The sequence below is a fragment of the Platalea leucorodia genome (genome assembly GCF_965183815.1).
Source record: "Platalea leucorodia genome assembly, chromosome: 4".
NCBI classification, from domain to species: domain Eukaryota; kingdom Metazoa; phylum Chordata; class Aves; order Pelecaniformes; family Threskiornithidae; genus Platalea; species Platalea leucorodia.
In genome coordinates, this window is record NC_138826.1 from 99,865,192 (window position 1) to 99,933,616 (window position 68,425).

At 42.3% G+C, this 68,425-nt stretch overlaps 2 protein-coding genes across 2 annotated transcripts; both read left to right on the forward strand.

Annotated features, from left to right (window-relative positions):
* The first annotated feature begins 17,910 nt into the window (after positions 1-17,910).
* On the forward strand, positions 17,911-27,208 carry CAV2 (caveolin 2). Its single transcript, XM_082311381.1, has 3 exons — positions 17,911-18,146; positions 18,330-18,517; positions 26,102-27,208. Exons 1-3 carry the CDS (start codon positions 17,997-17,999, stop codon positions 26,250-26,252), a joined length of 489 nt encoding a protein of 162 aa, XP_082167507.1. The 5' UTR covers positions 17,911-17,996; the 3' UTR covers positions 26,253-27,208.
* Positions 27,209-34,858: 7,650 nt separating this feature from the next.
* CAV1 (caveolin 1) lies at positions 34,859-54,127 on the forward strand. Its single transcript, XM_082310090.1, has 3 exons — positions 34,859-35,042; positions 35,828-35,992; positions 51,773-54,127. The coding sequence occupies exons 1-3, from the start codon at positions 35,013-35,015 to the stop codon at positions 52,112-52,114; spliced, it is 537 nt and encodes a 178-aa protein (XP_082166216.1). The 5' UTR covers positions 34,859-35,012; the 3' UTR covers positions 52,115-54,127.
* The last annotated feature ends 14,298 nt before the right edge of the window (positions 54,128-68,425 follow it).

Below are 68,425 nucleotides of genomic sequence, written 5' to 3' on the forward strand. Positions count from 1 at the left end.
TTCCATTTTCACTGATTATTTCGACAATTTTCTTTGACTCATTAATTCATTAGATATTGCTAGAAATTTGGTAAAACACCTCTCATTTACTTCTGGTAGGTATGTGTACACAGGCACCTACCAAATAATAACTACTGGGTGTAAATCGACACCTAACTTGCAATAGTACGTTCACAAAATCATGGCCTAAATGTGAAACAAGTGTTGAGGTAAGGGAGAAACAACCACTGAGAAACAGTGGTTGAAGAGTGAAAGCCAAAGGAAATGCAACACAATATGCTGACAGGAGTAAAAATACAAATGGATTTCTTTTTTTTTCTGATATACTCTACTTTTTAAAAATATTTTTAAGATTGGAAAAGTTCTGCAAAGCAATTACAGCTTAACTAAAGTAAGCTGTACCAAATTCTGTGTAGTCCTTACTTGTCAATAGTTTTTACAATAAAGCAAATATCTGAGATTTGCATCTTGAGCAGAGCTTTACAGGAATTAGATTTTCCATCTTCTGGAAAATTATACAAAATCTGTTTAAAACTGTAAACACAGAATTTTAAAATTTCCTGTTATTTCCTATGAATCAGGATGTTTCTATATTTCTTACCAAAATAGCATTAAAATTGATTTATACTTGCTGAATGTCTCCATTTCAGCAAAATAAAGAAAAAAGATAATTTGATTGATGTAACCTGGACTGTGGCTCAAAACCACCACCTGTTCTTCTATTGAAATCAAGGCGACTCTGGGCAGGATCACACAATGCACAATGCACCAAGTGCACAATGCAGGACTGAGCCCAAGACTATACAGACAAAACCATGGAAGACAATGCATAACTGAAACCAGCTATACAACAGCTGGATTTTATTCTAAGCCTGTCCCTTACACTGTCTACAGTCAAGGGAGGGAAGTTGGCTCCTAAGGAAGAGAAATTGGCTTCTAAAGGCATTTTAGCCTAACTATAAAACACATCTAAAATAACTAGCCAAATCACCTCCTGAAGAGCCTCTCCATCTGCTAACTGTAGAAGAACTAGCTTAGGCTAAATGTCTATAATTACAGAATTTCCACTTCTAAGACAGTTAAATTTGGAACAGAGAAATATTTAATTATTATATGTTTTATTATTGACTTGAGATGGTCACAATTTCCCCCAATCTTTTTGTATAGAATGGCTGTTGATGTTTAAATATGTAGCTGCTGCCACCGGGAGAACCTCAGAGTTTCATAATGCCACTGAAGACCAAATTGTTCCAGGGATCTCCAGAAGATACCTAAAGTTCATTGCCATCCCCACACTATCTCCTGAAAAACATGTCCAGAAGACAAAGTTCATAGATATCTTGGGGAACTCCTTCTCACAATGTTGCCTAACACAACGTTTGTAGTTCATGAGAAGTTTTATTCCCAATTAAAAATATGAAATGTGGTAGCATTTGGCCCCTTTGAACATCATTAATAGCTCAATTAAAATTTGGTCAAAGTCATCATCACAGAGTAGACATTGTATTTCAGCTTATAGAGGAAAGGTTTGGAAGACAAAGGGCAAAGTTCGAATTGTCCTTTAAGCTGTGTAGAAGGCCAATGCAAAGTGACTGAGGAGAAGGGTGGGACATTTCCATTTCCTTGAGTAAGTCCATGATTTAGCCACTGAACTTTGGACGCTGAGAAGCTATGAGACTTAAAAGCACAAAAGTGGCAGCAGGAATAGTTAAGATGGGAAGTGATTAAGGCATGAACAATGTGAGGCTGGAAAGTACTGCAACAGGCCATTGGGAAATAACGATTACAGTGTCAGCACTGAACTGCCAAATGTGTTTTCTACTGACTGAAGTGGGACACAGGATTTCTTTGTGGCAAAGTACAGCATTGCTAAAAAATGAAATATTTGTCCCAATCAATCAGTGAATAAAATCTAAACAAAGTGGTGTTGCCTCCCACCTTCTTGATGGACACATTTGTGCTACAGGTGGACAGCAGCTCATCAGTGCTGGGTTAGTCAGCAGCCCATGTTCCTCAAAGTGATTTTCCTAGTGCATGGTGAAGTGTTGCCCAAATGGTGAATACAAAACAAGACAGCGTGTCTTAGCAACATGTTTCAAGAAGAAGAAACATACTGAAAAGTCACTGGCAAATCAACAGAATATTTTTTATAAAAAGGGAATCACTCAAGGGGACCTTTCTCAACACCAAAGTTTGTGCAATCTAAAACTTGGAAAGATATTTTGACTAGACTGAGCAATCTGTTGGCCTTTCAGAGACATGCTCTTGGTAAACTCATGTGTACCAAAGGTACTGGAGCTGATTTACTATGAAGCAAGGCAATGTCTGCTCAAGGAATGCCCCAATTTCAGGAAGAATGGAAATTTGCTAGTTTTACAGGACCCTGAGAAAGTTACGCAGCCATCTCACATTATACAACCCTAAAGCTCTTTCCTATCAAACTATTAAAAACATCTCCATAGATACAAATTAGCATCACAGATGCTAAAATACTGTCAGCATTCAGTCAGTGAAAATGTTCTAGGCAAAATGTTAAGTTAAACATATGCTTATAGGAAACGCTGGAGCTGGGGGAGTCTCCATGTCATAGCTCTCCAGCAGCTCCAAAAGTTGTTTCATGGAGACAGACACACACTCTACAATAAAGGCATTCGGAGAAAGCTTTCTATTTTCTTCTGTAAATGGAACTTATCTTTCATTTTCTCACTAGATCATTTTTAAGCCACCATTCACACTCTGGCATTCACCAGTTCAATATTTTACTTTAATGTTGTCATCTCAATAAAAATATTCTCAGATGTGGCTACATGCATTCATAGAGAATCTACCACCACTTGAAAATGCTTTCCCATTATTCAATTGTCTCTAAATAAAAACTTTGCCTGGTAAAAGCAGGTTCTTTAGAATAGATAGCACCACTTAAGCATGGCCATGTCTCTCACGGTAAATCCAGATAATCCATCATAGGACATTTCATGAAGCCATGTACTTTTTCTTCTGACTTCTCATATCACTTTATTACATCAAAATAATAGACAGGGAGCAGTCCCTGGGTTCACTTCAATGCAAGAATCGCAACTCAAGTCACCGCTGTTGTTGCAGCCTATGCAGGAAGGAAACATTTTCACTGTCTGCACCAGCACTGCCTCCCACGTAAAGTCCTGTCGCATCCAGCTCACGAGGGTTGTGTCTCACCGGTGGGAGCTGGAAGGGCTTCTGAGCTGCAGGACTCACCAGCCCAGTCCACGCTTGGGAGGGCGCTGGGGCTGCCCTGTCTCCCTCCCCATCACGATCTGGCTCCCGTGGGAAAGCAGCCTAGCTAAGCTGGCTGGACAGGGGCTGCAGCACATTCCTGACAGATCCGAGAAATAAGACACATAAACAGGCAGTATAGCCCTTATTCTGTTCTCAGTTACTCAGACATTAAACAACCCCCGGACTTCTATTGTGCAGGGATTGTATCTTGATGGGTAGAAGAACAAAGAAATGTGTCAAAACATACAGGAATATTTCTCCCCACATGTTTGCGTTTTTCTGAATGTTAATTAAATAAGCTCAGGTGGCCTTCCCTGATTGTTTACACTTGAACTCTTCATCAGCTTAATATTCCATAAACCTGACTACACATGCTTTTCATTCACGGATTTTTAAAAATGGGTGCATTTTGTTTCAAGATGCAGATGTTAGTATAATACAGTACTAACAGATCTCTCAGTATGAATAAACAGGAATCTGTGTTTATGCATGATACAGAGAATTGTGTAGGGAGTTCTCCTCATTAAAATGGTAAACTAAGCCCAACTTAATTACAGTCTGAAAGCCAAAGGGAAGTATGTTACTATCTTATCCTGCAGGACACAAGGTAATTTATAAAAACAGTGGCATGTAAGTGGTAACATAAAAAGAAATACAAAATCAAACTAGGCAGTAGTATTTGGCATGCTTCATACGTACAGAGATCCGTTTTCATTGCCAGTGATGATTTTCTGGCTTGGCTACTTATAAGAAAAACATAAGTCACTTTTTAAAAGCTATCCTAAAGCACATGCTATGTATCTCCACCATATAATATTGGAAAACAAAATGAAATGTGTACAATATGCTTTTTTACTCTGAGACAGTTTATACAGGTTCCAGATTAATGTTCTGCAATGAAACAGAGAGAAAGCACTGGTAAAGACAATTACATTTTCTTTCTTCTAACAAGGAATTAGGAGCAATAAGCTTTCTCTCTTTCCTTGCCTTATGACAAATGGCTGTAGACCAAGATATTAAGAAATTGGGCCAAAAAGAAATCTGGGCACCAGGATGTAGAAGTCATAGCACTGAAGACTCTGCTGACGCTGTGAAAGGCAGCATTTTGGACACATAGTTTGTTTGCTTCATTTTTTTTAATTTTTTTTTTTGGAAGGTGGTTCCAAAAGGAGCTGAGCACAGTTTTGTCTCCCTTGTTGTTTAGCAAGACAAATTCACAGCCTCAACAAATCTCCCTGTTAAATTTTTAAGCTAGAAGTACAGTAAGCTGTCCCTGTAAGTGGAAATAATGCATTATATTATTAGACTACGTTTGGCATCTAGCTTCTCCTGCTCTTTTATTCTCACCCAAAAGAAGAATTCTCTGGTTGAGTTAAGCTGATATATCTCCAGCTAAAATATCCACAATTTGCAAAGTAGATATCCTTGCAGTCAGCATATATTAATAGCTTTGAGACCAGCAGTCTGTGATGCTGTCTACCTTTGCACAATATCATTGTGGTTAGCAGAACCACTCTATAAATAAGCTTTTTCAGCCTCAGGAGGCTGGAAATTAAAGCCTGCAAATCACAGGGAAGTGCCCTAACCAGCCAACACAGGGGAAGAAGTAGGATATTGCGGTTTTTACTGGCACACAATACAAATAATCTAACTGTTCCCACCTCGATGAAAATTTTAAAAAGACCTAGTTTTATCAAAAGCGTATAAGAAGCCAATTTTTCAGCAAAAATGGCTCAGCCAAAGAAAAGCGCCCAGTGTTAACACCGAACCAACACCCAAGAAGCCTATGAAGACCGCAGCTATCAAACCTCACATAAAAAAAACTGTAGATGTGGATGGTGTCACACAACCACATGAAAAAAACTACAAACATTTTTACATTCCACAAGATGAAACTGTAACCCCACAGTTAAAAATAAGGATTCCCTTTAAATGAGTGCAGGGAAACCAGGAACCACAACAGCCACCCCCGAGGCTGCCACTCTTTGTTCTGCTGGCAGTGGCTGAACCTTTCTGTTAAGTTCCTGGAGTTAACTCTGATTAATAATAGTGCTGCAGGTTGGCACTTGGCCAGCTCCCATCAAATAATATTTATGTCTCTTTATCTGGTCATAAATTGTTAAACTTGATCTTTTGGCATACCCAGAACAATTACCTGCCTGTCATAAAAGTGTGCGGTGCATTGCTAGAGGCATAAAAGACCTTCTATTATGTTTTCAAATTTGTGCTAGTAGATGGAGTCAGTAGATGGAGAGGCCACCTTTCCTGAATGAATGGACTGAGTCCTCAATCTTTAATTCTGATCTGGTGAATGGAATTAAAATGCCTAACCAACCACCTGGACAGATGTTAGCATAGTTGTTATCAAACCTGACCTGCTCCCAGAGCTCTTCAAAGACCACCAGTATCCCTCAGCGGTGAGAATGGTTAGTAGCAAGGGAACTGGACTTTGACAGATCACTAATTCCAAAGTTCATCAGCTAAACTATTAACACAGATGGGTACACTTAAGCACATTTTAATGCAAAAATGCTTAGTGTTATTTCTCCTTTCTCTTACTGTCCAAAATCAGAATTCAGGGATCGGTGTTTCTCCTGTACACCAGACCTCGCCCAGCAAGCAACTCGGCTCCAGTTTCTGCTCTAGTTACCGTACGTGTGCCCCTGGTTCTCCTCAGTTCAGATTGCAGATGGGTGCTGTACAGGAACGGGTCTTCAGTGATGCTAACTGATGTGCTGGCAGAGCTGACATCCTGCTTTGAAAGTTAGCGTGAATATAAGAAACTTTAAACAATTATTTTAACAGCTTATTTTCACCATCAAACTCTTTGACCATTAATAGAGCAACAAATACTGTTTCTGTAGTTAACCTCAATTACTGCATTATGCAACTAATAAACCACAAATTTCTCCTTTCACAGGGATTCTTTACGATATGAATTTCTACTTCAGTATCTTTCAAATCCTCCTCACAGAGAAATCAGATCAAATAAGTCTGTCTCAAAAGAACAGGGGTAGGTGCTCTCAGCCTTTCAACCTCTCCATTCCTCAGGCTTTCGAAAGACAGAGCCACCCTGATTTCCACCTGCAAAAGGGCAGCCCCAGAATGTAAACAATTTCTTTGTGCTGAATCTCTCTTTGCTTTCCCTGAACTTGAGTTGACATGAAGTATTTGGCTGAGCCATGCACAGACTCCAAAGGCCAAGCCCCCTTCCCTCTGCCAGGCATGCTGAGATAAAAACACAGATAAGATTCGTTGTTCCTGTAACTTCTGTACCTGGGAAACATAAAACCTGGGCAGCACTCAGCTTCTTTTAGACACCGTGTGTAAAACCACTAGAGCCAGAGCACACAAGAGGCAAAATTCCTCTCCATCCAGATCGTGTTCTATAAATTCCTGCTATACAGGTTATTAGTGGAGATTTGTATCATGTCCAAAGGGAAAAGACAATGCTGCTTTGATATCATGCCTTTTGCCTTGCCTGCCTTTCATTTTTACCCCTTCTCCACCACTTCAGCTTGAGTTGTGCCGCTTACCTGCTTTTGCCACAGCATCTGCTTTCTTGCAGTGGCATTTAGCAGCCGTCAGGACATGGATGCCCAGAGCACACACGCTGCCAGGGCTGACAGGGGACAGCAAGTTTATCAGTGGGAAGGATGGCATAGCCAGTACTGTATTCTTCTGATTCTTTATTTGTTAGTCATAGTTTGCAGATGTTACAGGAAAAATAACTTCGCAGCATCTTCAAACATTGCACGCAGTGGAGGTATGTGGCACTTCTCTGCAAACACAGGAATGTTTGGCCAGCTTTCCCCACTGCCCAGCTGACTTGTACAGAGCACTTAGCAAGCAGCAAAAGATTCGGGCTGTTGAGAACATCCTAATTGAAAAAACATGCTTCTGTTAATCATGTCAGGCTTCAGCTCTGTTCCTGAATTTTCTTTAGATTTTTGCTCTCCACCCACTCCTTGGTGAGCTCTGGGTAAATGCTCACATTGTCTGTTGTTAGTATTTCTTGCCTACATGATGATAGTTGGTTTTTGAACAGTGTCTGAACAAAACCACCTTTGCTGGATGGGTCATGAGATGATAGGGTGGAATTTATGAGGCATCTTTCACCAGATTATATCGCCTTCAGCTATGTTCTTTCAGAGACACTCTGTAATACTCTGTAAATACATGCTCTTTCATGTCACAGTGATCTGGAAATAATGTCTCTGAATGGAACAAAACAGAAAGAAAAGACATTTTCTCACAGGCCTGTCTTAAAATGGTATCTTTAAAAATATCAGAATAATCTGTATTCTATGTATGACAGGCAAAGGTGAGCCTTTTTTTTTTCCTGACACCTATTAGAGGGACAGTTAGACTGCACAGCCCTTGTGTGGCAATTGCATTCTCATTTGTTTTTAAAGATCCCTCCTGCCCAGCCTCTCAAAGGAGGTCTTCCCAGGCAGACTGAGCATTTAGAGTCAAATACCTCCTGGTCAATCTGCAGAATGCTGGGCGCTGAAGGTTGTGCTGCTGTTTCTAACAGTTCTGGGCAGGTTTATGCTTCTTCCTATGCACTCATTGTGAGTAGCAATGGAGTCTTCTGTGTCCCTTTGCGCCTCAGCTTTCCTCTAAGCATTAAGAAAGATCATCACAAGCAACAACACAATGGGGAAACCAGTCACCTCCTTCCTAACAATGGGATGGGCAGGCAGCGAGCTGGGAAAGGAGTGGTGGCTTTTTGACCCTCCCCATACCATTGACCTGATCTATTGCAAATCAAGGACTGGGCAAAATATGTGTCCACTGGAGCAAGAGAAGAACCAGGAAACAACCCGATATGTTGCTCTTTTGTCAGGCTTTGTGGTGATCCCAGAGTTGAGTCCTTACTGTATTTTCAAACTCACTGTGAAGATCCAGGTTGCATCCATCTCATCACACACAACAGGCAGAGTCTATTTAAAACAGCTTTCACATTCCTCATAGCTTTCCCTACCAAGCATGCTGAACAGTACTTTTCCTTATTATAAATCAGTTCAAGAAGCAAAAGCTATGCCAATGAGGCAAACTAGGTGACTAAAAAGATTTAATATATTGTTTCTGAGAATTTGGGTACTCATACAGCGTCACCAGGATGTGGACTATAAAATTAATCCAAGAGAAAAGGAGTTTGCCAGAATGTTTTGAATTTTCATGATACAGCTGGAAGTTATGTATACAGTATTGTGCAGCACACACTAACAGGTTTTTAAATAGCACATTGGGCACGTATAAAGGCAAATGGGTGCCCTGATATGCTTCACAGGATTAATAAACATGAGCCTGACAAAACTGCATCATTTCATTCCCACACAATGAAATAGGAATGACTCACACAAATAACGACAATATAGCACAAAAAGCACAGATGTCTTGCCAGAAGTTATATATAGAGAAAAACAAAGCCCTGGTCTATCAGCTCTCAGTGTTCAGATGATCATACTGGTACTTCCATATTCATGTCAGACGCTCCTCAAAAGCTGTGTTCTCCTGTCTTTTGCTTCTCTTTTACTAACAAATTTGAGGTAAACTAGACAGCCTACAATGAAAAGAGTTAAACAAATCTAAAATACTTGGTTAAGGCACCAAAATAAACCTGGAGCTGCTGAAATGGAAAACAGAATGAGTCATAATCCAAGAAATGCCTCAGGCTTGCCACGCTTTCAGTATAATATGTCAATATTATCTAATAAACTTGATATTCAAAGGTTCAGAGTGCCCAGCAGATGTTTTAGATAGTCACCAAAACAAAGTGTAGCTATATATGAACCTTCATTGCCCTTGTACTTTGGGGATGAGAGAGATGCTTCCTGGGTGCTTCCTTAGAAGGGCCCCAGGAACCTTGTCAGAGCATCGCCTGGCCCAGCGCGAGCAGGATTTTTAAGGAACCATAGCTCAGGTCGAGGGAAAACTGCCTCAAAGGGCAGGATGGGGCTAAGTCTCAGGAGTGGCCTAGAATTCTGAGTATTGCCTGGGTTGTTTTACCATATATAGCCTGGATACAGTCATCGAGTACTTTGACATTCAAGTCTCTGATTCTGCCCTTATTCCCAGAGGTTCAGCTGGAAAAGCTGGAGCTCTGACTTATTTCAGCTGTGGGACTAACAGGTTTCTCACTGGAGGATGGGGGTCTTTACATAGAATTCTTTGTCAAAGAGGAAAAGAAGCAAGCTGTGGAAAAGTGATAAATAGCATTAATGAATGCACATGAACACACACACATAAAAAAATAAACAAAAATTCAGCTATAAATTGAAGCAGCCTACAGAAAATAAAAAGGGCAGACCTTCAGCTGGCATAAACAGAAGCAGTGGAGGCCAAGCATTTATTCTGATTAATCTTAAAGCTATAATGCCTGAGAGAGCCCATACTAAAAAACTAAGTGCATTGTTTGCAATACAAACAAAACAGGTTTGAGCTGTTTTCACAAACACAACAAGACAAAAAGAAGGGAGGTGAAAATCTGTCTGTAGATGACCTTACTCTCTATGTGCCTGCCAGGAATTTTACATGCAGTTATAGCCATCTAACTATCAGAAAGACTGAGGGAGAAAATGGAAAGAGTCCAGAAAACAGCAAAAATGATCAGAGAGCTGGAGAGACTGATACATACTGAGTGACTAAAATAGAACTGAATTTTTAAGACCTTGGCTCTATGACAATTAAAGAGATACAGCAATCTACAGTTTGAAAGGCATGAATACAAAAAGATAGGGACATTTATGGCAAAAGAGGAAGGGCAACTAAATAAAAAAAGAAAAATGCATGCTGGATTTCCAAAATAGACTGAGTAGTCTCCCAAGCATGGAATGTGTAAAAGATCTGCTAGTCTAGGACTAATTATGTTTTCTTCTCCCAGACCTGTCTACAGTAGGTCTCTTAAAAATTTCTTATTCCTGTTCTTACTAGTTCAGCTCCGCAATTCAGTGTTCCTTGCTACTAAGACAGCATAGCTGGCATTTTATTCAAGGATCATCTAGCTCTGGTCAAAACAGTTTTGGAGAGCAAACCAATCCCTAACCTAGCCACTGTTCTCTGCGATGTATCCTACCACTGCTGCCACAAGCACAAACATTGAAGGAAATTTTAAGATGCAAGCATCACATACACATAATTTCTTCCAGCATTTGTTGAACTCACTTGGTGCTGCTGACTCATTTAGGCAAGAGTTTCCTTATTCCATCTGGATTTAATAGAAAGCTATGTGACAGAAAGAGAACGTAGCCATGGGAGTGAGTGGCCTTGAGGGAAAAACCCCAGAAGTAGCCGACTGAAGGTTAATCACAGTTTGCTAGACTTTGACTATTGATTGTGTACATCCTGTCTGGAAAGTAACTTTGCACTCTGTCTGCTCTGATCTCCTTTCTTTGGGTAAGCTGGACAGAGCAAAACACTGTCATAGATATACCTTCGTACTTATAATGTATATATATGTATAAATATTATGTATATATGTGTCATAATACATGAACTAGTTGCATGGACACTGCAGTGGCAGGCCAAGTCATACTAGAGAAGTCTTACAGAGAGAAGGAATGTAATCCAAGTGCACCTTCAAGAATGGGAGCACCTACATTTATTTGACTCAAAATAGTTAGTTAGCAAAAATATTAATTGTTCACATGGGCATTTGTCTTCCATTCTCTCCTGGTCTCTCTTCTCAGTGGAGTTTTCAAAGGAGATATTTTTAAACTGTATGCCTTTTGAAAAAGTATTCTGCAAATTCTACTTTTCGCAAAGCAGCATCCATTTTCATAAAGGAAGGGTTTTACCTAATTTACCTAAAGATGTCAAGATTCAACCAAGCTGTCAGACTATAAAAAGTTAAATAAAGTATACATTAAGAAAAAAAAAATAGTGTTTGTGAAGCACTCCTTGTGCAAGTAAAAGTCAGACCCTTATGAACCCTAAGTGTAGGAATGGCCAATGCCTTGGAAAGGAAAAACTCATCACTCTCTATGCGGCTGACCTATATATATTTCTGCTTTTCCAATAAGCCATTCTAAAACTATATGGTGAATACGAATGGAAAATATTTTTTTCTATATTTTAGCAAAAAAAAAAGGTTATGTTTTTTTCTCCAAAGTTGGATTAATTTATTGCTGAGAATGTCCTAAATTCCTTGGAGACTTCCTGGCTCATCAACATATTGCAAACAGACCAAAAACACATTCTTAGGATAAGTAGTTTATCAGATCGTAAGTATTTTTGTAAAGGAACTGCACAAGAGAATGACCTAATTGAAGCATAACGTGCTCAGTATTCCCCTTCCATATCCAAAGCATGAAAAGAGCAGAAATCTGTGAGAAAATCAAAGAGATTTCAACATAGAAAGTTGTTAAATAGCAAGTTGCAGAAATCATCTGGAAAACTTAGTGGTAGTAAACCCCTGAAGTGTGGTTTAGAAATGCAAACTGAACCATACTAGTCTAAATCAAGTGATTGTCACATTTAAAGTCAGATTCCAGATGGACAGCTTTCATAAACAAATCTGAGGTGTATTTGATCCAGCTGCTGAATGGATAGGAATCTGCATCTTCAGAAAAAACTATCAGGGTTTTTTTAAATGTCCAAAACACCTAAGCTTGTGGCAGCTATTGAAGAGTTGAAGGGTTTGATTTTCATTTTTTTTAAAAGTCGTCCACCAATGACAGCACCCTGCTTCACACCCCCAGTCACCACCTGCTTCCCACTGGACATTAGCATCCTGCAAAGCAACACTCCATCAATAGAAATATAAAACAACCGTTAGCAGAGTCCTAATTAAACCAGAGCATTTAGCAACCTCCAGAAAACATGGTGTGATCCAAGCTAAAGAGCAGGACCCTCCATCACTGACAGCTAATCACAGAGTGTTTGCAACAGAGAGCGGCTGAGCACAGTTACTGCTTTTTAATGATTTTCCATCAGAATCTGGTTTAACTGTTGGATGCTCATGGAGAAATCATCTGGTCCTTCCTGCAGATCCCACCAGCACCAGAGCTGTTTGCATATCTCCTCCACAATATCCCTTTTCCTTGTTCATTGCAGTGGGCGAACAGCACAAGCTCTGAAGTTCTGATCAGCATTCAGGTTCTGGTTTCACGCTACACCAGAATTTAATGCCTTTCTTTGCTCTGCTTATATGAAGAAACAGTCATAAACACCTGGGTCACCAGATTTTAACGAGCTACCACTGGTCAGCTGAACAGTAGCAGCTGGCTGTTGGACCATCGTGCTGCGAGGTTAAAGCAGATGGTTTTCTTCCCCAGCTCTGGAAGGCCTGGAGCACAAACAGGCTCAGTGTTGCCATCCAGAGCTGAGCAGCACTCCATACCCTACATCCCTTCCCCAACCTTTTACAACGTGCAGCTGGCCCACTCAGCAGGAACCTGTCTTAAATACTTTCTCAAACTCCATTAGGGTTCCTTATAATCTTTAACATGCTCAAGCACACAGGAAATATTGATTATAACAGACCCTGTACTGCTGTAAACATTGAAGTACGTATCACAGGAGCAGTCAGCTCCCAAATCCCAACCTGAGACTTTTTTCACTAGATCATCACTTATTTCAGCACTCAAATCTGGGTCCCACTGACTCATTGTGAGTTTTACCCTGTAACATATGCTGACACATTAATAACAGCTCTGCTGATACATCCTATAAATTGCAGTGAGAAGCAAAAATTGGAAAAAAAATGAAAACAGATGAAAATGAATTACGAAAACACACTGAAAACATTTCCAGACTTCTACTGATTGAAGAAAAGAAAAAACAAGTATCTAAAAATGTCTGAGCCCAGTCCCTTTGCTATTCCCCACGCTCTCCATCTGTTCACAAGGAGCTGTGTTCCCATTGTCAGTATTAAACAGCAAACTCTCTCATCCCCTCACTGGAGACCATTTGAGCACTAACTGGTAAATCATCAAAACAGTAACTCAGGAGACCTCATGGGAGTACTTTCTTTCTTCCTTTCTCATATTAGAAATCAGAGGCTATGCTGAAAGCTACTACAAACATCTCTATTGCCACTAAGCTAGTTTGACTAAAAGAGATCCAGAAAATCCAAAAATCATTTCTGCAACCAGTTTTTGACCTGAACACATTTATCATGTCATGTCTACTCTGACTCTCTAAGCAGCTTTCACCCTGCCATGTATAAAAGCAGTCTTCATAGAAGATTTTGGCTTAAATCCAGCAGCATTGGATATAATTTGGCAAAATAAATATACATGTTTAGCTGTGGCTTACATTTGTTTACGTTGATTGATCACTAAAAACAGTGAATTTTACACTCCACAGGGCAGAAAACTACAAGAAAAGCAACTGAGAGCAAGGGAGTTTCCATACACAGAGACAGGACCTAATTATCCTTTTTCACGGAACAAGTCAAGAGTCACTGCTTCAGTGGTGACAAATTAGCACAGATATGATGCACCTACTTTTCCCAAAAGTTTCCCATCAGTTTTTCTTATGCACACTCTTCAAACAAGTAATTGTATTTAATTTTTTTTGCTTATACAGATATGGCTACATCAAGACATTGGAGTTTGCAGCTTAAACCTCTCTATCTATGTGTCAAATCTGAATATTTAATCTGCCCACTGTGAAAATAAGAAAATCTAGGTTCTAATCCTTATCTTTAATCTCCAAGATGCTTCAGGTTTTGCCTCATTTTAATGCATCTTGCATATCCCTGAATGCCACCCAAATTTCGCAGTTCACTACACCTGCTTCCTTCATATGGATTTACAACCAAGCACGCATTTATCAGAAGGAAAACTGGGAAAAGGGGCTGTAACCTCTCCACTAACACTGCCTGGTTCACTTCTTGAATTCTCAGCTGTGCTGCGGCCTCTCCCTTTCATGCTTACCGCATAGCCAGGTGAGAACTGCAGCCACCATTTCTACACCTCACTCCTAATGTACACAAATATTTAGAGTCCATCTTACATTTTGTATCCCAGTAGTCCATCTGTGAAATGGTAGTAACAAAAATTCCTCATATACCTCATAGAGATATGAGGATAAAATAAAAGACACTTCTCACAGCTCCTCTGAAATCATTAAGATTTTCGAAACTGATCTTGAAAAGAAAATAACGTATTTGAAGTACATATCTGTTAAAATTCCAGTGAAATTACAAGAGAAATTAATAGGATTGCTTGTCCTTTATCTCTTTGAAAATGTAAATTGCTATGTATATGATAATCATAATATGATAACTTTAGATCAGGTTAGAAATAATTTATAAAAGGGAGAGGGGAATGAGGAAAAGAGCACCCTAAGAATCGAACTCATCCAGACAAGCAAAATAGAATAGATGAGGCCCAACTGGCCATTACCCACGGTCTTGTTTTGGGGAGGTTTCTCAAATGCAAAGTATAATTGTGAAAGCTTTTGCTAAAAGACATGTAACTGACATCCTTGCCATGGTCAAGAAAGACAGTTTCTATCTGTATATAAAGCACTACAGTAATCACAGTAATGCTCAAAGCTTAAACAGGAACATCCTTATAAAACAAATGTTGAATTGACTCCACATTTCTCAATAAAATTACACATTGGTTAGACTCTGAATGTAACCCATTCTTTGCCACTGAGAAATATGAAAGCTTTTTTGCTGAGAACTCTCCTCTTCCAAAAATATGAGCTGAGCTGCTTCCCCTTATGCTGCACTTCAAGCCTCAGAGGAATTGCTGTGAACATGTAAGATGCATCTTCACAATCCTTCTCCAAACGAGTTCTTAAAACTCCCTTTCCAATAACGTGTATGAAAACACAGTAACAAAACCGAGCTTACCTCAGCCTTGCTTGTTTCCTGGAACGCCCCATCTGTATGTCTCTATCCATCAGTCATCCTAGGGCCTATAATTTTGATTACAAACTCCTTGAGACACTACTTGTTGTTCAATGTTTGTGCGGTCTATACCGCAATGAGCTCTGAGAGACTATTCTCATTGAAAGAAGTTGTAATAATGAACAATTTCACCCTTCCATTTGTTAAAAATACAGCAGCAAAATGCATAATGCTTAGAAAATGGAGATACATTATAGCTCCTCGAAAGCTGATGAGAACTTCAAGCACAAGTTTAGCACCATAAAGAACTACACCTGGGCCAAAGTGTGGAAACACACACACACATACACACACGTTTCATGTCACATGATATAATTCTTTGTCTGTTACCTACACAGAGATTTTTAAAAAATATCTGTCCAAAGGATGTTACAGAACTTCATATAAGACTGGAGAAGATTTCCACCCTGTTTGTGGTCATTGCTCTCTACTCTTACTTTTGTCTTTCAAACTGTTCTGTCCAGCCATGCTGGCAGAAAGCTGAGCCAGGCAGCCCTGGGGAGGGAAACTGGAAAAATCTCCCCTGCTGAACACTGTATGTGCCTCCTTGTTTTCTGTACATTTGCCAGAAAAGCCAGGGATCAGAGCTTGACACTGCTCAGGCTTTGCCATCAACCTCACTTGATAATTCATATACAAGTCATTTCCAAAATAACTACCAGAGTTATTGAAAACAACATGTTTTAAGCATTTCTTAGTAAACAACTTCCCAAGTCATCTACAGCCTTGAGTTTTTATTGCTTTTAAACAGGCTTTTCATGAAAAATATTATTCTTTCAGGAGCAATTGCATCACCACTTTATTTCAAATCCTCAAATCCTCAGAGATTACGAAGGAAAACTCTTCATTTTCCACAGTGCTGTCTTGACAGACATCAACATTTATCAGCTATTACATTAGCAGATTTCAAAAAAACAGATGGACATTAACAAAAAGTGTTATTTGTTTTTTTATAAAGGGGGCTGATACTGCAAGACCACTCTCCAGTGGCAGACTGTGATTTGGGCGACCTTGCAAGAAGAACTACCCCATAGCTTTTAGCAAAGCTGGAGCTCAGCAAGCGGAGCTATGGTCTTGCTGCTCCAGCTGGTTGGTAGAATAAGATGTAGCAGGAGTGGTTGGGAAATGGGTAGAGCTGTTCAAAAGCACCTCCCTGGTTGTGCACATGCACCCAATCCATGCCTCTAGTGAGGGGGAAGGTAGAAAGTAGCTGACATAAACCAGTGTGCTCTGACTTCAGTAGCCACCAGGTTAGTTTGGGATCCTCTGCTGGTTGCTCCTACCTTGCTTTTCAGCAGCACCAAACCCAAATTTCTCTGCCTGACCCAAGCAGCTGCCAGAAGCCATCTGAATGCCTTTGGGCTGCACTCAGCTCCCCATATCTATAGGCTACAAAATAATAGTTGCTGGACAGAAGCACCCTGAAGGGTGGGTCTGAACCTCAACTCTGTCAATTGGCCTTTTTATTCCTCCCACTCACAGAACAAAGAGGAATTGGGGAGCGTGGAAATGCAACTCATAAGTATGTCTTGAGTCATCACGCTGGTTCTTTGCTTGCATTTGAACCTGTTGTAAATTCGTATTTGCAGGCTTTTATACTTAATAAGCCACAGCTATGTTGCTGGATCCAAACCATTTACGTGACACCAGTATCACTAAACTCATCAGCGTGGGAGAGAAAAGAATCAACAGGGGTTACACATAGATGCGAAGCTTTTCTGCAGAAGTTATCCGGTCAAGAACAATGTGATATGGTCCAGAGCATTGTATTAGGTGATTTCCTACCCAAACCTTGCACAGTTATTTTTATATCACTTTCCTGTGAACTTCTCAAAGATTAAAGTCATTCTTCATTTAATGCAGTGGTGAAAATTAAAGAAAATTACCAGTACCGGCTTCCTTCTAATTTAACAAGCCTGGATCATTGATTAGTAATGTCACTTCTCTTTCTGATTGTAGTTATTGAATGAAGCAAGAATGTACTCCTGACAGCTCATGAGTTCACGCTGCCTGTCAATATTATCAAATACTTTTAGCAGTCATTATAGCAATTTGCTCACTTTTATACAGATCACTCTTAGGCTTAAAACATGTTCTCAAAAAAACCAGAGGAAATAAGTTGTACGCACTGAAGCTAATACCCAAGGAGGGCACAATAATAGCTCGTAATGATGGATGCATTATTTTCCTGCAGCAACAATTAGGCAGTTTAGGCAGTATTAGCCAAGTAAGTAATGTTGAAGCGTAACAGACCGATTGGACATGGGAACCCGGGTGGGCAGCGGCAGAACACCTTTCTTCCCCCCTTCTTTCCCCCTTACTCCCTACGGCTGGAAAGAGCGCAGCCGATGCGACCCAACACGGCCTAATGCACAATCGCCTCAACTTTCTTCCTGCTGCCTGTTGTTGCAATGCCACAAACGCTTGCTCCTACAAATTGCAGTCACGCGTGAGGCCGCAGCGAAAGCAGCGCGGGGCCCGCTGGCCGGGGATTTCGGCTGAATGGGGAAAGCGAACACGGCCGGCGCCGGCGGGCCGCTGGAGGGGACCCCGGCTGGAAGTCCCGACCCACAGAGCGGCCGCCCAGCGCGGGGCGGGCGGGCGGCCCGCAGGCGCTTCGGGCGGCGGGTCCCTCGCTGCCCCCGGCGCCCAGCCCGACCCCCGATGCGGGGAGCTCCCGCCCGCTCCCGGCCCCGGCCCCGGTCCCGGCCCCGGCCCCGGTCCCGGCCCCGGCGGCGGCGCGGCCCGCGGGGCGTGTCCCGGGCAGCCCCGCTCCGCCCCAGCCCGGCGGGGCCGCGGGCGCCGCGGCAGCGGACGGGGCAGGGCAGGGCCGGGCCGGGCCGGGAGCCGGGGAGCGGCGGGCAGCGCCATGGGGCTGGAGAGGGAGAAGGCGGACACCCGCATCTTCATGGACGACGACAACTTCCCGCGGAGCGGCGGCCCCGCGCTCTCGGAGGCGGAGAAGTGCGCGGAGGACGAGCTGGACCGCGACCCCCACGGGCTGAACGCCCACCTCCAGGTGCGAGCCGGCCCGCGGCCGTGGGGACCCGGCCCGGCGGGAGCTGCGGCGGGGCGGGCGGGGCCGGGGCCGGGGCTCGGCGGCCGGGCCCGGCCGGGGCCCGCGGCGGGGCGGCGGGCGCGGGGAGCGGCGGCCTCCCCTCGTCCCAGCTCCGGGTAACGGCAGAGCCGCTTCTCGTTCCAGTTGGGGTTCGAGGACGTGATCGCGGAGCCCGAGCTAACCCACTCCTTCGACAAGGTCTGGATCTGCAGCCACGCTCTCTTTGAGCTCAGCAAGTACCTGCTCTACAAGCTGCTGACGCTGGTCCTTGCCATACCGCTGGCCCTGGTCGTGGGGATCGTCTTCGCCGTGCTTAGCTGTCTGCACATCTGGTAAGTGCCTTTTGGTGCTGGTCGGTGTGTGGGCTCTGCAGACAGCTCAGCAGAACTCCTCTGGTAGCGTTAGTGCCTGTCGGTCACACTCTTTACAACCGGTAGTCAGATCAACTTGCATTATCTGCTTTAATTTTAAAGGGAGAGAAATGAAAACAATGTTTTGTCTGTGGTTCAGTTCCCTGCCTTGCTTTTACCAGCGGTCTGTCATGTCTGTGTAAGCTCCTTGGGGCAGAGAGTCTGTTTTACCATTTGCATGGCACCTACCACAATGCATTCCAGCCTTGGCTGGCTTCTGGAGTAATAACAATGATTGCTTGGGGTTTTTTAAACTGATTGTTGTTAAAACCTGTGTATTTGCAATGAAAGGCCTGGGCAGAAGTATTGCTTACACCTGACACCTTCCAGTATGGTTACCTCTTTCATTTTTTTCCTCACAGACTGAAGAAAGCTTTTGAGGGCCCAGCTCGCTCTTTCTTTGCTACTTGCCACAAAATCTACTGTCACTGCCTTGCATCTGGTACGTGGCCATCTCTAGGTGCAGTGCCCCAAAGCACTTCCACCTGAGCAAAGAACCCCTGCTGAGCTCAGGAAAGCTGCTTCTGGCCGTGGCCCAGGTTCATAGGGAAATACAGTAGCCCTCCATGTCACAGCAAACCTGGTGTACTTGAAACAGAATACATATTGGCAAAATATCAGGGAAGAGTACCTTGAGAGCAGAAAGGGAGATGATTGTGGAAAAGGAAGACAGGCAGGGAAAAGAATGAGGCTGAGGAAAGAACTGAGAATCCAGCAGGCTGCAGAGGAAGGGATGAATGCAGATTATCAACGTCATTCCTGCAAACCAGGATTTTCTGTATACATGCGTTTTGGGCAGTCTCATTTGACTTGGGTAACACTGGAATCATGAAGAAGTTGTTAAGGAAAACAAACTATAAGCCAGAAATTGGGAAACAAACTTAAAGAAATAGGAATACATTGGTTGTCTGAACCTGTGGTTGCAATGTTTTGGGCACAGATTTCAGTTTTCAAAAGTGGAGTGGAAGTTTGGGTTGACAACATTGTCATGAGACTTCAAAAACTGATTAACTTGAATTTTGGAGCATAAAGTTTGCATAATATCTAAAGGAGTTGCAATGTAGTTTAAAGCTGCCCACTTGCTACTCCCCGAATTATGATGAATGTTGTATAGTGTGCCCAGACTTTTACGTCTGTCAGCTGTCACTGCACTGTACTGTACCATGTTACCACAAAAGGGTTTGGTGGGCATATAGACTTCCAGTAGTGGATTAGCTATGGAAGAATTCATTGATGCCCAACTTATTAAGACTCTAATAAGTTCTTGTGCTTCAGAATGATCTTGTATCTGGATTTCACAGCCTGGATATGTAGGCATGAGTTTCACTGAACCAGGACTCAGAGGTCAGTTTCTATTTATCGAAGTAGTCCCTAGTGACTCTCTCAGGAACTTAGGGTTCTCAGTACATCTGAAATAGGACTGTCTGAATGTGGCACTTGATTTTGAAAAGTTTCCCTTGACTTTCTGTGAACACATGTGCTTCCCCAACAACTAATTTTCCTTCCCTGTCTTCATTGTCAATACAGAAGTGATCATTCATTTTGATCATCCTTGCACCTGGGGTGGATGTGATAGAATCGCGTAACTTGGTAGCACTATCTGCACCCTCTTGGACCCCATCCAGTGCTTCAGTACAAAGCCAGCACTGTCTCATCTTCCTACAGCCACAAGCTGGATTTGTCCCAACACAAAGGTGGAACACACTGAGACTAATTTAACTTCTCTGCAGCTCTCCATGTTCCAGATTTCTTGGGAGTAAGGAGTTCAATGTTTCTGCATTTGAGAGGGTAGCGTAGGAGCAACAGATATCAGAGGCATTAGTCAGTGGAGGCATAGGGACCCTCAACACATGGTACTGGCTCCCATATAGCCCCATTCTGATCTGAATTCTCTCAGTGCCAGGAGGCACACAAGGCGCGAACATCGTTCTTCCACTTCGATCGGTCTGCGGCTGCGTGCTCTGGAGTCCCAAGGGCCACAGCGCAGTCTTCTGTTGCTTTTTTCCTCAAGACATGACCGATCCAGTTCCATCTCCTCCTCCTCACTTCATTACTGATTTTCTCCATCTCCAAGTTGATGCTCGTCGTTTCTGCAACTTTTTTTTTTTTTTTTTTTCCGGGAGGAGGTAGTTGGCCTCCTGCCCAACCCCCATGACTTGGAGGGCCAGTGGTTTTTCTGTCAGGGTGGCCTTCCCTTAGGCTGCATTGGTTCGCGGCACCTTCTTCAATTTTATCCGGTGCACCCTCCAGAGAGAGATCCCCTATCCACCACCCAGGGGACGCGCCTTCTAGCCGTGCAGCCCCAGCAGAAGGATATAGCCCCATTGGGTCTGAAAAAATAGTAACTCCTTGTTTTGTGGGTGAGAGGAGGGGAATTCCATAATAACTCTGTCTTTAGCTGTTGAAACTTCAGGGGAAAACCCTGGGCACACCGTCCCACATGGCTGCCTGCAGGAGGGCTGATCAGTCTCTGTGCCTCACTTTCATCATCCAAACCAGTGAGATGATGATGTTGATCTGTCATAGGGGAGCCTTTCCTGCGGCTAAATTTGAAGGTGTTTCAAGAACTTTTGGAAGTGCTCAGGCACAAAGCTCTATTGATTGTCACACATGTTGTTGCAGTTTTGTCCACAAAAGTCTGACTCAGCATCAAGGGCACCTCATGAGTTGCACCCCTCATACCTGATAGTAGGTGTTGTCTTTCACCGGCAAAAAGATTACTAAAGGAGGAAGCAAACACGTGAGACTTCATGGAAAGCAAAAAGAAAGCTGAGTAAGAAGTATGTAATAATACACTTCAATTTTCATTTTTGCCTATAAAGAAGGAACGTATTCTGGTTCTGTTCTCAAACTAGCTGCTTGAGCTAGAGTCCAGTTTTACACTACCTGGTAAAAGATACTGATGGGCTGAAACCGTGCCAGCTGGCAGGTTGATGACCTACATGCAAGCTAGTTCAAGGAAGGCTACTCCTTCACATTTCTTCTCCTTTACTGATGGCTGTCATTCTCGCCACAGGTTGCGGAAGGTGTCAAGACTGAGTTTAAACATCTTTCTGTGAATTATCTGAGCAAGCTTTTAAACATGTCATTAGATTAAGGCTGTTAAGGTTATTGATTTTTGAACATGAGCTGCTGGTTTTCCAGGCAGCACATGCAAAATCCTAATCTTTATTATATATCAGGGACTGATTCTTGTTCCAAGCTGCATCTATGCCACCTCTTGGAAATTAATACTTGAATCTCATATATGCTTTGTTGTAGTCTTGTCCGAATAGTGTTCTGGTATGGTGTGTATTTATGCTGAGAATTAGTGCTTTGTTTGAGGATCCATAACTTGGGTCTTGGGTCGGAGATGGGCTCTAAAGCACAAGGACTCAGCCAGCTTTATGCTCTTGTCATCAGCTGGAGCAGTAGGTACTTAGAGCTCCTCTTGGCTTCAACTTCCATTCACAGTGCTAAGATGCACCCAGGGACTTATACACAGAGAAGTAAATTTGGACATGCGTCATCTCTTACCTCTTTCTTCACAACTCCATTTACACAACTTATTGCTATCATATTCAATCCCCAAACCATCTCCCAGCTGGCTGTCTGAAATGAACAGAAATTACAGTAAAGCTATGCCATGAAGACCCACCTTCTGATCTGGTGTTGCCTTGATGCCTCTTCATTCATGTCCAGTATATATGCCTTGGCTTCTGAAGAGGAAGTAGGTGGATGTTGTCTTGCTTCCTTTTTGATTTTATCTTTTCCAGTCTATCCAGGTCCTGGGATATATAATGTTTGGTGGTAATGCACTTCATATACTATGTATGGGTCCTGGAAGACTTGGGTGGTTATCTCTTGGCTCACTCATAAATATCCCAAGGGTTAATGGGACTCTACATGAAGCTCTACAACTGCTAGCTAATATTCAGCCATCCATTCATGATGCTTGCTTGTATTGTAGAGCCGCACAAGACTTTTAATTCAAAGTCATGATGTAGTGCATGTGCAAACCTGGAATTAGGCAATTTAACCACTGAGTGGTATAGTATTTGAAAAATAGCATTAAGACATGTCTGAGGTTCCATTTTGAATAACTTCACAGGAGAAGATGTGATTCTTCACTTTGAAGCAGGAATCTGAATTAATAGTGAATCATTCCTCCAAACACATTGCTCAAGTCTGTGAAGTGAGCTGCTTCCTGAGAAACTGAAAATGCCCTTATGAGTGAGAATTAAATTGTGCTCTGCCATTTCCAAGAGGCATTTTGTTCTTGACAATGTTCCCTCAGGGATTAGCAGAAAAAAAAGTAATGTGAGCAAAAGTGAGAAGGGTTGATGGGTATAGCTTTGTAGATGTCATGCCTTGAACAGACAGAAGAGAATATAGGATAGGATGGAACAAGCAGGGTAATTTGCTCTTTTCAGTTCAACAGTTCCCAAATGAGGTGATTCCTTCTACTTAGGGAAGGGATGGGTATTTTATGATATATATGCATAGCAATATTCAGTGAGAGGTCATATAGGTAGGTGAAATACCTTGGCTATGCTTCAGCTTAGATACCAAATTCAGCATAGCTTTGATTTTTCTTCCTGGTGCTGTACCAAGTGGTAACACTACTGGTACCACTATTGCAGTAAATGTTGATACACTGACTTTACTTCCACTGTTAGACATTACTCAAGCAAGCAGTTACCATCTCTATGAATAGAAGTGCAGACTGGGGTAAGCCCACAGTATAATGAGTAAAGGATGTATATGTTAATGTTTATTTGATAGGTCACAAAAACAAATACATAGCTTCTAATGGCACTTGGTTATTTATTTTTTAAGTGTGCCTGGTTGCTCTACGGAAGGCACATCACACCCTCTGATGATTTGGAAATGCCGCACAGTAGGATAACATATCCTATACAGAACAGGGTGCATGCTTATATACATGTAGATACATATATAGACACACTCACATAATTTAAAAGTTAGAAAATAATTTTTAATGCTCTCTTGGGTGTAAAGGATTTTCTTCTCTGAGGAAAGGTGTTTGAGTAATTGTTGTCTAAGTAGACTGACTTTTATTTTAAAATTAAAAGTTACTTATATTACTTAGCTTTGGTTGCCAGCATGTTTCACATATCCTCCTATGGAGATACCTTACGTTGTTTTTCACATGTATTTGCCATAAAATTGGATAGCAAATGTTAAAAGATTATAAAACATTGCCAAAACATTTTTTTTTATTTATTGTATTTAAAATTATCAAAAGAGGTTGAGTTCCGGTACTGTGTGAATGACCTCTGCAGCAGTTGCAAGTAGTATGACCACTGCTTTTCCAGCCTTCCCTAATGACATCCTGGTGATTCACTACATCTTCCCATGAAACTTTTGCATAGTGTGATATTTGTTTAGTTTGTGTGTTGTGAGATCCTATCGACAGAGGGTCCAATAGAAATGTAGGGTTTTCTGCTTCTCTGCAATTCAGTTAGATTTAAAAAAAAAATGCAGGCCAAATTAATTTTAGTTGACAGCAAAGGAGCAGTGACATAGCCTTTATAAACAAACTGAAATGGAAAAGAGGTGAAGTCAACACAAGCTGAGTAGCCATTTCTGGTGTTTTCCCTGTGTTGCTTGGAGAAATACCTTTTTTTTTTTTTTCTTTGCATTACTGATGTTTATCAGCTGTATTCTAACAGGTGAAGCCCTAATTTTATTCTGTAGAAATTATCTGTTCTATATGCAGTGATACTATAGGTGGTTATAAAACACAGTTTACAGGATTCATTTTAAAACTAGAGACACATTATTCCGGTAATGCTCACAGTTCTATATGGTGTGTATATTACTAGCTGTTTCAGCAGAGACAAAAGAAGAGAAGGTTTTAGAAAAACTATTCTTGTTTAAATCCATCTGGGTTAGCTTAGAGTGCAGCACAGACATACTAGTATATGGCTTGCATCATATGATAAAAGCTGAGAATCCGGTTAGATGAACACTGAAAATAATTCATTTTGACTCTTTACATTTCTAAGCTTTGACTTTTTTTAAATGTGCCAGGGGTTTTTTTCTACTGTGTTATTCTGAGCGGTACTCACTGGAAATACACAATACCAATGATGAAATAGTAAATTAAATACTTCCTGTCATTCCAACCAAAGTCAGTGAGAATTCTGCAGTGGAATTATGTGGATGCAAGACTGTGATCTTAAATTTTGAATGCAACAGCAAACTAGAACAGAGTTTATTATCTTTACCAAGAGAATCTATAGCTTCTTCTCCCTAGTTTAGGAAATAAATGTGTTTTATATGGCACAGAGATTTTTTTAAAACCTTTCTCTAGTACCATTTCCGTATTACATAAATTATTTATACATTTAATTTGTCTGCACCCAAGTAATAACATCCAGCTTAGTGAAATGACCAGGGGTTTTGGCCAGTAAACGATTAAGAAAGGAGAATAACTTAAAATAGTGTGGTCAGTTATCATGTATCCGCTGGCCCTCGTGAGCTGCCCATATGTGCACTTCTGGCTCGCCTCCGTTCTTAGTATGCTTGCTTAAGCCACCACTAATGACTTTGCTTTGGAATTGGGACATATGGAGAGCATCCCCAGATGCTTACCAGTGCTCAGGAGATGAAAGCACAATACTTTTAAGTATGCACCCTGAGTGAAAGATCTTTCCCCTGGCCAGGAGTTTTGACCTCATTCTACATTAGTTTCTCACCCACAAATGAAAAACTTTACAGGATCAGCAAGATCCCATTTTTCTGAGGTTCGGCATGTCTCCGTACAAGAGTAATCCAACGTAGCCAGATATTGCTTTACTGTTTCTGTTTCATTGTAGCAACATGTAACAGCGACATTAGATCGGTAGGAATGAGACACGAATGGCGATGTGCATGTGTGCCTGTGCGTTTGCGTGTGTGTGAGAGAGAGATAGATAAAAGAAACACCCAAAGAGACAGCAGAGCAAGAAGAGATCATAAAGAGCACTGTTCCCAGTCAGTCAAACTGGGGAAGATGGTGTTTCTGTCAAGCCCCAAAGACCCACGTTCAGATATGACCACAGCGCAAATGAGCCCTTAGGGGAGTCCCTGCTCTTCGGCCACAGTGGGGTGGCAGCAGGGTTGCAGCATATCACGTACACCGGCCCTGCCAGCAGCAGGGAGAGAGCAGCAAAAGTTCACCCCTATAGAAGGCATCTCCAAAAATTAGCTCAGTATTGCCAATTAGGAAGCAGAGACATGATGAAAAGAAAGCTGGCGTCTCCTGTCCCATGTTGCCCACAACTGATGTTGGCCAGAGGACCACATGCATCATGGTGCTTCTGTCTGTGCAGGTGTGAGGCTGTGAGCACCCAAAATTGATGGAGAATGAGTGTGAGAGTGTAAAATCAACTTGTTTAGAGATTTAGAGTTATAAAGTCACTTCCTCTTCCATAAGATCTCACGCTTGTGTTTGGTTATCCTGATTTCCCCGTGCTATAGCAGCAGCAATCTTCAAATCTTCCATTTTGTCTTTTACAGGATTGTGGTGCCGTTCGTGAAAACCTGTCTCATGGTCTTGCCTTCAGTGCAAACCATATGGAAGAGCCTGACAGATGTTTTCGTCGTACCGTTCTTTCAGAGCATAGGCCGATGCTTTGCCATGGTTAATATACGCTTGGACCAAGAGTAAACATCAGGGATGCAACACTGCTGTAATTGTAGCTGGTGTTATATCTCTTTGCTAACCTAACATACAAGCACTTACCGTTCATTCCAAACTGTTAAATTAAAATGGCTGGTTTAAGTGGGAACATGCTACTTTTTCTAAAACTCATTTATTACCAGGGAGATCAGTTTAAGAATAAGTAGGCAGTTTTCATAGCTCACTATTTTAACAGCAGAGCGAACGCGGAGTATGTTGGCAACACTTTATTTTAATGGTACGTTGATTGCTAGATTACAGGAGAATTCTCATGAAGGTTTAACAGCCACCACAGTGATAATGATTGGCATTATTACTATAAATATTTAAATAGGCTGTGATACCTTGGGTGAAATGGATCTCTAGGGTTTCCCATTGACTTTACTGCAGTTCTACCAGGGATCATTTTTGGCCCTCACTATGCAGAATGATCAACTCAGTCCTTTTTTATCAGCAGTTAAAATGAATGTGACTCATTGCATAAGCATACAGAGAAAGGAACTGTTGTGTAATTCTCCTATACTGGGGAGGAAAAGCTCCCTGGAAGTTTATCCGTTAAAATAAGGTGTTAGCTAACGATTTGGAACATCAGCTAATCTGTATAATTTATTTAATGAGAGGTTAACTTTGCTGTATATTTTGGACCTTTGTAAATGGCACTTGATCGATTTTCTTTGAAGCATTATTTCTATAGTATTTGAATTCTAACCAACTTACTAGGCAGCAAGAGTGAGACACTGCAAAAAATGACTTCAGATAACTAAAATTTCAGTTTCTAAATTATGTAGATTTTTAAGTGTTGCCGTGCAATTCTAGTATATTCATTATATATGGTTGTGTGTAAAAGCAAATATTATGAGTGTTTTCATAAAAGACTATGCAAGAGTTAGAAATATCTGTTTATGAGAAATGTTTTTATTAAAGATGGGACGTAGTAAACGCAACCCTGCCTATTTCTGTGTATTATCTGTGTGAACATTGTGATATTTAAAACAATAGACACTATGCTGGCACTTTAACTAGGTAGCAAGCTCTTAGAGAAGGCAAGTGAGTGTAATTGGTATCCTTGTCTAATTCGCCTCACCTATTGACTTGACTCTCCGTGTTGCTTATTTACTACTTTAAAGCCTAACCTATAAAAAAGCCCTTCTTCCTTCTGTGCCTAATGTGGCTTTGTAAACCAGAATAACAGAACATATGCAGAGGTACATTAAAATTACATTAGCCTTCTGATGGGCTTATGCTGCTCTTTCTTTAAATACAAGTGATAAGTTGCAATTGTAAAATGTTTGTATGATTTAGAATGTTATTTTCTAAAATGATATCACAGATTTCTTATCAAACAAGAGATATATAATAAAACAATAAAACATCTGCTTTTTCCTATTTTCAACCTAATTTTTTCAGATTTTTCAACTTTTTAAAAAGCTCTTAAAATGCTGAACAGCATAGAATACTATGCAGTTCTTCCAAAATATGGGAGAGGGAAAAGAAATGGATGAGCATCAATATGGTTCCACTATTATCAACTGCATTTAACTTATTTATAGTAGAAAATGATATATCTCTGTGTGTAATTAAGCCCATACAGAATGATTGCTTTCTCTGAAGCAGGTCTCTCAGTGCAGAATTTTGGCTACATTAAAAAAACCACTTAATTCTTTTTACAGGCGCATGCTTTATTTACAGGTGAGCTGCCGAATTTTCCTTTTCTTGCTATTGGACTACAGAAACTAGCTGACACTGTACGTTCTTCGTACGTTGAGAACATCTTTGTACGTTAAAAATATTTCTACCATTTGTGCCATTTAGAGAGGGATTCATGTGGCTTTTCAAAACTGGATCTTAATGACTAGTGCCCATGGAAACTTCTCTGGAGTTTTTTTCTTCTGCCAGAAGTTAGCTCGCTGTTCAGATGTGATCTTCAACATACCTTTCTTATGTTAAAAATGGGAATATCTCTTTTAAAAATAAAAATTGGTCAGGCTAGGCTTGAACACTTTTGAGAGTTATTTTCTTTTACAACATCCAAGGATTTTTACAAAGATATTTTCCACAGAAAAACATCCCCTTGATGAACTAATTAAAAAAAAAAAAAAAAGAAAATAAATCAATCAGTACTAGTCCTTGTGTCTAAAAGGAGCCCTTTTAGAGCCTCCTTGTGTCTAAAAGGAGCCCTATAAAAGCCTAAGATTTGAGGGAACTCGGGTCTGGATCCAAACTTTGAGAATGAGGCCATTCCGTAAAGAAAAAGGTATCATTTTAGGTCATGCACTCCTGGATATATGCATTCTTAAATAGCTTAATGAAGTCATCCAGCTCTAGCTACCACAGACAATCAAGTAGCATGGTTTGGTTTGTTCTTATTTTGATTTAGGCTTGTCATTAATTAGTTCTTTTCACCATTTCTCTAGCTGTTACAAGATTCAAGTGAGCTTGTAATTAAGTAATTAAAGCTGTTAGTTTCTTAGATATTTTACAGCAGTATCTTTCTCTGGAACAGCTGTGCTTTTACTATAAGAAAATACCAAATGGACTGTTAGGCTTAGGGTAAAATATTAGATGCTTGGCAAATACGCTTACTTCATCCATGAAAGTAGTGGAAGGAAGCATGAATATACACAGACTCTTCAATACTTAGGTGTGAATCTGCCCTGGGCAACTCTGGCTGGCAAGTATTCTCCGGATTTTATGAATTTGACAGTTCTGACAGATATCCCAAAGCTCCGTCACAGCTGATACTGTCAACAGCTTACAGCGTTGTTGGACAACAGGGACTGAATGGGCACTGGCACTGAACTGTGATCTTCAACGTAGGGGTAGGTTCCTTAAGCTTGTCTCCAGTTTGTTTGACACGTGGACAAACCACCGCAGCTGATCCCTTAACGGCAACTTACAAATGAGAATTTAGGCAAGAAGGGAGTCCAGAAACTTAGTCCCATTGTCTGCAACAAATGTAGGAAAATTTACACCTGATTCAGGTCATCTACTTTGATGCATCTTCTTCCCCTCTATGGAATGGGGAAAATGTTATTGCTCTTAACAAGAGTAGACTTTCTATATCAGCATGGTAGAGTTATGAGGATAAATAAATAAAAAGTGTGAGATGTTCTGATTCCAGCCTGCCTTTTGTTACTACAGACCCTAGATTTATAATCATGAGCTGGAGATTCAATTCCGTCATGCAAAATATTTCAGCATCTTGTTTTTCGTGAAGATAACAACTACCATGGAGAACTAACCCCGGATTTGTGTTTATGGACTTTTTTCTTTTAATTCACAAAGAAATTTAACCTGCTTCCTTATGAGAGCTATTTGATAAAATCCTTCTAATCTGACTCAAGAACTTCTATATTTGTATCTTATCTTTCCCCACCCTACTTTTTGACCATATAAATTGGAATAAATTCTTAACAGAAACTTTGACATATTAGTAAATGAGCAGTCTTTTCCCACCTATCCAAAAAACTCACTTAGGCACCACACTGACTGAAAAGTTCAGAACATCCTTGCAGCTCTGGGACCTCAGACCACACACTCGTATTTAGTGGAAGCCAACGAATGGTAAGTCCATTATTTTTGCAGGGTGTGATCTTTCCCCCACCTGCAGAGATAAAACTATTGCTGTTAATCTGTATTAACTCTAGTTTAAAAATACATGGAAAAATAACATGGGATTTTTTTTTTTTAAAGAAAATGCAAATGGAACAAAACACCAGACATGCTACCAGTGTTGTCTGTTAGTACACTGTGCTCATGAAAATTAGAGCTGAAGACCTCCAGTGAGTATAGTGAACCAGCAGTTATGTGTTAAAAACTGAGGTACTTTCTTGATGCAGGGATTTACAACTGAGGGGAGAATTAATAAAAGCTAATTTTAGCCTGGTGACACTAATCTTCCTAAGTTTATTGCAACAAAAAGAATATGTCTTCTGTAGAGGCAATTCAGAGGAGCTAAAATAGGTTCTTGCTCTGAATCATCCTCCAGAGAAGACTCTCTGCACTGATTAATGCAAAATGTTTGGCTTGGCTTGGCTTAGCTCCTTTCGTCTGCTACATAAAAAGTTATATTTGCTGCAGAAATTGGGCAGGCCTATGGAAGCAACTAGAGCTTCATGTAAGTAGTGGGGCAGGTTCTTCCCTACACACTTCTCTCACAACTTGAGGCCAGGTGCGACTGTCACCTGTGTTAGGTGTTCAGTTTTGTCTGTTGTCTGGCTTCCCCCTCCAACTGCAAAGGAAAGAAGGAAAGAAGGACCCCTTCACAAGGCACTGAATCAGATCCTACTTTAGACACTTAAATGGAGATGAATGTAGAGATTCACAGTTTTATTTCAAACTTCAAGGAAAGCTTTTCTATTTTTCCAACTGCCTCAGTTTAATATGAGCTGCTTTTTCACCCCATGTACGTACCTCACCTTACTTTTTACTTTACACTATCACAGCTATCACAATGCTACAACTATAAGCTAGGATTGGCCATAAAATGCTTAGCAAAGCTCGGTGACAAAAAGTCCCATCCTACATAAGCCTCAAGGAGTGGGTGTTTAAGTCCCATTAATGAGACGTTCTCACAGTCTGATATTTCTATAAGACACCTGAACAGTTAATAATATGCTAGAACTGGCAGAATGGTACAGAACAATGTTGACATTGATCAGCATTCATGGTCCAGCTCAGTATTTGTCAAGGAATTTGATATTGAAAAGGGTTGAGAAAAGAGTGACTTGATTTGCGCAAGGTCTGGCAGAATTAAAGCTTTCAATCTGTTTGCCTCTGCAGCCAAGATGGTTACAAGCTATCTTGATTGAGACCTACAGGGACTAGCTCTGATAAGAGGTGTACACACCTACCGCAGGATTGAGAGTCAGGCATTTAAATCCAAAATTGTAATCCCTGCCCAGATGCCACCCAACCAGGAACATGTCTAAACTCAGAAGGCACCTCCCTTTCGCATAACCTCCCCTCAGTACCTACAGTCCTACTTTGGTCATGCCCAGAACTGCCCTTGTCTGAGCAACTTGGCGTCTTACTCGCATCTAAGCCCAGTCAGAATCGCAAAAGAAGGGAAGAGATTGCCTTGGACCCCTCAAAATACACTTACTGCACATCAGCAGAATAGAGCACTTCCCAAAATACACTTTCCCAGGAGTGAGTCCAAATGCATTAGTGCACCTCAGACAGGCAAAAATTGATTTTTGGGTCTCTCAGGTGTTGGATTACTTCTTCTAGCCCTCAGGCTATTGTGAAATGTGTTATGGCAGCAGTGCTTCCATACAAAAGGAAATCACTCCTAGCTAGAGGTCATGACAAAGAAGGAATGCGAGGGGATCTCACCATCTCTCCTGCTATGACTACTCCTTTGACGCAAGGAACAGGCCAAATAACAAACACATACATGAAAGTGTGGTCCTATATACTGGCGGTGAGGGGAACCCATCTCAGCGGAAAAGTTCTGATCCAGTGACTTATAATTTAAAATACAGAAATTCTCCAGAGACTGAGGACAGGATGACTACCATGAATCCTCCAGGACTACAAGTCTGTAAATCATGGAATGAGCAAAACATTGGCCTGCATGTTAAACCCATCCCAATGCTTGTTATCACACAGCAAGGTGAGGACAGTAGCATGGCTGATAAAAGCTCACTACCAACAGTTCTGGCAGCTCAGGCTTTCATCCAGCAAAACATCAAAAAATGCACATAAAAGGATGCGCTTAAGCTGTTGAACAGAAGACACTAACAAAAGCAATGATCTGCCTCTCCTAAACCTCAGGTTTTTAAGTGCTCTGCATAAGGGAGGCTGCTTGCGGACAGCCTCTGTTATCTGAAAGCCTCGCTGCTGTTGAAACTATACATAAAGAATACAGTTTCCCAGGGCTGATTCTGATCTTGCTGACATTGGCATATATCAAGAGTATTGCTAATACCATAACTGGAATAATTACACAAGTTTTAAAAAAAAAAGGGGGGGGGGGGAGAGAGGAGGAGTGGAGGGAGAGGGAGTGTTTGATACCAGACAAAGACACTCAGTGAGCAGTCATGCACATTCAGTTCAGTTTAATGACTCATTTTCTGACACTTTTTTGAGGAATTTTGTCCAATCCTTTTTTTTTTTTTTTTTTTTTGTACTGGCTTCTGGGAAGAAATGTTTTCTACTCATATCAAAACCTTTCCTCTTCTCCAAACGGAAAGAACAGCTCATACCTTGCACATACTTTGCTCCATGTTTAGAACAAGTTCTCAATTAAGGTAATCCTGAGGTTTGAAAGTTCAGTTAAAGCAAGACTTTGGAGCACAAAAATCTTTTTATAATTATGCATGAAATACCTACAGCTGATACGATGAAGAAGAAAGGCAGTGAGGTCACCAGCCAAAGTAGCATATATTCCTGTTCAACAGCTGACCTGGGCTACTAAAGACACAGCAAAGCTCAATGAGAAGACAGTTTGGGTGGCATTTCCAAGGCCAGCTTGGGTGTCTACAACCCCTGGCAATTTTAGGCTACCTCTGGAAAATCCATTCACAGTAAAGGAGAGGGGACCATAACCTTTGCACTTTCAGAAGATTCCTGCAAGCCTTTACCAGGGCCTTTCCAGCAGAGCTATACTATTCTTCTGTATGTAATGGGAGCTCCTTGCAGAACTCCTGCGCTCATCCATGCCAGGTATCCGAGTGTTAAGGTCGTGGGCACTTCTCAGACAGCAGTGCTAGAGGCAATGGGCCATGGCTCTATCCCTATCCATCTCTGCAGATGTAACTTCCTCACTCTTACGACTTGGTAGCACCCGTGCCATTTTCTCTGTAGGCTGTCTTCTTGGTATTTAAGCACAAGTGAGCACTTCTGAAGTTCATCAGATGTGATGGTTCATTTCAGCTATATAAGCAGCCTATTCTGGGATTCATCTCATAAAGTTTATAAATTATGCCAGCTTCCAATATTCTTCTAGCTGCAGTAGTGTTGCATGATTCTTTTCAAGGGGGCAGTGGTTCCGCAGAAACCACTCCAGGACCAATTCAGCATTTCAAATTAAAAAGTATCTCTCTTTTTTTTTTTTAGTCATCCTTCAGATATGCAGTAAGAGTGAAGGATGGGTCAAAATCTTCTGACTGATGTGCAGGACACTGACTAATTGAAAAACTTTCCTAAGTATGAAAACAAAGAACTGTCTTGTGGGTTTTTTTTCAGATGGGTTGAAAAATTTCAGAGACTATGTCCTTCAATTCTCCCATTTGACCCTATGCACACACTGAAATGCTTGGACAGTCGAAGATATTTTACTGATGCCCTAAGTGAATTATTGCGTCAATAAAAAAGTTACTTTTAAAAATTACAACTAACTTGGAAAGTTGGAAAACATCCATCCAAAGCATTTGTTCTAAAGTTTATGAGCAATATAAACTCGTAAAGAAAGTCCACTGCTAACTGATGACCGTATCAGTAATACGTGTCCATGTGGACTGCATTTTCAACAGGTGCAGTTATTTACATCTGTGGAGCCTACATCCATCATAGCCAGTGGCTTTTTTGAGGTCATTTGTCTGTTGAATTGCCAAAGCCAAATATACTGCACTTAAGAATTTTCTACTTCTGTTGCTGCAACTCTGTGCTAAATGGCATAACACTAAGGTCACTGTTTTTCTGTTCTTATAAATCTTTCACCGTGGTCTGATTTCCTAACAGAAAACTGATAGCTGCAAACACACAAAAAAAAAAAAAAAATAGGGCAAAATATAGGTCATGAAAGATGGTTCAGGTTAGGGTTGCAATGGCACTATGCATCTATGTTTATAGATATCTTTATAGATGTTTATAAACATCGATGCATAGTACCATTGCAACCCTAACATGAAGCATTTTGAATACAGTGACGAATCCTTACAGCTTTTACACCAACATATGCCCCTGAGCTTACAAAAGACCCTGAGAACAGAGGATGGCAAAACGTCAGTGTCCCACCATGCCTCTTGAAAAGTCAATCCCAGTGGTTAACATGCATGGCAGACATGCATGGGTCAGTCTCCTCCCGGGAAAAATATAGCACAGTTAAAGTGCAGGACTGTTAAATATTTGCATAGTTTTGAAATGAACCAGTTGAGAAAATGTCTTTTTCTTCATCCCAAGGATGTCCAAGTTTCCACAATTGTTCCTGGGGCAGCGATGACTATGTGTAAACTACTGTCAATGCCGGGGGGGAGGGAGCCCTACAAACGCCTCGCTCGCTCTGGACGTGAAACACAACTAAAGTTTTCCATCTCCTCATTGCTGCCTTGCCCCCCCTTGCCCTCCCTCCTCCTCGTCCCCGTCCCCCGTCGCCCCCCCCCCCCCCCCGCTCGGGAGGCTCTGCCGCACGCAGGCACCGTGGACCCCGCAGCGCAGCGGCCGGGAGCTGCTGCCGGGCCAGGGAGGGCAGCGCGGAGGGGACCCTGTCCTTGTCGTGGCCCTGTCCCCGCGCGTTGTAGCCCAAGCATCCGCGACCGGGTCCGCCCGCTTCCAGGTTGCCGGGGCAGGGCTGCTTTCCCCTCCCACCCCCGGCGGCTCCCAGCCGCGTTGCGATGTGCCGGGCCCTACCGCGGCTTGTCATCCCGAAGGCAGGGAGCAGCCCCTGGCCGGCGGCCAGCCGTCTCCCTCGCAGCTACCTCCCCCTGGCCGGCCGCTCGGCAGAGCGGGATCCTCCTGCCTCCGGTCCCACAAGTTATAGCGCAGAGAAACCCGCGGCAGAGCCGCCAGCCAGCCCGGGGCAGCATGTCCGGTACCAAATACGTAGACTCAGAGGTAGGACCGCCGGTAACACGGAGCCGGGACGCTGCCCCGCCGCCGAGTACCTGCCGCGGCTCGGCCCCCCGCAGCGCCCCGGCCCGGCAGAGGAGCGGGCAGCGGGGGCGGCCCGGCGGCGGACCCGGCGGGGAGGGCGGGCAGCCGGGCACCTGCGGGCAGGGACGGCGGGGCAGGGGGACGCGGGGTCCGCGTCCCCTGCGGCCGGGACGGGGCCGCGGTGAGGGCGCTGTGGTGGCGGCCGTAGGGTGAGGGCGGGCTACGGAGGGCGCTACGGCGAGGGCGCCGGGGCGAAGGGGGCACGGTGGTGGCGGTGTAGCGAGGGTGGTGTAAGTGAGGACAGTGCGGCGAGGGCAGCGTGAGGAGGTCGGTGTGGGGAGGGCGCAGCCGCGGCCCCCGCGGGCAGCGCCGGGAGCGGCCGGGGCTCCCCGCGATGCGCCCTCCCCGCGTAGGGGCGGCTGCGCTCCGCCCTGGGGCAACGCGGCGGGGAGCGGGGCCGGGCGCGGACGGTGCGGGGCGCGGGGCCGGGGACGCCTGGCGGCGGGAGCGGGAGCCGGAGGCAGCGCCCTGCCCGGTACCGCGGGGGTGTGGTGTGCGCCCCGCGGCCGCGGTTAAATAGCCGGGGCGAGAGCCGCCCCGCAGCGAGGCTCCCGCCGCTCCGCGCTCCCCGCGGGACCCGGGGCCGCCTCCCCCAGCCCGCCCTCCTGCGCGGCGCTGCCCTGCCCTGCCCTGCCCTGCCCTCCGCGGCTCGGCTCTCCCCTCCCGCCCGCTCTCCCTCTCCGCAGGGCTTTCTGTACACGGCGCCCATCAGGGAGCAGGGCAACATCTACAAGCCCAACAACAAGATGATGGCAGATGAGCTGAGCGAAAAGGCGGTGCACGACGTGCACACCAAAGAGATCGACCTCGTCAACCGGGACCCCAAGCACCTCAACGACGACGTGGTCAAGGTGAGGGGGCCAAGGCGGGATGGGGCGAGGGGTGATGCCAGTCGAGGGCAGCTGCCTGTCCCGCCGCGGCGGGGTACACGGGCACTGCCAGGGCGACAGCAGCCCGCGGACCGCTTCCCTCCACCTGCTGCAAGAGGGGAAGGGCCGGGGCGGGCGGGGGTCGCGATTTATTTATCTTTTTTTTTTTAAAAAAGAAAAGGGAGAGGGTACAGGAGAGAGGCGGGCAGCGGGCCAGGGCAGCTCCTTGCAGAGGCGGGTCGCGCTGCAGCGCGGCGGGGCTGCATCCCCCCTCGGGCTGCCCGTGCTCTCCCGGGGGCCGGGGCTCTGCGGGGCTCCGTCCCGCCGGGGCGGGGGCTTGCGGCAGCCCTCCGGGGCAAGGGCCGCCCCAGCGCCGGGCTCCTGCAGCTGTGTGCCGGCAGGTCAGTCCTGCAGCCGGGATGTCCCGCCCGGCACCGGGGGAAAATGTTACGTGACCTGATGTTACACCCGCAGAGGGATTTTCCTTCCCTCGGGCACGTATAGAGGCAGGGCGGGGAGGTGGCACCAAAGCAGTGCAGTCTGAGCTAGCTGCGCTGCTGGGCACGGCCTGCGGGACAGATTAGCCTCCCCAAGCCAAGTGGGTGCAAAATCAGAGGTCCTGGTGCTCGTTTGGATTTGTTTCCTTGTTTTGTTTTCCTTGGTGTTTTTCCATCCCTCAAGAAATGATAAATGGAAACAAGCTAAGCAAAATCTGACTGTGCCCTTGTCTAGATTTTTTTTGTTTGGGTTTTTAATTCAGAGTTTGACTGTTTCGACAAATCAGATTTTTGCTTGAAGTCACTTTCGCCAGAAATATCATAGAGATTATATTTCTCTTAGCAGAAAAGTTTTATACTATGCATGTGAAAATTGAGGATGCTGTCATCTGGACTTGTCAGAACCTAGGAAAAACGGGAGTTGCCCAGCCGTAGTGGGTGACTAAGCCACTAACTGGCTTATTTAGTGTCCAGCAGAGTCCAAGTGTGTGCAGTTCACCATGTTTGTTGGTCAGGAAGACCCGTTATTGAAAAAGAGATTGTTTCCAGAGAATCAAAAGGTTGGACTCTGGTTCCTGAATGTTTGTCAGTAAAATGATTCATGCTATGTGCAGACAATATAGCAAGGTCCCAAGTAACCTCAAATTCCACTGACTTCAACACAATTTGAAGGTGATGAATAGGACTAGCCATCGTGCTGGATCAACGCTAAGAATTATCCTTCAGAGCAGGCTATATCTTTAAGGAGCCATTGTCAGCTTTGCGATCTAGAAAGAAAAGGCATAAAGTTTTTATTTGTTTAGAACAAATTATCTGTATACCTAATGGCACCAAACTTCCATTAAAATGGATGATGTTAAAAAGGAGAGAGCAATTCTTTTTTTTTTCTACCCACGGAGGAGCAGCTGAATAGACAGGGAATGCAAGAACTGAAGAATGAGAGTGCATCATGGCTTATTGCGTACATCAACAGAAGAAGTCCCCAAAGCAACCAAACCTTCTGAGGATGAGTCATAGCCCCCAAGCAAGTCGGAATCCGGGTGTCCACAAACTTAGCTAGGGAAAGAAAGATCCTGCTGGGAAAAGAGGGAGACCACTGACGGAAAAAACTCCTAACGGACTTAAAAGAAGCTGAAGCGTACAAAGCCCATCCTGCCCTCGCTGCCTCCCACAGGGGCAATGATTAAGAAAATTTGTTACGTCCAATCATCCAAAAGAAAGTTGAAAAGTAAGAATTATAGGAATGGAAAAACCAAGCTTTTCAGTTTGTCCTTTCGAAATAATTGTGGACCAACACATTCATTGAAAACCAGCAAACAGCCAGAATAGCAGTTCCGCCTCTGTGTCAGCAAGGGAGCTGGTAGTGCACGTAGTCACATCAAGACAGAGGAATGTATCAAAATGAATTTGATGTTAACCAGGCAGGATCCATTTTGCATCATAAAACCAGCAGCATTTGTAAAAACTGTGGGCATAGTAAAGCAACATTTTTCTGTCTTGTTACAAGGATAAATAAGAATTGCTTTGATTTTTGTAAGTATTTCATGGATAGGTCCAACCTGAAAAGTAGAGAGAGGAATTTTGCCACAATTTGGGTTTATTTGGACACTGCTTTCAGGTTCAGCTTGTTAGAAGTAGCCATAAAGTTCAGACCCAGTACCTAAGAAACAGGCTCAAATTGGGGTAAAGATGTACAGATTCAGTTACTGCCTTAGCTGTCAGTCTGTGGTCCCCTTACATTGTGTATCTGCCTTTACTTCAGATGTAAATCATCCAGGCAGAGTGTAAAATATACGCTTGTATAACAGAAGGAGTCCCCAGCCTCAGTCAGGTACTGAAAGAGAAAAAAAAAAAATTCTGTGGTATTGTAAGCCAGAAGTATGGTTCAGGCTTAGCTCAATTTTATTTAGAGCAGTTGCATTTTTCTAGATTCAGAACCTTCTGCTTTTTACCCAGCGTTTAGTGCATTTCTTGCCACTTGACTATGAGACACAATAGCATGGAAACTGGGGACAAATCAGTCAGCCATGAAATAGAAATGATTAGACAGAGAACGAGGAATCTGCTCTGTAAGCAGCTCTCTAAAAGGCCTCAGTGTTGTGTGCATTCAAATACTTCCCATAGCACATTTTAAAAATAACCCTTGCTTGTGAGAAGCAGGAGACAAGTTCCCTTGATGTGCAACACAAAGCATCTGCACAGCTTCCTCTGCAGCAGATGGATGGTGCAGGCAGCAGTAGGGTAGGGATCCAGGCAAGAGGGAGAGACCCAGTCAAGATCCTTTTATAAAAGCTAGACACATGCAGCAGCTTTATACCAAAGTTATCGGTGACCTTGGCTTTGCTTAGGGTTTATCTTTACATTAGCTATCAACTGGAAGCTAAGTGCTATGAAGTTTCCAGAAAATTGGGGTGAACGACTGGATTTCTGTTTAGAGAGGGATGGAAATGAGGCCTTACCAAACCTGAGGTCCGCAGGCAACGGAGTTGGCAGCTCTGTGCTGGAGGAAGCATGATCTAGTGAAATCATCAGAATTTCCTTCCTGTTCCAATTCCTTCAGCAGGGAGCGGAAAGGAAGGAGTTTCTTCCTCATACGACTGCCCTCGTGTGTCACCTCGGCAGGGGGAGAACGTGCCACAGTGGTCCCAAGCCTTGAGGCATGGGCTTGCAAAGTTGGCTAGTCACGCAGGAGGCAAGGAGGGAATCTAGCGAGGGAGAAACAGCCTCTGTGCACTTGGGAGCTCTCTGGGAGTCAGTCTGGTGATTATACAGCTATTTTGCCTCACAGTTGTATCTATTTCATACATCCTTCACTGGGTGATTCTACTCTTGGACATGTGTCCCACAGTTTTTATTTATATGTGATGAGATGCAACAAACAGGATAGAAAGCCGATCGTTTTTTTTCTCTCATTCATTCCCCAATGATGCAGGATTCACATGAAGGCGCCTGAAGTTCAGCCCTTGCTCTTCCTGTTTCCCAACACAATATTTGTGTTTTCCAGAGTATGGCTAAATTACAGCCTTCCAACTCTTTGGAGTTCAAAGTTTTTCAAAGTATCTGTGGTCAAGTCTCCACAAAGTTTACTGAATTTGGAAGAAGCAGAGGCGGGAAACAGGGCTCCTGCAGCTTGCACTTCTCAGTACTTCCTTGCTCAGGATGGGGATGGACCTTGCAGCCAACCCTACAAAGTCTACTCCTTTGGGACTAGCAAGGACCAAATGCGCAGTCACATCTGCAGCCAGATTACAGTTTTTTCCTATGGTGGTGTGCCAGGAAGAAAGGCTTGTGCCTGGTCTACCATCCAGAACATAATTATTTTTTTGTTTTAAACAAGTGGTGTCTATCTGCTGTTGCGTAAGAGTCCTTTTCTCTCTGGAAAAAAATTCCAGTACTTGGCTACAGATGTAAGGATGCAGAGTTTTTGTACCAAGTTTTAAACAGTTATGTATTCGTGCCTTCCACTTGAAGCTAATGCAGTTAAAGGCAATTCAGCTCACTGCAAGGAAAAGTCTGGAATTTTTAGTCAGATGTTGACAAATACCGTAACACCCTTACACAGGCATTAGGGAGGAAAGTATTACTCAGCCATTTTAAAGCCATTTACAGTTTCTGATGCTTTCTAATAAAAAGAGAGATTTTTTAAAAAGCAGTTTGCCATTTTATTTAAACTTTCACAATTACGGTCCCTCCCTGTTCCGCTGAGCATGGTGTAAGATGCACAGAGAGATGCACCTCCCATCTCCACACCTGAGAACCTCCTGGAAGGAAAGCAGGCATCATCCCCTGCTCTTTCTGGATGGGAGGGCTAAGGCGTTGAGGGCTGTCACTCCGATGTGACAGCAGGAGTCAACCTGGGAGGAACAGGGTTCTGCTCTTCAACATGGTAAAATGAGAGAAAAGCAGAGCTCAGTCAGGTGCTTTTTCTGAAACAAGGAATTAAATTAAATTTAATGCCAATCACCTTTCTTTGTTTTCAGGTATTGTTAAAAGTCCCATGAAAATAGATACATACATTTAAATATCTCAATATAAATATATAAATATATAAATATATAAATATATAAATATATAAATATAAATATATAAATATATAAATGTGTGTGTGTATGTTCTAATCCAAGCTCGTCATCTGGGCTCTTGCTGTTGGCAGTGATGGAAGTTAGATGCCTCTGGAGGCAGATTCACATCACGGAGTTTAGGCCTAACCATAGGACGGGACAAACGGTGCTCTCAAAGAGCGTATTTCTTTCCATTAATGATACACATAGCTTAGACATGGCACCTTACTTTTACACATCTTCATTTAAAGGAACTGGTTCTGAAACTTTCTGTCATATTAATGTCCAGCTGTGGGATTTAGATTTAAAATTCAAGAATATTCAAATGTTTGACTTTGGCTATCCACATGATACAATTCTGTTTCAAATACTTCTTCCAAGGCTAGTCTAGGAGTGAGAGATTAAAAACTCGAGTCATTATGAATGCCAGCTTATACAAGGACTGAGCAAGGTCTTAGAGTTCTGAAAAACGGGTTTCTTGCACATTAATTAGGAGTTCCCAGACATGGTATTTTTGAATGTCCATAAGATTACAGATAATGGCATTTGTTCTAATGAAAGGTTCTTTCTCAAAGAAATGTGTTTGCTTTTAAGGTCATAGTATTATTAAAGCCTTATGCACTACCTTTTTGCTTAGCATGATGAACGTGACTTATAACTCCATAAGAAAATGTTCATTTGGTGGCCATGGGGACAGAGCCAACGATTCAGCATGGATATTCCTTTTGTTAGAATTTATTGGACATTATCTCAGATTCAGAGGAGACAAATACTTTTTGTTTCTGATAAACCCAACAGAATTCAGATTATACATTAGAAAATTTTAAGAAGAATTTGAATTAATTTTAGAATTTTTAGCCCACTATATGCATAGAAATACCATCTTCTGTTGCAGAGAGTATGAATGTCTAAAACAAAAAAAATATTGAAATCCACAACTTTCTGGAGGGAAGAGGGAAAATGTGTCTATTAGAGTGGTCTGCTCATGAGGTCCCCAGTGAGAATTTGATCTTTGCTGTATTTCAGGCAACAGAGAGAACAAAATACAAATGAACTTGGATGATTCTGTAAAACTTATGATCTGTGGAAAACCAAAGAGAGATATAGTTCTAAACTAAGATAAGTTTATATTTCCCACAGCTCTGAAATACCCTTGTAATAAACAGACAGCCAGATGAAATCTACATTGGCAATTGATTTTTTGAGCTTTTTGATCCAGAACTACCATCTCTCTTTTCTTTTCCAGACAAACAACAGTAATAAAAACCATCTTGGACTAAAAATGATTTGTTATTTTGAAGATAAAAAAGAAGTTATGCCATTTACTTTAATTTGATTTATTGGGGAGGCAGGTTTAACTCTGCTAGTCCCTTTATATTTTTCTAGCAGATTTCTTATGAAAACGTCTTTTGATAATTTCAAAACAGACTTTGAATTTTATGCAATATCATTCTCGTCAGAAATTATGTCATCAGATTAGCATTCAAAAGGACAAATAGTTTCAGTACCACTATCCCCACTCTAATGAGCACATTAATTGATAAAACTTGCACCCGATTTTATTCAAGGGAGTCAAGGAGCTGTGGTATACATGTTAGTAGGGCTGTACAAGGATGGGGTTTGTCCATAGTCTTCTATTTATCTGACCCATGTACTTTATTTTCAAATAAATGGGAACTGATAAATTCAGCTTCGTAGATAAGAAGTGAGAAGATACTCTCACAGCTGAAGGTGAAAGCATCACATTCCCTGTCCAGATTCCCACTGTGCTGAATTTATACTCACAGTTTCAAAAAAGCCTAAGGGAGTCTCACAGATGGATTGCAACACTTCCTCTGCCAGCTTTGAAATCCCTTCTAAGAATTCAAACAAATACTATAAAAACACATTCAGTTCTCCTTCAAGATCAGGTTAATATCTCCTGTTGACCTCAGCCGTAAAGTCTCCTATCGTTTTATGCAGTCCATGTTCATATATCTCTATTCGAGTGGAGTTTAAGACAAGACCAGAACTGTAGATCAATGTCTTAATTTTTATGAAATATTAAAGAAGTAGTTACCTCATATTTAAGGATCAGTAACTTAAGATCTTCCATAAGAAAGACAACCTTCCAACAGAAGAAATGCAGAGGCAATTTTTTTTTAAAGGAACAGAGAGGCAGCTGGGCATCACTGCACACTCACTGTCAGCAATAAGCATAGTCAGGTAGAAATGAGGGAAAAGGTGAGAACAAGTTATACAGATTTGCTAAAAAGTATGGCAGCAGTTAACAGGAATGTGTTTGTGGGTAGTATACCTAGCTAAGAGTCTCCTCTCCTTAGACTCCCTTTACAAATGATAGAAAAAAAGCAGAATTCCAGATCTAACGCATCCTCCAAAGGTGCCTGTCTCTCTCCACGTGCTACTAAAGAGTCCAAGTTCACTGTATTTCCATTTCCCATTAGTGCCTAAATTTAGGAGGGATGAAGCTAGAGCAAGTTCTAAAAAGTTATACTTAATAGCAGTTTATTACCTTAATAACAGGTCTGTAAACCTGCATTGAAGGCAATGTAATAATATAACATAAATATAATATATTTATATATATAAAATATAATATAAAAATATAATATAAAAATGCTTGCAGTCTATCTTTACTTTTATTAATGTTTCTGGATTCTGGTTAACTCCAGACCCCACTGGAATCATTAAAAGAATTCCCATTATCTCTAGTGTAGTCAAAACTTCACTCTGGTGTTCATGTTGATGAATCTGCCTCTTTAAACATACAGACAGACACATGCGGGTGCACATACACACAGACGTATCAGACTTCTTTGCTAAAATAGCTGTATCAAACAAGAAACTGTCGAACATGAAACAAACAATAAAATGAAGAAAGCTTCTTAAGAGCTTCTCTTTGGGAAAACTGCAATAACCTCCCAGCAGCCCAGTTTCCAAGGAGGAAAACAGCCACTTTATTTTCTGCCTGCTTATTCTGACAGCATCAACGTCTTTTTGCAAGGAACTGGCTGACATGATATCCCCACCTGCACAGGAAGTTTAGCTGTGTTTCAGAGGAGTGCAGATGTCTCCTTGAAGCTGCTAGTCTTTCCTTCTGCTGGGCTGTATTGAGACAGGACAGGCAAGTGCTTCAGGAAGAGATATCTGGAGAATGGCTGGTTGCTACAGTGCTGACCCATTGGCATCAGTCACATTTTTCTCACGAGTACTTCCGCACATTTTGATGAGCCTGCCCATCTGATAAAGCAAAGCCCATCACCAGGGCTTTTCTGGTACGTAATCAGTAATTCAGCATGGGCAGGCAGCAGGAGGTTGTTCTCTCAGTAATTAGTAGCGAATTATTTTTTTGCTATTTTCATTGATTTTCAGTTTGTGAAATGGCGATCTGCGGTCACAACCTTTTTTCTAATTCATGACAATATTTAAAATTGTTCACAATCCATTTGAATATTTGTTCCTTGTGTGGTAGGGGTCACTCTGACTGGACTGGTTTTCTTCTCTGGCTAGAAGAGTGTAGTCCTTCAACTCTATTCTCCAACATGAATATCCTTGTTTGTTAAAGCATTGTTTGGTTTTCTGGCATACTCTGTAGTATTCAGGAAAGAGTCACTATTTCCATCAAGAGATGTGCCAGCAGAACTCTCTTTTCTTGCCATATTACGGAAAGCAGGCACAGGCGGACAGGGAATGTAAGGCAAATCCATTGATCAGTTTGAACAAGTAACTGGAGTGGAACAGTTCTCCTTGCTTGTTTAGGATTTTATTCACCTTGGAATTATTTGTTTGTCATTTTTCTGCATTTAGCCAGTTTTACACAAAAACTATGGTCCTAGCCATCTGTGCTCATGGCATCTCTGGTTTTGTACAAAGGAATGAGTGTTGTGCCTGCTGATCTGGCCAGTCCCCACAACGGCAGGGTGCTCTGAAGACAGAGTTCGAGGTTGACAGGCAGAGCCTAATCTTGCTGCGAGGCAGCCTGAGGAGCCCCTCTATGTGGAGAGGCTCTTGGGGTTCCCTTGTTAGATGCTTGCCACCATACCAAGACTTAAGGTGATTTCTTGTCTTGTGCTGGAACTTACCTCATCTCCAGACACTGCTGGATATTCGTGTTTTGTAGTCACCCACGCTGTAGCCTGAGGCTCATATAAATACTCTGGAATAGAATGAGGTTTGCCTTTATAACACACCTGACAGCACCTAACATTTGCTGTTGAAAACAATGACTAGTGAGGAAGTAGAACATCTAGGCATCATGAAGCTGTATGTTTTCAGAAACAAAGTACCAGCTTCTCTACATAACTGCAGGTAAATGTTTGCCAGGTGCAGATTGCACAGCGCTCGTAAAAGGGGGAACAATTTTTTAGAGTAGAAACAAATGAAGACACTGTTCAAGTTCCTGTAATCTCATGCAACTAAGGCGTGGATGTACATCCTCAGGGAGAGCGTTCGACCGCTTTGCAAAGCTGGCAGCCAAGCATCCTCCTGTTCCTCTTTCATGTACCCTTGCAGCCATGAAGTGCTACCATGTGCTACACCCTACACCTTCAAAATAGTGAAGTCTCCTGGTGTCTGGGAGGTGAGGGAAAGGACAAGAGCTGCTTTACCCCTATAAGTCCCAACCCCTCCCATGTTCTTTCCCTTGGATTCAGTAGAAACAACCTAATATGCTTTTTCATCATTTTCTGTGGTTTCATCATTTTCATCACATAAACTGTGGTAGTGGTCAGGAAGACAAGCACCAGCAGATGTGGAAATGTGGTATTTCAGTGGGTCGAGGAAACATTTAGATGTTTAGCTGATATCACTGATCTAACAGAATGGTGGTGAGCTTATTGCTTAGGGTTTTTTTGCTTCTGTTGTGATGCCTTTGTTTCCCAAGCACTGTAGCTGTCAATTTTTTAAGTTTCAAATAGCATGTGGAAGTACAAAAACTAATAATGATCTCATATGCTCATGCATTTTCTGATTTTTAATAACATATACCACAGCCTTCTTTGAAGTTAGTTAGTGCTGCACTTGTCCTGAACATCACCTCCCAAATGTGACTTGTGATCTTTTGTACATTTTCTTCTGATGAATGTTTCTTGAAATGACATTGAATGCATTGGGAAATTTTACAAATTGCACTTATCACAACAGAAAAAAAGATCATATCTGCTTTTTTCTATACGTCTGTTTCAAGTCTTGTAGGGACGCAATATAATCTGGTGAAACAATACTCCACTTACAGTCTTGGTATCAGGGAAAAACCTCTTTAAAAACAGCACTGGGTAAGCAATAAAGAGAGTTCCCATACTCTGTGCTAAAAATGTAAAGAAAACTAGCTTGTGACTCCTTCTTGTATAAATATATAGTCAGACTTGACTATAGCCTGGTCTGGCAGAGCACGTAAGGATATTGGCATCAGTGGAACAGTTCACATTTTTCAGGTTGTGTGCATATTTAAGTGGTTTGCTTGATTGGAGATATTACTGATCCATCAGGAGAGATCCAGTAAGGATCTGAGCATCTTTTCCCTGACTCCAAAAGGTATTGATGGCACTCAGAAATGTAGGCATCCTTAGTGCTTGTTTGGGTTCCTCCTCAGCGGAGTAGCGGTGGTGCCTGTCTATGCGAACTGCATGCTGTGAGCACAGGAGCAGCACACAGCTGCCACACATGAAGATTTGAATAATTATAGTTGCAATCACAGAAAAGTAGATTAGGTCAAAGCCCCCATAAAATGCTGATGGCCTTAATAATTTTTTCCTGATAGAACCAGCACAGTATATTTTTCTATGTAATGGATATTACATACCCCAAAGAACAAACTTTTGAGGAGAAGCATGCTGGCAAGTAAGCAATTTGACGTTGGCATTTAACACACCTTTCCAGCCTGCCAGGTTTTGATACATAGGGACTGAACTTGCAAGGTCAACAGGTCAACTATTTTCATATATAAAGCTTATATTCTTGAGTCAGCTGGGGTTTTTTTTAGAAAAAACAGTAACTTCACACTGCTAAGCTTTTTTAATTAATAGGCTTTTTTATTTAAACAGACTTTGAAAAAAGAAGACAAATTCCCCATACCATTTCCTTTTCTTGTAAATAAATCTCTTTTAGAATCAAAGCAGGTTCCTTAATTTCCTGATAAAAGTTTAATAAACATATGGAGAGCAAAAGAAGCTGCAGTAATTCTCATAGCAGAATCAGACAAAAGCTTCAAGCAATGTAAAAACTGGCCTTACCAAACTGAATAGTAGGAAACAAAGAATAGCTGAAGTCAGGAAGTGTATTGTAGGCATGGAACAGGAGTTGATAGTGTTTAATAGCTCTGGCTGAAACAGAAGGCTGTAGTGAGTTATTAGCATCCTTTAGAGGGTCAAAGCAAATTTCCTTTGCTTCTCTCCTTGTTACAAGTGGACGTGCCTGTATTTTTATTAGCTTGGCAAATAACTTGCCATGATTTCACAGGACACCCTGACAACTCCAGAGGAACAAACTGCACACTGAACATGCAATCTACTGAACAAGACCTGTGCCTAACCTAAGCATGCCTTTATGTAGATAAAACAGAGTTCTTCACAGCTCTACGTGCATGTGATGCTTTGGCAAAAGCAGCCTTGAGAACAATACCCTAAAAAAGGTATCTTATCCTTGTAAGCCAGTTAGGTTCATTCCCAGAAATTAAGAGTGTCTTTCTTCCCTAGGGTCATATTTCTGGCCACTTCTCTTTCTCCTGTCAGTCCTATTTTTACTTTACTTAGTTCAGTTGGACTCCCGTTATCAGTCTGATGACACTCACCATCACTGAGTGCTGCTGAACTGAAAGCCAGAGGAGAGTAACAGGAGAGACTGACGAGTGAGTAATCCAAGGGATGTAAATGTAACCCATAGCAAGGCAAAATGCATCCAGTCACCTATTCCTCCTGCTGCCTGTGGAGGACTGATCCCTGTGAGTGAAAAACAGGATCTTTCATGGGAGTGGTTCAGTGCAGGAAGAATCTGGGTGATATCTCAGTTCCTGCAGCGTAAGGACTTATCTCTACTGCCTGAACAGTGAAATAAATACAGCGTTTCCCAGCTAGTGGATCTGTACGTGATCTGTTAGCAGCTGAGAAGTAGAAGAGCCCAGATTACCTCAACTCTTTGCCTGTCTTTATTTAGACTGCACACTGCTGCGGGTTAAGTCTGGTTTTGGACAGCATGGCAGATGTTCGCGTTCCAGTCGTAGCTGGACTCTCTTGACATGTACATAATTTCATAACATTCTTATGACTTTTAGGGATATAACATCTTCATTTTAACTCTGTATTCATCTGAGAGTTTTTAGAGTTGCCAGGCTGTTTTTCTGTCTTTTCACTCTCAAGTTCAGTTTGGTATCTCCCTTATTCAAAGTGGAGCAATGTGGAACATGGGATGTGAGGAATAACAAAATGGGAAAGATATGGTAGTGAGACATCAGCTATGGTTCCTATAGCATGATCTATTCAGCTTCTGTGCATTGGTAGAAACATTCTGAGAGCTATTAAGATGACTCCAAGAAAGTAACCTCTTTGCAATTGTTGGTGGCATGAATACACCGCTATTATCGTCTCACAGACAGATTGATTCCTGAGTACTTTTAGGACAACTGTGTATGACTTGAGCTGGGAAATCCTGGCCAAAGATATATCATAAATGTTCTAATATTAGCATAATCTCCTGGAATGAGGACAGGGCTGTCCATCTGGAAATGTTATATGGCATGATTCTTCTGTCAGCTCCCCATGGACATCTTGGAGCACACGACAGGCTAAACAATGTAGTTACTGAGAATCACGATTACAGAAAGTTTACTATTTGACTTGAAAACCAGTGAGTTTACTGGCTTCCATTTTTCAGTAAAGCATTCATTATAATGAATTATTTTGAAAATAATTAAATTATGGGCCAGTCTTACTATTTATTTTAAAAGTTCTAGAAAATTCACGTTAACCTATGGTTTCTTTTTGCATGCCAAAAATATGTTTTGCTGACAAAAATAGGTCCCACTTAGCTAAATTAAAGATGTAACCATGAAAAGGCTGATGGAGCTCAAAGCAAACTTGCTTTCCTGCTGAGATTTAATATTTCCCTTATCAACCAGTTTAAAAAAAATACCAGATAGACTCCTCCACAACTGAACTGAATAAAAAGACTTTAGGCCTGACCCCGAACAGTCCTCAATGCATTGAACTGCTGTATGGTGCCTGTGTGCGCAGACTGGCTCTGCCAAGGATGACAACATCAGCTGGTGGGAAGCACGCAATAAATTGCCAGAAGTTTTAGAATAAGAGGGCTATGCTCAACCATGTAGTCTTTGTACAGTATCATTTTTTGAGAAGCAGCTTTTTTTTTTTTTTTTCTGTAATCATTTTGGGTTTTGCCATCATCTGCATATCTTTATTATCTGATTTCAAAGCAAGTGTTGATAGTAAGCCAAGAATACCCATTCACTTTGAAAATGAGCTACCATGGGATATGGGCTACAAGGAAAGGCTTGATTTTGAGTAGCTGCAGAAACAGATAATATAAGCATGCTTGCTTCTGTATTCCAAAAAGAAAATATACTTGCCCCATAAACTCAGGCATATATTTTTCCAACACATTAGTCAGTTGAATAAGATTGATTTCAGTGAACAATATGCAGATCTTGAAATCTTCTTAATATTTTTTGTGTGCATAGATACAAGTCAATTAGATGTCATCATCAGGAGATATTATTGACTTCCCAATGTATACATCTACAACCTTTTCTTCTTTCTTTCCTCATCCAGTCCTAAAATCCCATGACTGATACAAGGACATCTGATTGCTTCATTTGGTAAAAAGATCATAATACATCCAGGAAAGTTTCTTGTTCTGTCTTACCAGACTGCAGCTAGCTTTTAATGACTGATTCATGTAATTATTTTGTGGCCAAGGTACTTCATAAAGCTAATTTTTTGTCAGTTGTTTAGTCCCCAGACATGAACTTTTATATCTAATAACCCCATAATGAACATAGAAAGCACATTGTTGCCTGTGGTGCCTTTCCCAGAATTAGAGTTATTTCCACCAGAGCTTCAACGTTGTACCCACCGAAATTACAGAGCGCAAATAATTTCCAATTTCCTGTGAACTCAGCAGTGAATGTAGTGTACTTTCTATGCTGTCTTTAGACACTGATTTCAAGGAAACTGTTTTCTAAGATTTGTACCAAAAATTCATGCGCACAACCTATAAAAGCAGAGGTTATTTCATACCCATAGAACTATTGCAGAAGAGCGCCATGACTCAAACTTTTTTCATTTTCTCTTTTTGTAGCTATTATTTAAAATTATGCTGTTCAGTTTCAGAAAGTCCAAACAGACTTTCAGCTCTGCACATCTTTACGGACAAGCACACAGCACTGAGGTGTGTTCCTTGGTTTCTGCGGAGACAGAGCTTCAACCTAAATGCTACCTTTAGATGTGATGGTGATGATGATGATGATGAATTCCCATCCCAAAGAATCATAGATCACTCTCAGATCACTAGAGCCTAGTTCAGAGTAGCAGATAAAGAGAAGGTTTATGGTTTGTATTATATGATGTCTAGAGAGAAGCACTGGCAGAGAGTGGTGGTGGCATGGCACAGGGCAGTCAGAGTGATGTTTAGGCCCAGCAATATGTTGAATTAAGCCAGCTAGATGTTAGGCATTCAAGATATTTGATGTCGCAGCTGATTCAGAAATTTCAAAATTATCTTTTTTTCTTGAAGAAACTGGGAAGTCCAGTGGTTTTATAGTATTTTTCCCTTTGTAGTCAGTTGGTAACTTCTGTTTGGAGGTGACTGAAGACTCAACAGGAGAGAGGGAGGACTTCTTTCCAATTTTTATGTATATTTTAGATTAAAAGAGGTGATTGTAAGCGTTTTCCTACAGTATAAGCAATACTTATACTGAATGTATGTATATTCACCTCCTTCCAGCATGCTAAGGTACTGTTGCCTGAGTTTCTGAGGCTGGCCCATATCATGCTTACCCTGCTCCTGTAAATCTTCACTTAGGGCAGCATCATCATCTCACTTTGGGATCCAGTCCTAGGAATGCAATTTCTTTTTTCCTTTCATCTGATTTAAACAGTCATTTAGTTTCTTGCAGAGGAATAGTGTTGTGATGTTCTTCTTCCTGTTGAATGCAGTTCCTATACAATTGGTTGTGCTAACTAAATTAAATATCCTGTATTGTGGGTTATATCAAACACATGTTTGTGTGACATGGAGCTGAACCATCATCATAATTCTGTTAATTTTCTAATAGAAATGTTATGACAATTAAGCTTCCTGAATAGCTCAGTATTTCAACAGAGAGTGGTAAAATATGCCTGTTGGAATGCACTGCTTCCTTAGGTGACTTTTTGAACGATTTATGAATAGTCAAAACTATGAAGTATGTGGAAGAGTGTGTTCCTTCTAAATATTAATATGTTAGCCTGGCCGTGTCTTTCATGAAGAGAGTATTATCACATAAACAGGATAGGCTCTCTAATGTGAAGAGCCTCCTTATGTTTAGTAAGATGGAAGAGCTCCCTAACCCTTTCAAACTAAGGAGGAGCTCCACCTGATGCAGATCTAAATCCAGCATTTTATTTTTCAGTCTACTAACAACTATCTATGCCTGTTTCAAAGTATATATTTAAATAGCTAGCCTCACCATTTATTCACTGTCAAAATTCAGCAATGCTATACAAGGAAAGATGGGATAATTCAGACAAATAAAACACATTTTATTGATGCATGCCTGAGGTGTGTAAAAAGTCAAAGTAGTGACTGCATTTATTCCATTTGTAAAGATGCGAAATGGTTAAGTTAGGCAATGAAAGTGTGATGATTCTGTTCACCTGGTTTGTCCCTTAAGTAGACTTCAAGGGCACTCCAAACCCTCAGGGCTGTGGGAGATGAGGAAAATGTATTGTGGATGGTTCATCTCCATCTAGAAGTTAGATGTCTAATTTTGAGCTAATCACCAAAGCTCCATGATAGTTACTAGAAAAAGATAGTAGCTGAAATGATTCATGGCTTAAATGATGTGTTAAAATGGGTCGCATCATGTTGGGGTGTAGGAGGTATGTGCTTCGGTATTTTGTTGCAGGGGACCATTGCTCTCCAGGAAAGCAGTTTCTGGAATCCACCCTTGATGTGAACATCTGACTGACCTGACTTTGTGTTCTTTGCTGCAGATTGATTTTGAAGATGTGATTGCTGAGCCAGAGGGAACACACAGCTTTGATGGGATTTGGAAGGCCAGTTTTACCACCTTCACTGTAACGAAATACTGGTTTTATCGTTTACTGTCAGCTATCTTTGGCATCCCTATGGCTCTCATCTGGGGTATCTACTTTGCCATTTTGTCATTCCTGCACATCTGGGCGGTGGTGCCGTGCATAAGGAGCTACCTGATTGAGATCCAGTGCATTAGCCGTGTCTATTCGATCTGCATCCACACGTTCTGCGACCCACTGTTTGAGGCCATAGGCAAAATGTTCAGCAGCATCCGAGCCACAGTACGGAAAGAGATTTGAGGGACATTTCAAGGAGAGCCATCAGCCTAGGAAGGGGGTGGGGGTTTTGTGTTGTTTGGAGTGTTTTGGTGCCAGTTTTGTGTTTCCCAAAGCAACATACAGCAACTGATGGTGGATATACTGGCCCAAAACAAAGAATCACTTGCTCAGTTTCTTTTTCTACTGTTTATTCTTACTGGACTACTTGCTGCTTTTTTGTTTTTTTCCCCCTTCATTCTGCATTTCAAACTAACCTTAAATGGCTATTCTTCCATGCCAGCTGTATATCATTTTGCTGGCTGTTCAATTCAGAGACTGAAGTGTTGTTGGATGCCTTTTTAGCTCACCCTTCATTCCTTGTGAGATAAATCCACAGTGATACTGAAGAACGTCAAAAATGCTTTCCAACACTACAAAGCCATTCATTTTATTGTGGCCAAAGAGTGCAGTGCTATTGCAGCAGAATGAACGTGACCAGCTGGCAGGTTTTAGCAGAATGTTCTTTTCAATTGGATTGTCAGTTGACTGCAGCTATTTACAGTCATGGTCAGATATGATGCACTATGAATAAATTAGTTAAGTAAACAAATTACTGAACTAATATATGTCCCAAAAATCTAACACTTTATCAGGTTGGAGACATTGACACGTGAAAGCTTTTCATGTGCATAAAAAGGTTCGGTCAGTGCCTTTCTGTCTCATTCTCTCTTGGAAGTTTGCATCCAGTTGTTTCTCAGCCTTTGCTAGGATTGCAGAAGCAACCTGCAGTTGAGAACTAAAACTGGTCATTATGGAAATGTTTTCCTGACTGTGACTTATGACACATCCCTTAGAGAGCATTTAGGTGCTTATCTCATAGGCTGCTTCTTTTTTGCAAAGTATTCATATAAATACGTATCGCAGGTATGCCAGAGATAGCCCTGAGTTACAAGAAAAATGAAGGTGTGCCAAATGCAAGCCACATGAGGCCAAGGAGGAGCTGCCCCTGAGAGAACCTTTTCTATCAGCTTTCAAAGCTTCCCTAGCAGCAGAAGTCTGCACGCCTCTAGCACGCAGATTATTTTCAGGAGAATTGACGCTTTGCTGAGTCTAAACTAACCCATCATGAGAGATGGTTTAGAAACTTCACATTTGTGGGTTGGTTTGTTCGTTTTTAGCTGAGCTGCAACATCAGGAAGTCTTGAACGGAGGGTGTTGTGTGAAACTACCGTGTTGCAAAGTGCAAGGCTTAGAAAGCAAAGCCTTTGCGACATGTTCTGATGCTGTGACCTGCAGGAGCTTTTTGCCCTCGTGATAGTACTGTGTTCAGAGATGCTCTCTGCATCCTCATACAGTTTGCGTGAAGCATTTGTAAAAATAGTTGTAAGGCTAATCAGCTTTATTGTAAACCAGCCTGGGGCCTGAGCCTGCTCCAGTTGGGATCTCCAGCAAACCAGTTCTTGACCTCAGAGAGTGCAAGATTTGGCCCTTGGGATGAGCATGGAGCTGTCTGGTACACCTACAGCTTTTTTTATTTAGCGCTGATATTTCACATATTGCTTTACTTAACACGGGAGTGCCTTCGGTTCAATTTCTGCCAAAGCATTGAGAACTTTAGGAAATGCTGCATTTTTTAATGGGGGTGGGGGGAGGAGGGAAGAGGGGAGAGGGTGCACAAAGAAATTACAAAGCTATTAACTACTATTGTTTGCATTTAAAACAGACACTGGTATGGATATAGTTTTATGTTTTTCTATGTACATAATGAAGAGTGTACTATTATAGTTTTTTTCAGTATTAAAAACAAATGAGATTGTAAACAAGAAATATTTTATCTTTTTATGAGGAAAATCACTCTGAAGAAAACCTTCTTGATTTACCATATAAACTGTATATCCTGAAAGATGTCTGTTCACTTAGAGTTATTAGTCCCTAATCCAAATACATTGCTGATCCAAGACATTTACATTGTTATACGCTTACAGATATAACTGACACTTTTTTTTTAATTCTGCATGTACATTAAAGACTACAATAAAAAGATGCTTAATGGTAGCTCCTGTCTGACTTCTTTTTCCTTGAAAGTCATGTGAACAAATCTCATGTTATTAGGAAGAAAAGCCCAATATTTCTTGATAAATAAACAGAAAACGATGTCATTTGTTTCTCAAGAAAGTACGTGCAAAACCATCTCGATTTGTGGTTCAGGATCTGACTCAGGAAGGTTCTTTGCAACAAAAAAATGACATTTTTTCCCCAAGTAAATATTTTCTGCTGCTAAATAAGTAGGCAGTAGGACTAGTGAATACAGTATTGAATAGGGAGCCTAAGGTTGTTTAAATGCTTGGTGTTCCTCAGTTTCCCTACATTTCAAACTAGGATAATGATGTTTACTTGTAGACAGTTTTAATGTCCGAGAAACAGAATGATATCATAATATAATGAGTAGTTTATAGTTCATTTTATGTAAAAGATTTTGGCCATCCAAAATTCAGTCCTGGATTGTCCTGATGATGGCTCTTCAGTTAAAATTGTTTAAAGCTTTCTTTTTCAGTCCAGTGGAAACAGGATTGTTCCTAATAAAAGCTCATTAACCTAAGCATTTAATGTATGGAAGTAGGGGAATGACAGCTTTTATCCAGCCGTGTATAGACCTAACTTGTGACAGGACGGTTCTTTTCTATGGGGCTGTTGCACAAGACCTGTCACACTGTTAAACTAGTACACAAAAGTCCAACAAAACAGGCTATTACATTTTGGCTAAATCTATTAACCATGTTTTAATGTTCAAATGGCAGATACCAGCTTAAGGTAGTCTGTCATATGTTTTCCAATAACAGAATGGTGTATTTAATGGTAGTTAATAGTCTAATGGTAGAAAACAGTATGTTGAATTGGACTATGTGAGAAAATTTAAAATGTTTTAAAAGGTAAAAGGGACATTGTAATGTGAAAGTAAAGCAAATGAGCCTTCTGGTATTCAAAAACATCTTGCTTTTGCAAAGAAAGAGCCTGATGATAGATTCAGCCACATCTCTTCATCCTAACCATTTCTAATGTCACATCTCCAAGATTCTTCATGGAAGAGATGTGCAGATTCCCCCTACGATTGCACTGTCCCTGGCGCTTTGCTGGGTAGTGGTCGCAGGGCTGTGCTGTGGGTGAACCTCATACCCATGTTCCTGCCAGGCCTCAAAGCAATAACACTCATAATCAATACCACAGTCACGATACACCCTATAGCAAGATCCAGGTTTGTCTACTAGTCGACTAGGCATTAGCTGTTAGACAATGGCATCAGGTAGTCTCCTATCATGGCTGTAAATGTGGTGTAGACAGTCTTTTACACTACTAGATATGAAAGTCAGTGTCAAGCTGCCTCAGGACCTGTGGGTTCAGGTGGGCTCAACACCACTTTTTTCTCCTACCAGAAAACTTCCTTGGCTGTCGTTGGTCACTCTTCTCATCCTCTGAGTCACCAGTTCGTAAATTGTGGACGCTCCAGTTAAAACCAGCTGGAGCACCCAAGTTTTGAGAAATAAGAGAGTGTGAACTGCTTGGTTGTGTGGTTGATCCCTCTGAATTTGATTGTTTAAGAATAAACTAAATATACAGAATATTTTTTTGAAATATATTAATTGGAATGAAGTTGCAACAAGATATAATGACAAACCATAGGCTTTTATTAGTGATGGAGCATTTCCATAGTTGCACCCAAGCTACCTTTTGACCCTCTCTTAGGTTAAACTAGAACTGTTCTCTGTTCACTTGTTTGCTTTCATTGCCTTGTGCATCTGCTGCATCCTCCTCCTTTTTTTCCTCATCTCCTGACTAGGGGGAAAGAGGCACAGAATAGAAGTCTTTGCTGAGCTAGCCACTTTTGCTATCTTCATTTGTGTCTTAAAAAACCTTAACTCTTTCACTTTGGGTTATCTGACACTGGGACACCATGTGATACAGGTTATGTTATTTCTATCTTGCTTTCTTCTGTGTAATTTTTCATTAAAATTTCAATTGTATAGTACAACTAGCACATCCTGTCTTCAAGATGCTTTTCTCTATTATGGCCTTCTGGAGGCACAGTGGTAAAATGCTGTACATTTGATAACTATGACAATATATAAATGCACAGTATTCTCACTAGATTTGTAACTGCTTTTACTAAGAATGGCAAAAGTGGGAAGAGAGAGATTAAACCCAATACAAGCCTGTGTCCTCCCTCACAGTCAAGGCACGTTTTAGTGTTGATTGAAGACACAATCCACAAAAGGCCCTAGGCTCAATGCCAGTAGGTAATTTGCTTTTGTTCTGAGAACTTGAATTTACATAACTCTGCAGACACCTGAACTTCCTTGGCACATAACTGTCAGTAAAACTCACTGTACGGGTGCCCAGGTCACACCTACACACTGCTGGGACGTACAAATGAAATGCTCCTCTGGCTGCCACCTTCTCCTGCAGGAACTGGAGGTGATCATTCAGGGATTGCTAACAAGAGCTAGGAAATGATGCCTCTCTGATTCTTGTAGTCTAGCATCTCACTCCTTGAGATGGAGGAGACTTAAAGTCATCTCACTGCACTCCCAGGTGTAAACTTAAGCTGTTCACTGCTCAGTGTTCTGACTACTAGGGATACAATTTTTATAAGCCCAATTCTCTTTGTGTGCTGTGCAGGAACTAACCGTAGACCCCTAATGTGGCATGATGACTTCCAGGACGTGCCAGGTTGCCTTAAAGGCACTACCTGAGCTTTGTGACACCATTATTGATCTAAAGTCTTCAGAACTCGGATTTTCTCTTCCATCAGGCAGTCATCAGTGCAGGAGGGAATGAAGGCATTATGGTCTCCAGTTCTAGCACTTCTAGAGATAATTCTGTTTTACATCTTGAAAGACTAGGGACCTAGGCTAAAGGTTGTTGTTTTCTGCAGAATGACAGGAGCTCTCAGGGGTTGTTTTGGCACCCAAGGATTAACTTAAATCTAAGGCTGTCATAGCTACAACCTTCTCAGTTGATCACATCTCTGAACCTTTATCCACGATATGGAGTACCTCTACAGCACATCTAGGCACTGACAATCTTTTCCTGGCTAGCTATTCTGAGCTACAAAATGCTTTACACCAGAGGATCAGCTCAGAGGAACCTTAAAGGACCGAGGGATCTGTAGTTGTGTAACTTTTTGGCAACTATGAGAATATAGACATTCATCTGTGACTTACTCATCAAAACATTCAGCCTGCCCATCTCCAGCAACTGGAGCTCCAGATGTAGCTTGCCAGATGTACATGTTGCCAGAAATCCTACTGGCAGAAAATCCAAAGTGAAAAAAGTGACATGGAAATAGCTGGTGCTAAGAGGAAAAAAAAAAAAGTAGTAGTACATCAAAAGGAGCAGCTATATTCTATAGTGAGAACAACGGGATGAGAGAATCTCAGGGGTCTGCCTTGCATACTCAAAGAATGAGGAGAAGCTGTGCACAGCAGGCACATTTCCATCTAGCAGTGATAGATGGAGACTTTTGGAAGGAAAAAAGGAGAGGGATGACTCTTCATACCTTTCTTCAGTTCCTATCTGTAACATTTTGCAGGTAAATTCTGAACTGGAGAATCCTACAGGAGAGCAAATATGAACAGTGCAGTGACAGGCACCAATAGAGACAGCAATAAGCAAGGCATTAAAGTGCCATCAAGATGGGCAAATTCCTACTTAAGTGTGGCTTGCCTTGAAGGGGAATGACCATAGGTACAGTCAGATAGAGCTAGGTTTAAATGCACTGACAAGCCACCTCAGAACTTACCTTAGACATGGTATGTATGACCAGATTCGCACAACAGGAGCTTGGCTGGGCAGAAAACCGGGCCTGGAAGCTGCTTCCCATCCTGGAGCAGCACACTGAGAAGCAGGCTGGGGAATCACCCTGTGCTGCGAGCAGCAGTCGGACTCACACAGGGAAATGCTCTGCATGCAATCCCAAACCCCAACCCAAATCTGTTGGTGGGCAATACAACACAGCCTGTGTTCCCTGCGATAAGCATATGATGCCTTGCCAGACTACTCATTTTATAGATATGATCTATCTCACTGACAGAAATCCTCCGTTGTAGTCTAGATTCCTTGCAGGACAGTAACTATCCCAATAATAGGAACTGACAACTGAACAGAGCATATGAGTTCTTGTAGGTTTAGGCAAGTGCCTTTGACATTTGTTCATACTTTGTCATCTCCTGACTTTTAATCTTCTGGCTTGTAAAGTATTTTATCTCTTTATTTCATGATGTGTAGACTCCGATTCAACTGTTACAGACACCTGTCAATTCAGCTGTCTTCTCTTAACAAGAGCAGGTGTTGTTACTCCCTATTAGACAATGATTCAACTACATTTGGAAGGAGCTAAAATTCTGCCTGTTTCATCTGTGCTGAGTTTCTGAAATGGTCCGAAGAACCCTGTGAAACAAAGATGCTTAGGGACAAAAACCTGGTGCTGTTTCTGTCAGATTTTAGCAGGACTGGATCTTTTGGTCTGAATTTGAGTGTCTTTGGACCATCATAGTTCAAAAAAAATTCCTTTGTGTATCTCTAACAAGCATCCTTTGAGGAAATCCACTGAAAATACAGATTTACTCCTCTAGGTTGCAGAATTATCTGTCCAAATACCAGTATTCAGCACAGAGAGGTTAAAGCCAGCACTGCCCAGCTCCTCAGTGGGGCAGGGAAAGCCTTTCTGTTACAGTTCTCCAAAAAACTTGGGCCTCTCCATGTATCAGTTTACTCCTTCCTGGCTGAGAGACTAAAAACTGTCTTGGTTTCAGCTGGGATAGAGTCAATTTTCTTCCTAGTAGCTGGTATAGTGCTGGGTTTTGGATTTAGGATGAGAGTAATGTTCATGACACACTGATGTTTTGGTTGTTGCTAAGTAGTGCTTACACCAGTCAAGGACTTTCCAGCTTCCCATGCTCTGCCAGGTGCACGAGAGGCTGGGAGGGAGCACAGCCAGGACAGCTGACCCAGACTGGCCAAAGGGCTATTCCATACCATATGACATCATGGCCAGTATATAAACTGGGGCGAGTTGGCCAGGGGCAGCAATCGCTGCTCAGGGACGGGCTGTGCATTGGTCAGCAGGTGGTGAGCAATTGCATTGTGCATCACTTGTTTTATATTCTTTTCTTTTTTTTTTTTTTTAAATCTTCCTCTGCTACGTATTAAACTGTCTTTATCTAAACCCACAGGTTTTACTTTTTTTTTCCAATTCTCTCCCCAATCCCACTGAGGGGGGAGAGGGTGAGCAAGCAGCTGTGTGGTGCTTAGTGGCCAACTGGGGTTAAACCACAACACAGTTGAAATAATCCTGTTGGTGGTTAGTCATCCAAAACAAGAAAAAAAAAATCTTAATTGTCTATGATCTGTTGAATCATGGATTATTGAGGATTGAAACTCAAAGCAACCCTGTTGCTGATGGCAACAAGAACTGGGCTTAAATGCAGAGGGATTCCTCTCAGCACTAGCAAAAGCGTCCAGTTTTAACCCTCACCTTGAGTCATGGGGACATTGACCCTTGACTCTCTTGACAAGTAATATTTCTCATTTAGAAGATTAAGCCTGTATAGAGACAAGAGAAAGTAAAATAAACTTGGGAAGAATTAACAATGCTGAATGAATCATATATTTACATTAGCAACGACTAAAGGTGCATGCTGTACCTCTTTGCACTAAATATTTTACTCAGTTTCACAGCCACAACCATGATACTTGCCTCAGCTATTGCCCTTTTGTGGTCACTACTGTTATTTCAGCTGGCCCTTCTCCGTATTTCACCATCAGTGCTTACATCACCACGATATCCAGGAATTCCTTCATTCAACAAGACATGTTGCTAGCTCATAGGGATGCTCAGACCTACCTCACATGTTTCAAGAGACTTACAGGGAATTCACAGAGCCGTGCTGCTCTGCTCAGCACCTTCAGCTCAAGGTATTTCTTTTCCTTCAAAGCCACCTCTATATTAGCTCATCACAATGTCTGCAGATGGTCTACAGCTTGCAGGAGTCTTAATCATAGAATCATACAATCATTTAGGTTGGAAAAGACCTTTAAGATCATCAGGTCCAACCATTAACCTAGCACTGCCAAGTCTACCACTAAACCATGTCCCCAGGCACCACATCTACAAGGCTTTTAAATACCTCCAGGGATGGGGACTCAATCACTTCCCTGGGCAGCCTGTTCCAGTGCCTGACTTTCAGTGAAGAAATTTTTCCTAATATCCAACCTAAACCTCCCCTGGCGCAGCTTGAGACCATTTCCTCTCGTCCTATCGCTTATTACTAGGGAGAAGAGACCGACCCCCACCTCGCTACAACCTCCTGTCAGGTAGTTGTAGAGAGCGATAAGGTCTCCCCTCAGCCTCCTTTTCTCCAGACTAAACAACCCCAGCTCCCTCAGCCGCTCCTCCTAAGACTTGTGCCCCAGACCCTTCACCAGCTTCGTTGCCCTCCTCTGGACACGCTCCAGCACCTCGATGTCCTTCTTGTAGTGAGGGGCCCAAAACTGAACACAGTACTCAAGGTGCGGCCTCACCAATGCCGAGTACAGGGGCACTATCACCTCCCTGGTCCTGCTGGCCACACTATTTCTGATACAAGCCAGGATGACATTGGCCCTCTTGGCCACCTGAGCACGCTGCTGGCTCATGTTCAGGCAGCTGTCAACCAGCACCCCCAGGTCCTTTTCCACTGGGCAGCTCTCCAAGCCACTCTTCCCCAAGCCTGTAGCGTTGCATGGGGTTGTTGTGACCCAAGTGCAGGACCCGGCACTTGGCCTTGTTGAACCTCATACAGTTGGCCTCGGCCCATTGATCCAGCCTGTCCAGATCCCTCTGCAGAGCCTTCCTACCCTCCAGCAGATCAACGCTCCCGCCCAACTTGGTGTCGTCTGCAAACTTACTGAGGGTGCACTCAATCCCCTCGTCCAGATCCTTGATAAAGACATTAAACAGAACTGGCCCCAGTACTGAGCCCTGGGGAACACCACTTGTGACCAGCCACCAACTGGATTTAACTCCATTCACCACAACTCTTTGGGCCTGGCCATTCAGCCAGTTTTTTACTCAGAGAAGCGTACACCCATCCAAGCTATGAGCAGCCAGTTTCTCCAGGAGAATACTGTGGGAAACAGTGTCAAATGCTTTACTAAAGTCCAGGTAAACGACATCCACAGCCTTTCCCTCATCTACCAAGTGGGTCACCTTGTCATAGAAGGAGGCCAGGTTAGTGAAGCAGGACCTTCCATTCATGAACCCATGCTGGCTGGGCCTGATCCCCTGATTGTCCCACACATGCCACGTGGTGGCATTTAAGATGATCTGCTCCATGACCTTCCCCGGCACCGAGGTCAGGCTGACAGGCCTGTAGTTCCCTGGATCCTCCTTCCGACCCTTCTCGTAGATGAGTGTCATGTTAGCTAACTTCCAATCAGTTAGGACATCCCTGGTTGACCAGGACTTATGGTAAATGATGGAAAGTGGCTTGGCAAGCTCCTCCGCCAGCTCCCTCAGTATCCTCGGGTGGATCCCATCTGGCCCCATAGACTTGTGGGTATCTAGGTGGAGTAGCAGGTTGCTAACTGTTACCTCTTGGATTATTGGGGCTTTATTCTGCTTCCCATCTCCATCTCCCAGCTCAGGGGGCTGAATACCCTGAAGATAACTAGTCTGACTATTAAAGACTGAGGCAAAAGAGGCATTAAATGAAAGTCCTTGCCCTGTTTCTGTTCTGATCTCTGTTCTACTCTGCCTCCATTTCAGCATGAGCCTCCAGCAGTTATGTAGATGATTCTGGATAGAAAGCTTATGCAAATAAAATCACTCTGCCCTTCTCCCTGTTCAATAGTATTTCATAACCTTCTCCTAGGTGGAGCTTATATTCTTTTTTGTCTGTTTACAAACACCAGCTAGAAGCAAAAAGCCTTTATTCCTTTAAGGAAACCACATGGAAAGTGGCTAAAAACTACTAGCTAACCATTTTGTTGCTCTCTATTGAGTCCTAGTACTACATTTCCAAATGCCCATCAGATAATGACCAATGTCATCAGATAATACCAACGTATGAGATCCAGTTTTTTCAGTATAGGATGATACTTGCCATGAACACTGAGTATATGTCAAATGCAAATTTTAAATTGTTCCCCAAAACTAAGCTGTCCTGCTGGGTTACCAGACACTGCTATTGATGAAAGTCCAGTAAGAAATTACACTTTTATCTTAAGAGATAACAGTTTATCTGTCAACCAAAGATATGTGGGTAGCTGCAGTCCAGATGAGCAGCCATGCTGATCCCTTTTCATGGCACATGCTATCAAATTTCAGTATGTATAAACACCAAATGATTTTCTGAGGCAGAACATAAGTCCCTCAGGAGCTTTACAGTCAGTGACTTAATTCTGCATAAAGAATGTAACAGGTGCAAATAGTTGGCATAAGGCATGTCTGAATATTTCTAAAGACAGTTCAATAGTCTTGGAAAAGGGCATGAAATGGAATAGTTCTCACAAAACAAGCTGTCTGTTTCCAGAATAAATACTGGTACGCACAACAGAAGTAAAAACGCTTTCATATTGCCCTGCAGAAATGTCTATCCCACGTCTCCTCAAAAGACTGGTTCTCGTAGTAAAGAAATGACCTGGAGGATTTTTTAGTTCTTACCTCTTCCAACAGTGATACCATTGTTCCAGTAATTTCTGTGTTGCGTGGACCTAGGACTGAAACTGGAATCACTGCTGCCATACAAACACTTCCATAGCCAGAAAGTAGTGATGCGATCACAGTGAATCCAATGTGAATTTAAACTCTGTACTCTGTGGTTCTCTAGTGTGTGGCACTTCTCATGGCAATAAGCTCCGTTTATCTAATTAAAGTTAGGCTGATGTATTTTGCATCTTTTACTGGCAACTTATTTGCAGTTACACACAGAAAAATGCAGAAAAGAATAAGTGTAATCTAAAAAGTTTGACTGAAAAATTTGTGTAAGATATTTCTAGTTCAAGGCTGCTAATCCACAGCTATTGTATAAAAATCTTGGATTTGGTTTCTAACAGAAATATTGCAGCAAGCCACAAAGTCACATGGAGGTTGTACAGTGCAAGAGTAAATTATCAGCTAACAAAATATCTCCTGACCAAAATGGTAATCCAGCCTGACCATAAGTCTGTCTTAATCAAGTATGGTCTCATATAATTTGCTGGGAATATTTATGCATTTGACACTACGAAAAAGCCTTACTGAAAATGGGCCTGATTCATAGAAATCTTTGGTCACGGTGCCATTACCATTCTGTAATGAATTCTGCATGGAGGTTGAAGGTGGAAACTAGGACCAGAGCAAATGTCACCTTTCTGCTCGTGGATGCCTTGAGGTTTGTGTCTCCAGGCAGCACAGAATAGCTTTGAGATGAATGGAGAACACACAGCCCGAAGTATGAGATCAGGCCCCTTACTACTCCCACGCCGCTCTATAACGTGCCTGAGGAGGGGACGAGGGCTCCCCGGGCGAGCTGATGGGAAGGGAGCCAGCGCCTCGCCGAGAGCTGTGCCGCTGTGTCAGAGCAGTGCACGGCTGACAGACCCCAGTAATTTGCACTCACCACTGCTCTTCCACAGCCACACGTGTTGATCGGTTCCAAGCAGGGGCTGAACACCCTCACAGGAACCTAAAAATGCCTCTGGCTCACTGATTAACCTCCATGGTGAAATGTAGTATAATTTAGGATGTATTTTTCTGGCTCCCATGACATCAGAACCCTTTTGCTGTTGTATATAATTATAAAAATGTCCCTCTGACTTCTTGTTGCTGAAAATACACGAGCGGTTTTGTTTTCAAAAAAACAACATGTTCTCTCCCTCTTGTTTTTCTATTTTTGGCAGGTTCTACCATGAAAACTGTGGCGATTACTACAGCTGAAAGCTGGAGTAAGGCTTAAGATGACATCCACTAGCATGGAGCTTTATAAAGGTATCTAGCCTTTAGCTTCCCTCTCAGGATTAATCCTGTGTCTTTTTTACTTATATAGTACTCCCAAGCAGAAGATGAAACACACTACTTGTTTGTAACTGGTGCTGTCTAAGATCTTACTAGCTTTAACCACAGAGTAAACTGTCACTGCAGAGGGAGATGCACAGAGGCAGAAGGGGAGTAGGCACTGAAATACACCATGCAGGAGCCTGAGTAATGGGCAAAAAATGGGAGTGTAACCCTATGACCATATTTAGTTTCCACACATGAATCTTGGCTGGCTGAAACCTACCCCGAATGCCAGCAAAGCCTGAGAAGCTGGAAATCTTTCGCTCTGTGCATACAAGCAGAGTCATGACTCACACAGAAAAGAAACAGTTTTCTTTTGCAAGAGGAACATTTTTCCTTATTGACCAGGGAGACATCCCAAAATAGCTTTGCTTTCTGAGTGATTCTGTCAATTCACGGCAATGCTGTGGAGGTATGAAAACCAAAGAAGCATGTACAGCTCCAGGAATTTGCTAATAAGAAGTAGAAATCTCTGTTTAAAGACAGCCACTCAAATTCACTACGTATGTCAACTCCTTGAAGACAATGAATTAAAACTAGGGTAACTCGGACTATTCAATAAATTCCAAATGTCAGCCAAAGAAATGAAATGAAGGACCAAATAATATTAATGCAAGATATTTAAAATGCCTTGCAATTTAATCTCTTTGAATAGGGAGCTCAGTGTATAATCTCATTTGCTCTGGGCTTTATTTCTGATGCGATGCATTTTCAGAATCAAAAGTGAAGAAGCATTAAACTTCTGTGAAAGATAGGGCTCCCTCCATCGCAAAAGGATGGTGTTTCTTGGAAAGGAAGGACACTTCAGAGAACCCCAGATTATTGGAGTTTGTTTCCACAAAAGCTGTTGGAATTTTCCAAGTTACTTCAATGGAAACTGAAGTAAGCCAAGGAAAATCCCACCCCATAGTGAGGGAGAACATCGTTAAAAGGTATTAGTAATCAAAGCAAGGGAAACAGGACTTATTTTAATGGTTGCTTTTTTTCCACTCCTGATTTGCTCCAGTGACCCTTTTCGTCTAACATTTATGAATGACACTGATCTAAACCCGGTGAAAACGAGGCCCTCATGAACCACAACGAGCCCACCAAGCCTAACACATCCCCCAGCGTGTTCACCTCGCTGCCATCCCCTTTCCCTACGGCACTGCATTTTGCCCAGGAAAGCGGCAGCAGCAGCAGCGCCGGGGGCAGCGGTTCTCCTGAAAACACCCCTTTGTTTTTCCTTTAAATCCATGACAACACACGATACGCAACATTTTATTTTTATGCTTAACGAGGGGGGAATTTCCACTCGGAAAACGCCCTAAAGCCCGAGCCTTGCAAAGCCCCCGCCGTGCGCGGAGCCGGCGCGGGGCCGGGGCGGCCGCATCCCCGTGCCGAGGCTGCCACCTCCTGGCGGCTCCTCCCGCCGCCTCCCTCCACCGCCGCCTCTCGGCAACAACAGCGAGCAAACGCCCCTCTGGAGCTCAAAAAGGAAAATTAATTTGGTCCTGCTTGAGCCCATCATTTATTTACCAAAACACCCCGATGCACATCTAGCAACAAGACTCTACTATGCTCCCTCTGACTTACAGGAGGGTTAAGGATGCATTTAAAATTATGCACCAGCTTACGTGATGTCTGGGATAAAAATGCTTCAGTGACTAGAGGCAATATTCTAATACAAGAAATCAAGTCTCAATATGAGAAATCAAAACAAACAGACTGTAACACACCGGCTCCAGGAACCAACTTTGTAAAAGCACGTTAGTGAAGTTACTTCTACTTACGTTTCATCTGGTGAAACAAATGTTTGGCGACCACTTTATCAGTGGAAATGTACCCTCTGCTGTCGCTCTAAGTGTTTCACAAAGTCATCTATTACTGTAAGTGTGGAGGGGAGAGTAATTGAATAAAACCCTCCCTTGAGGACAGCAAAAATGGATCCAGAAGAATTCTGCTTTGACTGAAATCAGCACCAGGCTTTTCGCACCAGGAAAGTGCAGTCAAAAAGAAAACAGGGAAAGCACAAAATGAGACAAGCAGACCTCCCACCTGCTAATCATTGACAGCAGAGGGATCAAGCCAGAGCAAGCTTGAAAAGAGATTTTTTTTTTTTTCCCTGCCTGTCTTCCCTGGAAATTTTGGCTGGGATTGAGCTGAGCCAGAAGCTCCACAAGTGCCAGGTAGTGCCGTGGTAATGGCAATGCACCAGGTGAACACACGTAGTTCTGTGCTGTGCTTACCAGTGCAGCACAAAGCAGCCACCCTTGTGAGTCCGATGGAGTAGATAAAATACATTCCCCGAGGGAGATGATAGTTTTGCCTGTAACTGCTGTTTTCTGCAAGAATATGTGATCCTCTAAGGGAACAAGAGTGTTCTGAGAAGCCCCGTCCTCTGTGTCAGAAGCAGTGGTGTTGTCAGCGGGCAAGCTTAGGCAGCACCACGGTTACTCGAGTTTTAGAGGAGTAACAGGCAGGATAACACCGAGCTTGAGTTGCCGCTCGTTAACATCTGGCTGTTTCGTGCTGCTTCCAATATCACGAAGCAGCCCTAGGCCTCAACTCGCCGGCTGGGTTAAATCAAGCAGGCAGATCCTCTGTTTTCAGAGCCGCACTAGGCATCAGGAACAGATTGGTGACTCTGGCACAATATCTATTAATAAATAAAAGCATCAGGCTTTGCATTTGAATAGGCCCTTTTCTTTGGCAGATCTCAAAGTAATTTCTGAAGAAGGGCAAACGTTATTATCTCCATTATAGGGCTAGGTTATATGACAAGCTCACAGTCGGGGACTGGGCGAGATCTTGGCTCTACAATAAGCAACAGCTGCTCTCCTTGGTTAAATGCCACACACCAGCAGTCCCGAAAGTTGTCAGGTCCTGGCCAAGCACACAAAGCCCCTTAGCCAGATGGGCAAGAGCAAGCGCTGGAAAACTGGTCCCATTACGCAGTCGGTTCTTGAAGTAACTAAAACTTCACAGAAGACTTGTCCAGAATTGCAAACAAGCAGCGATAGTTTTTAACACAACCTGCCTTTTATTAAGTTCCTCTTGCTTCCCATACTCGGTTTTGAAATAGTCTTCACTTTTCCTTAGGCAGGGATCCAAACTTACCTGCTGCAGGGAAGAAATACTCTTTTTTATTTGAAAATGTCCTGTTGGGGAAAGTTTTGAACCTGTTTCCATTTTGTGGGTTTGCCACAGGCTTTTGGATACTTCTACAGCTCTTGAAAACATGGCATCCTTGCAGAAAGACTACCCTGCAGGTACCCTGCTTCACGTGCATGCTTCGTATGTAAATACCATATATAAACATCATAGCTGATGTTTTAGGTATTGGGTCACATTATATGTTAAACGAAGGACTTCTATCACAGTAATTTCCGATTCTTAGTCAAGATGTCAAGGCGGCATCTCTGCTAGATCCCTTTGCAAAATATAAATAAAATGTATTTCTAGTTAATAGTTCATTAAATTACTTTGACACATACACATTAACTTGGCCTTTTAGCTAGTGAGCCAGAGCAATGCAAACTATGGTTTGCAAACCACAGCACAGGATAATTATGTACCTTTACGTAAGCTGTTCTGCGCATCCGTTAGCAAAGAGAAGAAAGCTGCTTCCGGCACAGGGGCAGTTCAGAAGTTACGCGTGCACGGCACAAACACGTACACACAATGAAAACAGGCTCCTGCCGTTGGATACTGGCATTCGTTACCATCTGACAGCTGCTCTGAACCAGATGGGAAACAGCCTTTCCAGCTCTGTTCTAAGCCACATCCCAACACCAGCATCACCACAAACTCCCAGGCTGGCATCTCAACCGAAAGGCAGTGGAGCAAGTGGGCAAAGGAGCCAAATCCCCCCCGCCGCCAGTGCCATCCCTCCAGGAAAGGACTGAGGCATATTTGGTGTGGAGGGGAGAAACAGGGAGCAGTGGGCTTTCAGATGCTGCACTTGGAAACCTATGACCACATTCATTCTGTACACAGGGAACGTCTGGTCCAGTGTTGACAATTTGGCAGCGACTGAAAGCTGTCGAGTTAGCTCAGACGTGATAAATGGAAGAAAATAAAAGTAACACGCCATCACCAAAAGCAGTAGTTCCAACCCATGAGTCAAGCCTTCTTAGTGAGACATGACAGCATTAAAGATATAGAAGAGAGAGCAGAGGTACTGCTGAGGCTGAAGAACAGAAGAGAGAGAATTGTTAAGTTCATTATATTTCTTCATTCTCTTTTTCACTCCCAGGTTCAAATCCCAGAGAAAAAGAACATGCTGTTTGGTGGTAAGG

Excerpts from the sequence above, each read along its gene's own strand:
- CAV1 (XM_082310090.1), top strand. The coding sequence starts at position 35,013 with ATGTCCGGTACCAAATACGTAGACTCAGAG. Across the intron at positions 35,043-35,827 it reads CCAAATACGTAGACTCAGAG|GGCTTTCTGTACACGGCGCC; the intron begins GTAGGACCGCCG and ends CCCTCTCCGCAG. Across the intron at positions 35,993-51,772 it reads TCAACGACGACGTGGTCAAG|ATTGATTTTGAAGATGTGAT; the intron begins GTGAGGGGGCCA and ends TCTTTGCTGCAG.
- CAV2 (XM_082311381.1), top strand. The coding sequence starts at position 17,997 with ATGGGGCTGGAGAGGGAGAAGGCGGACACCCGCATCTTCATGGACGAC. Across the intron at positions 18,147-18,329 it reads GGCTGAACGCCCACCTCCAG|TTGGGGTTCGAGGACGTGAT; the intron begins GTGCGAGCCGGC and ends TTCTCGTTCCAG. Across the intron at positions 18,518-26,101 it reads CTTAGCTGTCTGCACATCTG|GATTGTGGTGCCGTTCGTGA; the intron begins GTAAGTGCCTTT and ends TGTCTTTTACAG.